Raw genomic sequence first — 66,533 nt, forward strand, 5'->3', positions numbered from 1 at the left:
AACCACTCGGACCGGGTTTGCAAACAGGAGTTAATAATGTGCAAAATTTGATACTTAAAAATTTTAAAAAATGAAAAAATAAATCATGATTTGTCGCTGAAAGCACGGTGGCACCCTCATCTCCCAGCGCGCGCGTGCATCCATGCGCGCAGAGACGCACCCATCTTGTGGAAAGGGACAAAAAAGGAAAAAAAAAAAAAAAAAAAAAAAAAAAATATATATATATATATATATATATATATATATAGGCTATATGGCGAAAATAGTCAAACGAAGCTATAATTGTAGAGCTTGGTGGTGGAGAATTGGGTGTCCTTTTTTTATTTTTAACGCCTAAACAAATGGATAACTAAAACAGACTTCCTTCTGCTGCGGGCTGCGTCAGTCACACAGGCATTGACGTCAGGTAGAGAATCTCCCACTTTGAAGGTGGAAGCAAAGCCTGCTTTTTCCTTTAATGTGAATAAACACCATCAAGGGCCCAATTAGCCAGTAAAAATGTAAACGAGTAGAGGATGAACCAAAAGACTAGCCTACACCTCGTTCAATAGACCGAACTGGCCGCGGTTCGGTGACTCTAAAACGTCTGTTTTATTTCACATAGAGCATTAGGAGCAAAATGGTGAGTAATGTGAGAATGGACTCGTATTGCAAATGTGCTTAAAATGGACTTCAGGTTGGGTTTACTCCTTCGAAACAACCACAAGTGGCCCTCCGACTGATAATGCGGAGCAGCATAAAAAGGTGGAGGGTTGCCGCGGTCTCAGTCCTGCAGACTCCCCCCCTGCATAGGGCAGAATGCTGAAACGCGTAGTAACGGAGCGGCGCTTGGCCGACCGATGATGCTATTTTTAACTCCCATACTCAACACGCCTGGCGCTGCGGGTTTCTCTGCTCAAGGTGTTACTGTACTGGAAGCGGGATATTAACCCACGGCTGCTTTCATCGGACAAATTACAGCCTTTCCAGAATAAAAATAGAAATGAAATAAAAATCCTCCAATATTTCCTGTATTCTATTTTTTTTTAAACCGTGTCTCTTTAAGAATGGAGACACTGTCTCATTCATTAAAGCTGCAACCTGCAGGATTTTCATGGCATTGCATTTGCAGGAGAGTGAACTTTTGCTTCTTTTTCTGGCTTATTAACATGTTTTCTGATTACACTGCAGCTACGATGTTCATTCTTGTCTGTCTGTGTTTTAAACATTCAAATGTTTAAAAAAAGGCCAATTATTCAGAATGCTGACCCACTCATAATATTTGCAATAAAGTTGACATCTGATGTGATGAGTAGCTTTTCACAAGGAAACTGAGACTATAAATATTGTTTATACAATAATCTATAAATCTGAGAAATTTTATATTATCAATTCAGATTCCACCTTTTTACCTGACTTGATTAATCGAAGTCCTGAAACTGAAACAGTGAGATTTTAACCTGTCAGATGGTGATGGAGCAATGAGGAAAACTAAAATAAGTAGGGAGAGGTCTGTAGTTAAAAGTATGATACAAGGACATTTTTGTTAGCAATTCCTAAGCTTTGTATAATATCGGAGGCTGTTTCTGGACATTTGTGCTTTCTACAGTAACAAGGACTTTGGTAGATATGCAGTTTTTGATCTGATATATAACTTGGAGATGTATAGACTTACTTAAAGTGAGTATTGTATTTATGTTTGAACAGTGCAGAAAATGTATAACGTCTCATGCATATTGACTTGGCCTACAAATGGCACAGCGGGCTTTGCAGATAAAAACTAACATTAACACAATGAAGCTTTTGAACAGGAAGACTTACTTTAACCTAAATATTGTATGTGTGTGCCAACATCTGGTGCATTTTTGGTTAAAACATGATTGATCTGATTCAATGATTTACAGTTTTTCCACTGTCTTTAGTCAGAAAGTGCATAGTAGCCATTTTCTATTCCTTCCAATCACACATTTATTGACAGGATTATTTGCTTTTTAGGAAAAAAAGCATTCTGAGCTATTTTGATCAAATGACACACTTTTGTAAGTTGTCAGCTAGTTGCAGTTTGAACTAATTGTTTTTGATAAATGCGCTAGCTGTTGCCCAAATGCTAAGTGATGTGAGAAATGCACCAAAGCGACTGAGAAAAAATAAATTAGTGGGGGGTAAAATAGTCTTAAATTGTAATCAAGTAACATAAGTATTACTTGAAAATATTACCTGATTAAAAGTAAAAAAGAAAATGCGATGCTGTATAACTGTGCCGATAAATATACACTGCTCAAAAAAATAAAGGGAACACTTAAACAGGTGTTTAACACTTAAAGTGTTCCCTTTATTTTTTTGAGCAGTATATTTTTCTAAAGTAACTGAAGTAAGTGCAACAGAGTAAATGTTGCTACCTATGGCTGATTGTTTTATATGTAAACGCATAATAAAAACAATTAGATCTATACTGCCCTGCGACAGACTGGTGACCTGTCCAGGGTGTACCCCGCCTCTCGCCCGGAACGCTAGCTGGAGATAAGCACCAGCACCTCCTGACCCCACCAGGGACAAGAGTGTAAAAAAATGGATGGATGGATGGATGGATCTATAGTAGGCATTAATATCATGTACATTGTATTCCCTTTGAACTTTAGCCCTTCTGTGGGTAATCAATGCTGCTATTACATGAAGGCCCAAGAAGTTTGATAGAAAACTTCAATAAACACCACTATTATGACCCATTAACCCAGCAAACCAGTCATGGATCATTTTTGGAGACACTTAAAGCAAAGTTAAGTGATTAAACATTACACAAAAGGTTTAAACATTTTACAAACCACTACTCAATCTGAAATGAAACAATGGAAATAGTGTAGTACAACTACAATCCTACCAAAACATGGCTGTCTACCTAAAATGACAGGCCTGGCAAGGATAACATCTGGCAGAGTGGCAGCCATGATAACTCATGAACAGTTGCAGAGCTCCAGAACTCAGGGAGAACCGTCATGTCTAACAGGATAACTGTTAGACATAAACTTAGAAACCCAGCTATCATGGAAGAGTGGTAAAAAGAAAGCCAATTTTAAAAGAATGCTGTGTCATGCTTGCTGTGACATGCGCAGCAAGCATGACACAGCATGTGAAGAAAGAAGTTCTGGTCTCTGGATGAGACCAACATGCAGACAATACTTTACCACACACTGTCAGCCTGAAACGTGGTGATGACAGAATCATGCTGTGGGGATGCTTGTCTTCTGCCGTTATGGAAGCTGGTCAGAGTTGATTTGAAGACAGTTGAAGTCACATCCAGAGCAAACCTAGAAGGAAACATGTCTTTAACTTGAGACTAGTGGAAAGATTAAGATTTCAGCACATCGTTCAGAGGTGCTGGAATCTGAATGATGTGCTGGAATCGTTTAGATTCCAGCACATCCATAAACCATATTCTTGTGTTAGCATATTCCAGTCAAAGTCCAGACCTAAATCTAACTGAAAGTATGTGCTAAGGCCTTAACATTGATGTTTACAGATGCTTTCCATACAGTCTGATTCCCTCATTTTTATACGGGTCTTGCATTGTTAAAATAAAAATCTGCCCTAAATAACTTTGGAGTTTTTTTGCCTCTAGAGATACCCGGGTTGGAAAACAAGTCCAAATCATCACCCCTCACCAAAATGGTTGACAACTGGTAGTCTGTGATACTGTTAGATTTGGGTTTCTTCAGATATGGTACTCTCTTTCTTGGGCAAACATTTCTACTTTTGACTTTCCCTGGCATAAGGAAAAAACCTGCAAAAAACCTTCTGGAGTCTCCTATGTTGTTCTTGGGTTCTTTGCAGTCTGTTTGAACATTGCATAATCTGAACCAATGGGTAACTTGTCATAAGGTCTGTTCCCGAGAAAATAGTGATGGTTTTAACTGTTTTCCATTTGTAAATTACCTTCTCACTGCAGAATGAAAGGTTTTTAACTGTTTGGTAAAGGTTCTTATAACTCCTCAGATCGATTAGCAGTGATAACAGCTTCTCTAAGGTATCTTTCTCCTTCGACATTATGCTAACACACATCTGTATAATTTAGATAGCAAACTATGTAATTAAAAGCATTTGATTAACAATTCACAGGTGATATTTTCCCATTGGATTCAGTGGCACCATAGATGTGCCACACAGCTTTGATCTGTGTTTTCATAAATATTAGGTAAGATTTAAATAATGTTTTTCCCTCAACTTATCCATATAAACAAATTTGAGAAGAGAGAAGGATTCTGAATGAAGTGTAAGGGACTCCCTGGTGAGCTGTCCATGGTGCTGAAGACCTGTTCAGATTGGAGTTTAGGATGATCTGCACAAGGCTGCAAGATGTTTGTGGAGATCAATTAAATAAAAATAAAATTAATCAACAATCTTTTTGAGATATGTTTTTTTTCCCTTTTTTTAAGTAAAAGCATTCAATTTCCTGTTCCTAGTCTTTATGATATGATGTTTGTATATTCTTTGTAAATACACTGACTGAAACATGACATTAGTTCATTAGACAATAGATGATGAACTAATGATAAATATGTGTTGCATTCCTGCAATACTTAGCTTTAGTAAAAGTGAGAAGAAAGTCCCTGCTGTAAGAAATTCAGCACTAAATGCCAATGAATATTTCGTTGCACCATAATTGCACCATAAACTATGGTTAAAAACAAAGCAAAACCCACAGAACCCATTGTGAATACATGCATTCATGTATTTATTTAAGTACTTCTTGCAGAGTTCCCAGGGACCCGGTGTCTATTGTCAGCAGTCAATAGGCCAGAGGTGAGGTACACTTTGGAGGTGCCTTAGATACAACCAGACAACATAACAGACATTTCATAACTAAGCACCGTAGCAACAATTTCAAATGGGATCTTTGACCAATTAGTTTCTCGTCGTGAGTCACAAAGGAAAATGCTTTGTAGGTATGATTTTGCAACTTTACATTCTCCATCAACCCCTCTAGAATATTCCTTTATATTTCCATAATCTATAAGAGAGCTACTTCTGTGATTCCATGTTATAATTTACTGTCCAAAAACAGACCCTTTTCCTTTTTCTTTGTGGTGTATGAATAAAACTTGAGACATGGTTCCTGCTGTTTTGTTATGAAGTACATGTAATTTGTTGTTCAAGAGCTTGCTTTATTTGCAAGTAAGAAAAGTAAAATAAATAAAGAAGCCCAAATAAAATAAAGAAGCCGATTCCAGTAATCCACAGTGGAGAGATGGGATACACCTTGAACAGTTCATTAGATTATCGATAGGTGAAGAGAGACAAATCATAAAATCTGAGTAGTACTGCAATAAAATATCTACTTATGGCCAAGATAGGTAGATTTTTGCTCAACTAATAAACTGTAAAATATGATTGAATTGTAGACAAATAATTGAATTGATGAGAATTGTCTCAATTTTCTAGTGAACACATAAAATGGAATCTGAAACAAAGATTCAGCCTGTGTTTGAAATCTTAATGCACTTTATCTCAGTGCCTTTAAAAATAGTCTTTCATGTCCATGTAGGGAACTCACAATTATTACATAATGTCTTGCATCACTTTCATTCAGTGTTTCTAAAATAAACCATGCTGAGCTAAATTTACACTTGCATACGCTGAGCAAATTCCAACATGCCTATGAGCATCAAAAGTTTACTATAACGACATATGACTGAAAAGTCAAAAGCTATTCCTTTTGAGAATCTACAAAGCTGATTTATTAGGAAGTGAAGGCAGCATTCATCTGTCTGCAAAGTGTAATGAATATTTATATATACTAAATCCCAAATAGTATTTTTTCAGTGAAGCTATTTAACTGGTTACTAACATACAAATGCAAAAATAAAAAATAAAATAATTTTAGTGAACTCAAAAGTTAATAAGTAGCTCATCCTTTGAAAAATAAGAGCAGTTTCTTGTATTTATTTAAAAGTACAAGCTGTACAATTTGTTAATTCAAATGCTGGTATATGGAGAGTGGTGGTTGCTGTGGAGAGGATAATATTTGAATCAAAATTTAACATATCTGGTATATAATGTTTCAAGATAAGTAAGCTTGTGTTGATATAAGATTAACGCATCTTGTCTGCCATTGCGGTAAAAAAATTAGCTGCCTCAGCTTCAAAAGACTTAACAAAGGACTCCCAGTGAGAATACAATCGCTCTGAAAACACTCAATGGGAACAGAGCTTTCACACACACCCATTCAATGCAGTGTTTCTGTGGTGTGCCAACTCACATGCCTATTACATAACAGGGCTCCTACTCCCAGGCCTAACACCCCTGACAAATCCATGCACGCTTTGCAGCACATGAGCTATTTATACACTGCACCCAAGACAGGGATGGTCAAAAATACTGCTCCAGTCAATTATTCATTGAGAAACATTCCAAAACAAGAGTGAAAGAAGAGGTTTGGCTACACAGACATGGAGAGCGGGGATGACAGTAAATATGATCCATTTGCAATGCAGCAGGTTTTGTCCACAGTGGATCTAAAGGAGAGGGGAGGGCTTTGTAGCTCCAAATTTCCCCTTGCATGTGCTTTTCTTTCTTTGTTTTTTTATAGGATTCCGTGCATACACTTCAGCTCCTCTGCAACCATCTTGTTACTTCACAGGATTCTAAAAATAGCAGCTTGTTTTGTGCTGGAGCCATTTTTAGAACGAGTATTTTCAGGGGGAAAAAAAGCCAGCAGGAAAAAAAGTGCCTTTTCACATGAATACTATGTGGCTGTTCCTTCTTATGTGAATGAACACAGTGTTCCATCCTTAGTTCATGACGCTCCATGCTGCAGAGGCAGCAGCACATTCCAAGGCATAGCTCTAAACAGCCAGGGGGTAATTAATATCTCAGCTTTGTATTGTTTTAAAATATATACAAGTGAAATATTGTCTTATTACAAGATAACCTTTTTCATACTTCACTATAATAATATTATATATGTAAACTGATAAAAAAAAAAAAAAGATCCTTAGCATATTTAAAGAATGCTGGAAATGCAGTACAGAAATTTAAATAGTTTATGTTGGAAGTAACACCAGCTCCAAAATGTGAGTCTGGTTAGCAGCAAACAAGGACAAGTTGAGTGACAATAGAACTTAACAGAAAAGCTTGTTTAAATATGCAAAGAACTCATTCTGGAAACAATTTTTTGCAAGATAGATCATCACTGCAGCCATGTAAGATTTAAATAACAAAAGAAAAATAAATAAAAATGCATGTTCCGCAGTCTTATGGCAACTAATAAACAACAACACAAAAGAAGATGGGGAAAAAGGTAGCCAGTGAACATCACTCTAAAGATGGAGTTTGCCAGTCAGCATCTATGTTAACATTTGGTGCATTTTTTGGAATGTAAATTACCAAAAGCATTGGTCACTTATCTTTACATACACATTTTTTTTTAATGACATCTCATTTATGACACAAACTATAACTAGGCAGTAGATCTCTGCAAATCTTACTCTGAGATCTTAAAAACTTGTATTTATGTTATAAAATTATATGACTAAGTTACATGTTGGGGGACAGTATTTACTTTGTTAACAGGACAAGAAGTTGTACTGAATTCATTTAGGAGCATCAGAATAAAAAGGTGGTTCAATTTCTTTTCAAATTGAAAATCATTTATCTCTTTTTCTTGAATCAACAATCATGTACTTTGGACATATTTTCTCATTAGCAACTGCAGACTTCAATGTTTTGTAGACATGTTTTAGACAAAGGTCCAAATTCTTTAGAGTAACACATTCTATCTACAAAATTAATTTAGACTGTATAGCTTCAGAGCTACGTTCCACATTTTCCAACAATAGAACTTCATAACAAATAGTTCAGAACCTGAAATGAATTATTTATTCCATCCAGTAAAATCTGGACTCATAACCGACTATTTTAAAATACTTCTACAACTTAAGGAAATTAAAGGCATATAAAATCACTTACCTCATCAAATAATAAAAAAATCTATGTGCTTCAGGAAAGGAAATCTGTCAAAAAATTACTAATAATCTTAGAAAATATTTCTTACCAGTAGAAGGTTTTATTCAACCAGGATATGATGAATTTCCTGGTTGATAAAGTTTTAATGGTCTCACTTTCTGAATTTATATATTTATTGCAAGAACAAAAATCTAAATCTGTATGCTCTAAAAAACTGCTTCACTCAAGTGTTTATATAACATATATTATATAATGCACAGTAATTTTGTCCTTGTCCTTTGAAGACATATTTTAACAGTATCTAAAAGATTAAGCGTTAAAATGAAAGTGGTGTCGTCAGACTGAGAGGGAGATAATGTAGGAGCTGACAAATGATATCTGGCTAGAAAAAGTCCAGCAGTGCCACCATTAGGCCAGTGACTTGTTTTGTATGAAAGTTTTAACCAGGAATTTTTACATAGGAGCAGCACAAATGTTTATAGCTTATGCTAAACTAGGAAGAATACAACCAGGGTTTTCACTTCCTAGGGGAATGCATACATCGCACCAAGAAATAAAAGAAAATCCACAAGCTGCCTTTAAAACTGTACATTTAATACAGATTTCTTTTTAATAGACTGTCAATGATAAATTCTTTTTTGCCATGTAATTTCCACGTTGAGAAGCAAATGAAATGGCATCTCATTTTCACTCTTATATTTAAATTAGCTTGTAGCAAAATCAGTTTGTAGGTCCCATATAAATAGGAATGACAAAAAGAAAAAGTGCATAAACCGAGAATTCCCATTCATTGAAAAAAGCACAGAGAGGGCATTATCGCTCAATTAAAACTCGTTTAACTTCTGAGTTGAGAAGCACATTCCCCTATCACCTCAGCAAAAGATTTCTTGCAAAAATACTGTAATACAGCCTTTTCATTTAGAATTTAAAACTGGCACCAACAATGTCATTATTCTTGAAAACAGAGGAGCAAAACGTTATTTTTATTTTTAAAATGTCTTCAAGAAGAATAATAATAAAGTGTTCTGGTTGGCCCAGGTTGATTTAAAAGTTACATCAGAAGTAGTCAGACTTTAAATGTATAACTTACTTTGAACCCCACATATTTTTAAAGTTAAGCAAACAGAAAAAAACATGATATGAGCAACACAAGGTTTTGATTGTTAAATAGCAAAGGTCTTGCAGTTATGGGGCTAAATTATCTACAGTTCAACCTAATTAACAGAACCTTGTTCGACCACCAATGAAGAAAAGGGGCCTGGAATACACAAAATTAGGACTGTTGACTTTCAACTTCCTGTGGTAGAGAATGTCTGAATGTGTGCATGTGTCTGATGTGTTTATGGTCAGATTGAGTGGTTTAGGGTTGGCGACGCTCCCTCTTGGTGAGCAGATAACACTGAATGGTTCTCAGTCGATCTTTGGCAGGGGCGAATTCTGGCTGCAGCTTCAAAGTGGATTCATACCAGTGCATTGCTTTCTCAAACTCCTCCTGTTGCAGAGAAGAAACAAAAAGATTTAAGATACTGCTACAATACAAGACCTGAAAACATACATCAGAACCAACAATTATTTGATTTAGTGTTGTTACCATTGCAATATAGACATTGGCAAGGGTAAAGTGGTTCACGACAAAGTGCGGTGCAATCTCGACAGCCATGCGAGCGACTGTGAGGGCATCCTCCCATAACCTAGCGTTTTGAAAGATGTTGGCCAAGCTGATAAGTGGTACATCCTGTTCCATAATTTGAGCAGAAAAAACACAATACATATATTTTATTTATGGATTTATTACTGGCTATAAGTAGATTAAATAATTGTGTCTGTCTTGCCTTCATGTGATGAGGGGCATTGTTAAGGGCTTGCCGCAGGCAGTCGATGGCTCTCTTGCCTTGACCTTTCACTCTCCAGTACAGTGCAGCCATGCTGGATAACACCCAAGATGTCTGATTCTGATTGGAGAAAAAGAAATCTAAATTAATTGAGTTTGAAAAGTTAATACCATTTTAGTTACCTGTTCACTTGTTGCAGACCTGTTCATGTTTCTCCTTCCCAACACAACTCAATCAGAAAAGAAAACTTGCATGTTTTATGTTTGAAATTGTAACATAAAACAAAGACATTTAGCAGAACTGACTGAAAGACATAAAACCACCAAGTCTTCAATCTCTCAAGGTTCTTCCTTTAGTCAATAGAGAAAACTTGGCTTTGATGTTAGAATATCTGAAGACAGTTTTACTCCCTCCATAAAACAAAAATAACAATCAGTAAATATTCAGTAAATGCAAAGCTCTCAAGTGGTTGCCAATTAGCAATGTTCAATTTAAAACTCAATATATATTATTTTTGTCTGTACTGCATGGCATTTAAGATATTCTGTATTTACAATTCCATCCAAATGGTGTAGAAAAAAAAATTGTCCGAAAAAAAAAAAATTACCGGTCATAAGTAAATATTACTCCTAAATTCTCCTGGATCACCTCAGTGGACTTACCTTCTCCAAGACTTTAGCAATGCGAGTTCCCACCTGCTCAAATGACTGGGGAGGAAACTTATCTTTCCCAAGGTTCTGCAGAACCTTCAGAAGTGACAAAAAAAAAGATCCCAGTGAAACTCAAAATATAATCTGATACTTGGATATTTGATTAATTACATAATCTGTAATTTATCAAACTGGATGTGTGAAACAAAAGGTTTTTAAATAAGAATAGTAACATTTTTAACCACTTTAGTCAGAGTGATTCGGTTTATTTGGTTTTGCTTTAATATTAACTGAAACACTGCCTTCATTTCAATCTCACACATACAGCTTGAATTGTTTTGGTCATTAGTTTGTGTAATCACTGGCCTCAGCCTCTGTACCTCTCGCAGCTGGGCTTCCCCTGTGTAGTGGATGGAGGCGCGGTTGGCTACACCTGCCAGGTGGTCAAGGGTGTGCATACTGGCAGGTAGGTTGGCATTGCATAAAGGTTCAGCTGCAGGTTCTTGGAGTGGGGTGGCAAAGTCTATGTGCTCTGTGATGCTACATTAAAGTGGTGATGAGACACAAAATGAGAGATTAAACACCTGTTTTACATGCTTCTAATTTAACACGATAAACAGACATCATGCTATTTTGCTGCTTATGCCTAAATAGGAAAATATATTCCAACTACTGTGATTTTGACTGAATTCATTATGTTGACAGACTTACTCAATATTCTTGGCAGAAACAGCCAACCAAGTACTAGCTACAGTAGTGAGGTCAACCCTCCGTGTGCGCTGGCACTCCTCTGGTCCAGGCCAGCCAAGACTTGTATAGTCTCTCCAGCGACCTGATCAAAAAGCATAAAAAGATCCTCATCAAGTACCATTTTTCCCCATGTTTCTGCCTTATTAGGCATATAAAAAGCAGGTGTTTTTGCTACCTGAAGGACCGGGAGATGGAATAGTTGGACCACTGATTTCCAGTACAGAGCTCCCTCCAGGTATCGACTCCTCGTTTTGACTGTCATCAGTCATTGAGACACTTTCTGACCCATCTGCCTTTGATTTACGAACCCGTTTTACCTGGAAGGTGATCTAAAAATTCGCAACAAAAACACACATTCAAGCTTACCTACTTAATAACTTCAGTCACATTCTCCAAATAATTTTTATTAATTCAGAACAAAAGCTCAGTTTTCACTCTTACCCACTCTGCTCCATCATCATCCTCACAGTTTCCAAAACACGGTCCACTTCCTGCTCGGGCCCCCATGATGCGGTCATTCTTCAGCACTCTGATGCCTTGCAGGTCTCCGCGTTTTCCTCCCACATCCAGCGCTCCCTCAAACGCTCCCATTAGGTCCTCCTTCAGCTGCCATTCCTCCTCTTTTTCCACTCCTCCGTCTCCAAAAGATGATGACATTTTGGCAGTTCCTGTGGAGGAGGGAGAAGCCTGTTGCTGTGTTGTCGCCTCACCTGAGCCATTACTGTCTAGGATTACATCTGAATGATTGGAAAAAAGAAGAAAAGCGTTGAAAACAAACAAAAAGAAAACTAATCAGGATTAAATTGTCATCTGCAGGTTTTTTTGTTCATGAAGCAAATTCCAAAAGCATCATTATGAGCTAAACTAAACAAAACAGTTTCAGTTCTGGGAATTAGGAAAGCATAACCTATTTATTTATTGTGTATAACATAATGTCACATGTTTGTTTCTTCTTCTTAAATACTTTTCTAGACTGAAGTAAAATTGGGTTGTACTGTAATATCAAGCTGAATTGAATTGAGAGGAATGGGATTATACTAAAGGTTGTAATGTATCAATGTGGAGGAAAAAGGTTTAAATACTCTTGCAAAGCACTGAATGTTAAAAATAACTTTAATATTAATTGTGGGCTAACCAGTTTTCCTAACTGTTTATTAGTTTTCATAACAGATCAAATAAAGTTCTGATCTTACTCTCAAAGAGCAACATGTCTTCAATGGCAGAACTGGCAGTTGCGTCCTGCTTCTCTTCACTGTCCTCCCATTCCTCCAGCTGTATGCCAAAGTCTTCCTCAGTCATGCAGGTTCCATCTTCTGGATCAGCGAAAAAACTTCAATTAGTATTCGAAGCATTACTACTTTCATTATATTCACATTGGTGGTTTTTAAAACATATCAATAGAAACCAACACCATATTGTAATTTACATATAAAGTTCTGATTATATGATAATCTGCAGAATCATCATTTTGCTTCAGCAACTGTGTAAGACAAAGTCATTTGCACAAAAGCTCAGGAAGATACAGATTTTACATATGCAAAGAAACCTGCAAATTTCACACCAGAATATATTTTGTATTTTAAGAAACACAAACTATGGTTCCTTTTGTAGTTTTTTATCTTCTGTACTCTGTTGACTTTCAGTTTTTATTTGAGCTACAGTTCTTTTTTTACAGCACAGAAATTGAGACTTTTATTCCACTTCCTTCATGGCTCCATATTGCATTTGAAAACAAACTCCATTTGTATACATTTTAGAAGTTGAGCTGTTGAATAAGAGATTCCTCAATTTTAAAGAGTTTGAGCAAACATAAACAGACACATTTCCGTTCAAGCACCAAGGAGCTACCTCTGTAATCTTTACTAATAAAACAGGAGTGTTGTGTTAGAGCTTGTTTGAACTCAAGTACTCAAGAACGTTTTACCGCAACAATATTTAGCTTTAGAGAATAAAATATAGTCTTATCTAAAGCTACCATTAGCTATTTTCAGCTGCTTAAATTATTGAGAAGCAGAATTTCTCCACTTCAAAGCACTTTTCTCCTCAGCTGCACCGAAAAAAGAAAACGCGTGGTTTCTGTTCAAATAAAGAACACATCATACATCGCAGCATTTTTTACAGCAACTCTAAAGGTCCTCAGAGGGGACAACATGAAAGCACATATCACACAGACTCCTTTTACTTCCTCTGTCCAGCAGAAAGCTGATTTAGATTTTTTTAAATCTGGGAAATTTCCCAATTAATCTTTTTTCTCTGGGTTCAAAAGTTTATTGTCACCAATGTATTCTGCAATGCAAATGTATTATTTACCTGTTCATCTAATATATATATATATTTATATATATATATATATATACACTATATATATATATATATATACACTGAAATATATATATATATTTCAGTGTAGTACCAGTTGGAGATGCAATGAAAAAAAACAGTGGCAGTTAGCAGTCCACTTGGTGGCTAATGATGCCACCTTGTGGTACAAGTAAAAAGTTAGTGTTTATCAAAAACGGGAGCAACTTATTCTGTTCTGATTGGTAACTCTTAGTAATGGTTTGAAATTTAAGAGCTCATCCCTAAGGCTAATAGATTTCAATTCAAACTGAAAAAATATGTGGAAAAAAATAGGACTGGGCTTAATTCTTTGATTTTGATTATTTAATTAGAGAAAAAAATGTAACTCCTTTCATTGCAGTGTGGATTGTCAAAACAAATAACATCTGAAAATGTGTTTAAATGAGAATATATGTCCAAGTGCAAATGAATGCAGCATAAAGTGATCTGTGACCTATGAGAATAGAGGACCTCCACTCTGGTGTGTTTGACTGATGGCATGGAGCAGCACCATTTGATGGCGGTTTTGCATGATAAAACAGCAATAGGTAACACAAATGTTAGTTGAACAGCATTTTTGAGAACAAACTTCATAGATAAATATTATTACAGAGACATCGCAACACTTTTATTTATGCAGTTTGGGTAATTATGCTGTATTCAGACTAGGTAGAGAGGCATGTTAAGAAAAGGATTCCGATTTTTTAAGTCGCATTTCAAATAAAATGCAGTGGCTGTAAGTGTAAAATTAAAAACTTCGACTGAAAGCCCTGTATTTAACAAAATACATTTTATTCTCACAGTTGTGTGATTTAAAAGAGAAAAATGTAAAGCTGCTTGTTTGCTTGAGTCGAGACATTTTGAATATAACTGCATCTAGATTGTTTAAGTTGGATAAACTACAGTATGAAAGAAATTAGAGTACATCATCATTACTCCATTCCTACATGATTCATGAAGTATGAATCATGTACTTCTCCTAGTCATCAACCAATATCTATTTAAATGTAAGCCTTTGCGTACGGACTCAAATACTTTGTTTTATTAAAATATGATTCATTATTTTATTGCACCCCACCAGTGAAAGGTTTTTTTTGTTTGTTTTTTTTTTACATATTTTGAGGAAAAAATTTCCTTACTCTGTTTAGGTTACTTACGTGAACAAGGTTGTCGGTGGGAAAGATTGTAAAGTGAAGGGTAGAACTGAAGACAGCGTAGTAAAGGCAGGTTGGTGCGACATTGCTCGCAGGCAGCAATGGATGAGAAGGAAGACGACGAGGACAGGGTTGTCTCCAGAATGTGGCGAAACAAGGCCAGAGCACCTGTCACATTGCTCTGGGCTAAATGCACATTCACCAAGCTGAGCAGGGCGTGAGGCTGAGCGAGGAAAACAAAACGAGACAGAGAGGAAGTTACCTCAGGTGTAACATGCGAATCTTGACACTGAGATTTAACAGACATCTATGTATCTGACACTGATAGATAAAACAAGGTATACAGTCTAAACATTCTTGTTCACAAATTGCAGTGTTTAAAGTGACATCTATTAACTTTCAAGGTGCACTGCTCTTTGAGTGCATCAAGTTTACCTGAATGCAGCATATGCAGGGGATGGAAAAACAACCCCACACAAAATTTTAATTTTTGGCATTTGAACTAACTTATATTAAACAAGTATAAAAACTGCAATATGTGAGTTAGAACAAAATGTAATTATTAAACACTTATTCTAGATTGTTTGAGACCTACAAAAACAAATAAAAAAGCAAAACCTATTGTTTAAACTATTGCTAAAATTTGCCATGTCTCACTCACACCCTGGATGTCTAACCATTTTTTATTCATATTCACAATCACAATTTCTGAAGATACAAACCAATCTAAAACCAATTTTTCTTTTTAAGAAATTTCTTGAATATGCGGTTTTAAAATGCATATTACTTTATAAACCAACTTTCATTTACCTCAGATGTATTGAATGTCAACACATGGTCCAGCAGCATTTGTGCATGGGGGGTCAAACCGTAGTGCAGCAGCAGGTTAGCAGCATTGGTGAAGGCCATGTGATGGTGCGAAGGCGGAGCAGAGTTCAACACCTGACGCAGGCACTGCAAGGCACGACTGCCGTTGCCTTTGGCCTGCCAAAATAGAGCTGCCTCATTGTTGACCAGCCAGTGGGGTATAGTGGCCTGAACAAACAAATTAGCTCTTAATAGGAAGACTTAGTAAAGTGCAGAATAAATTTAAATAGGAGTATGTGGATGTAATATGTAAGCGCATTTTGAGAGGTGACAGATGCCTTTTATCAACCAAACAAAAACTTAAGTGTCTGAACAATGGTTGAACATTGTGTAAATACAATTTTTGATGTTAAAGTTGAATAAAGTGTTTTATATTGTTTATTTTTTACGTATATTGTGCTGAGACTGCCTATATTCTTGAATGCAATATGCTGCTGTGAAAAAATAAAAATGAGAGTTTACTTCTTGTATAGCTTGTGCTATTCTGTCGCCAACTTGCTCCAGTGTAAATCCTCCACTGCGTAAATGTAGCATCTGTAAACAAAGATGTGTATATATATCATTTAACTTTATTTTGAAAAGAGAGAAGAAATAAAACAACACAACATTTAATCCAACACAGTCGTATATTATTTAATCAATGAACAAACTGATACCTCAGATGCAAAGGAATCTGGCAGCTTCTTTTCTTCCAGGGGCCAGTCTAATGAGGCGGGGAGGAAAGCTGGATATGGTTGAGGGACAGGACTACAGTCTGGTGGACTGTCTACTGAAATGGGGCCAGCGCTGCTATACAGGAGAGTTGCCACTGGGCTGAAAAGAAATAATTCAATTGTGTGTTATGAAAAGTTTTTAATGTGCAACCAATGTAGCACTAAAATTATTATTTTTTGTTGTCGTTTGGTCTGTAGTTTCTCAATAAACCAGAGAACATGCCAATGTGAGATCAATCTATGAGCAATTAGGAAATGTTAACAGACCTAAATGACATTGCCCAACATGCTTTAGATCACAGAGCAATGTAACCACAGATGACTAAAAAAATGAAAATGGGAATATATTGCAAATGATATTTACTAAAAATATTTAGTAATATTGTGCATCCCTATTTATACACAAATAGGGCTTGTTGTCAGTTATATTTCTCTGCCTCAGTGCAAAGTATCTTTGGTGTATCTCAAACAAGAACAGCTGATAACAGAAGCTCCTGGAGGCAGTTTTGCATAGTGACAACTTAATTAATTCTGACTGGTATAGCAAGGTCTTAATTTTTAAACAATCACAACAAAGATATTTTCCAGAATCACGATGCTTCTAATTTGCAGAAGCATCAATCAAACTAAACAGCTGATGAGATTGCGCAACTAACCAAATCTGGCTAAGATAATAGGTCACATTAAAGTTCTACAGAAAACAAACAAAAACAAAGTAGCAAAAGCATCCACACACAATGCATGAAGAAAACTCAGCATGCTGTAATTACTTTGGTCTTAGTAAAAAGGTTTACTCGGTGATGTATATACATATAAGTCACCAAATAAGGTTTTATTGGATCCAAATTATGAAAGAAAACCATAAAAAGTATTAAAATTCACCTAAACATAATTACCTTTAGAATCATTTGAAAGAGACAAAAATATCTTTAGGTGACAGATTAACTTTCCAACTGTCAATTTAAGTTCTTGGTTAAAGAATATTTATCAAAAGTCAATCAAATAATGTGAACTAACCCCAGGCCCTGTGCTTCAGGCAAGAGGAAGTAGGTTGGTAGCAGATGGGCAGGTGGTATACTTGGGTACTGATGGGCACAGTCTGACCTCTGAGGCCACAATGTCCTCTGTGTGTCCTAAAACAAAACCACATTTTCAATCATTCCTCATCAGAAGCAAAGGCTTTAGTAAAAATAAGACCAGAAAAAACTTCTAACATAATTTACTGTTCTGGCTACAAAATTAAACAAATCTACAGTTTAGATCAGCAAACCATAATCTGTCAAATATTAGAATGATGAATCAAACAATGTATTATATTTAGCTGGTTCACAAAAAAATGAATTGAAATTTATTCAATAACACGAGCAGTTTAAATCTGTGACCATTCTAGTTTATTTGTATCCACATCTCTAAAACATAAAATTATTGCAAGATTGCATATAATATTGGATATGATATAATATTGGAACAACAGTGCAGATGTTTCTTTCATCCTGCTTATGGGGATCCTCAAGGCTCCATTCTCATGCCACTTTTATTCAATATTTTTATACTATTCTTAACTCAACTTCTGTGGTACTAGAACATAAATTTTAATTTCTGAGACACTGAGAGTGTAGGTAACTACAAGTACCCAGTTTAGTTTTTAGCTTAGTACTTAGTTTAAAGACCACACACATGCAAAAAACTTAGGCATCGTCACAGACCCAAAACTACATTTTAACAACCAGATAATACAGTCTGTTACAAAATTAGTCCTTGTTTTCAAACCAATACTATAAGGAAGATATTTCTGTCAACAGAAAATCACAAAAAAGTGCATAATTTTATGTTTATCAGGTCTGCTTAATTTAGTAGTCTCTGTAGAACAAGTACAAGTAAAGCGTCAGTGTTCCTCTTGCCTGTGTGTACTCTTGATGGCCACCCCAGAGGGCTGCAGCAGGGTCCTGATCACCAGACACAGTGGGACGGAGCTGGGGGCTGGAAGCTGTCTGGTTGGAGCTGCGTTCTGATACAAGCGCCACACTGGATGCTACAGACAAAGCCTCTCCAAACTGTAAACCAACACAAAGAACTTTAGATTCAGCTAGCTGATGCATCAGTTTTTTTATTAACTGTGTTAATGATAATTTGTCCTCAAATATCTCTTTAGGGTCTCATAGTGAAGTACTACATTACTCTCATTTCAGTTAAATATAATAAGTAATAATAGGTTAAATGTGTCAAAATAGAACTCAATATTTTCTAGATACATCCATTATCCAAAAGAAGGTATCTTGGATTAATGTAGTTTTTGATCAAATATATTAAACACTGCTGTAGTTTAAATAATCAGACTGAATAGCTTTTGACAATTTAATCTTTGATTTTAAACTTTCCTTCAAGGTCTGTATTTTCCCTAAAAAGCAAGGTGAATGTATGTAACTGGGAGGTTTTATAAGAATGATAATAACATATCTTTGCAGTAGAGATAATTAGGGGTGGAAACTTTCTCACCTCCACACCCAAATCATGTTCAAAGTTCCTGAAATATTCTTGGCTTTTTGGCTTGTCTTTATCGAGGTGGGGAGGGAGTGCTTTTTCACTTCAATCACTTTTATGGTTATTGCCATAATGAAAACTCTACTACTGGGTACAATAATTTGCTTACATGATATTCACAAGTGCCATAAATAAAACAAATATACACTTATAACAATAAAGAATAAGCTTGTGCTTGTGTGTACACTTTTGACTTACACTTCATGTTCTACTTTTTTTCTATCCCAAAACTCACTTGGACATGGTGGACATGTTCAAAAAGATCACCCCGGTGATAACGCACAGGAAGATCGAAGGGGCAGTACAGACGGCGTTGCTGCTGACCTAGTGGGCACATCTGATGATTTCCTGAAAAAAAAAAAAAAACCCTATGGTGCTCAACACTTTGGCATTATTTGTGTCTTACAGCTCATTAGGCAAGTAAATAATGACGTTATGATTATATAAATAGTTCTGTTTCAAAACACAAAATGTGTATTGTTGTTGGAGGGAGGGTGTGGTTCATAGTTAAACTACTAAGGTGTGACTGACAATAAAATGCCTTGCTGGAATTGCTGACAAGTGCTGTAAAAAAAGCTGCAATTCAAATTTTTCACAAGAGTGACATCTTTACACACATTTCACATCAAACGTTTCTTTAGATTTATGCTGTCCCAGTTTATCTCTGCTGTCCTAATATACAATGTCCGACAGTATTGGAAGTTGTATATTAATTTCCAATATAGTAGAACTGTGTTGGAACTACTGTATGTGGAACTTTAAAAAGTGAAAGCACAAATTTTAGTTTTTGTTAAATATTATTTTTCTTTCATGGCCTAGTTTAGCTAAAAGAAATTGTATCTCACCAAGCTGAGCTTCCTTGGCCATTTGGGTTTCATGGATAATATTGCGCAGAATCTGCTCCTCTTGCAGCAGCTTGTGTTTTTCTAGTGCCTCCTGTTGGCGGAGGTAGTGGTCATGTTGCTTCTGGTACTCCTTCAGTTCATTCAGAGTCCTCTGCAGGGATCTGCAACCACACAACCAAAGATGACAAATACAGAATAGTTGTCAGAAAATATAAACAAACAATTGACAGTTTGCCAAATCTAGGCATTTCTCAATTCCAAGTATTTCTACTTGTTATCAACATGAAACTTATTTTGCAATGAAAGTAAATATACATTCAGCACACTGTCACTTTTGACAGCAATTTTTCTTACAGATATTCGTCTGGAAAGGAATAACAAATTACAAAAATGCTTTGCAGACATACCAAACAATCTGATGGTACAGACGCTTATGGCTTAATCTTGCAATGTACCCAGTTTGAACTCTCATTTTCTGTAGGGAATGTAGGTTGCATGAAAAAAAGGAACAAAAAACCTGCAAGAGCCTCCGCACAAGCATTGGCCTACCTGTGTTGAGCTTCTAGGCGCTGCTCCAGCTTTTGCTGACAGAGCACAGCGTGTTTCCTCCTCAAGGCCTGCTCAAAGCCTGGCTGGGCCTGCAGTGCCTGCTCGTAGCACAACACTGAGTGGTTGTATTCCCCAAGCATCTGGTGAAACAGCAACAGCAGAGTATAAATCAAGACAATGAATGCAGCGCAGGTCAAACATACTGTATATATACTGTATATATATATACAAACAGCAGAGTATAAATATCAAAGCATTGGGAATTCAGTTTATGTTGTGGTGAAGCAGTTTTTAATTTAATGTACAAATCTGTTTTCTATAAACAGTAGTTCCTGAAAAATAAATGTCCTCAATTCCAACTATGTTTATAGGCAACAGAAACATTACATACACTTAGTTTAGGCATATATTGTCTTTTTTAAGGTATCTCCAACAGACAGAGGCAAAAAAGCAGAGCTAGAAAGTGTTTACACTTAAGATCCTTTGCATATGACCTCTCTTTGAAGTAGACATAAGAGCTTTCAGTAAAGCTGACAGGTTTCACTTTTACTTACAGCGTAAATGTTGCCCAATGTGTAATGACTTGTAAAGAGATCTGAGGTAAGGTCTAGGGCAGCGTGGGCAAGAATAGCAGCATCAGCTGAGAAATGGGCCCGGTGCAGGATGTTGGCCATGTTTATCAGCGCTATATCCTTGTGCTGTCTGTAAGAACAAAACACACATTGACACACCTGTGAGCATACTCACAGTACACAATATAGTAGTGCAAAGGCCTTTTGGCCCACTAGTTATTACCTTGGAGAAAAATGTAAAGCACGCACTACACAGTCCACTGCCCTCTGAGGTTCATTTTTCATACGCCAGTAAAAGGATGCCATGTTATACAACACCCAGGAAGAGGAATTCTGAAAAACAAAAAGCGTAAAGTAAAAACATTTTAAAGCTCTATAAAATGCTACCTCATAGCATTGATGCACATTAAGCTGCACTGAACAATGAATCTCAGATGCCCATTAAGGCTCACATGCAGATGAAGATGCCGAATGCAAATAGAGGATGTACTGCGTTTATATTTCTTTCAAAGGTACAGACATTGTCACATGCAGACTTCAGTTGAACACAAAATAAACTCAAATAACAATCTCAAAAACATCTCAGATAAGGTTTTTCAAAACAGACCCAATTCTATAAAAGCAGCAAATTATTGTTGTTATTTTGTTTTTTTAATACACTTTAAGGAGCAAAGTTGTTCAGGAAACGTTTACCTTCAGCAAGCTCTGATGAATGCGGTGGCCCACTTCATCAATAGTGCGGCCAAACTTTTTAGTTAAAGAACTAAAAATAGGATCATCCTTAGAAAGAAGAGGGGAGGTCAAGTTTGCTCTCTCCTGTACACCCTATGATAAAGCAAATGAAAATACAGATTACACAGAATTGTCCCATGTTGTACAGTCAGCACTTTTCCAAAAAAAAAAGAAAAAAGAAACTTTATTTCAAGTTGTTATACAACAAATAATTACCCTAGGGTCCTTGTTCATAATCTGTTGTTGGAACTAAACTGAAATTTAAAATATTAACTTTAATTTATGATTCTCTGCAGGTATCTCTAATATAACCTCTTGCTTCTGTTTTAAAAGAAAATAATGAGGGCAATGTCTGTCTGCAGAGCATAGCATATCTCTCAAATACTTTTGCTCAGATTATAAACGCATGCTACAAATTACTGAGTGCAATCAAAAAATTAAACAACTACTCACCCTGAGATGCTGGAAGGCATGAATACTATAAGGTAGTTCAAAAACTTTAGCACAGTCTGGCTTTTCTAGATCTGGGGGCAGAGCAGATCGTGAATCGACATAATCTTCAGGGCTGCAATGAGAGGAGAAGAATTTGATTATGTCTTAATCAAATTCCACTGTCATATTTCTTGTCAAATCACAACTACTTGTTTTGACATTTTATTAAAGCTTACCTCATGTCTTTACTCTCCAAGGAGATATAAGTACCATCATACAGATCCAGGTCTCCCAGTGGCACCTTAGCCATTATGCAATCTGAATCCTCTTTGTAGTGCCGCTGCTCCAAACCTGTATCTCGGTCTTCATTCTCCTCAATGTGAATCTTTTGTGCTACTAACTGCTTCTGCTCACATAACGTAAACAAAAACTTGTCTTAAAATTAGTAAAGCCAAAATGAAATGCAAAGGAATGAAAATATCCAACTGTCAACTCTTTGACTACAGTAAAATCAAAAGAGAAACTCACACACCTCCAAAGTCTTGAGGTAGTTTACACGAGTTTCTTGTCTCATGAAGATTACCACATCATGAGGATGTTTTAGATTCAAAGGAGAGTCCACCTGAATTGGAATGAGGCAGTGGATTAATCTCTGGATGTAGGGAATGTAAATTAAACATTCATCTGCTGCTGCCATATTCACAAAAACTGTGTGATTTGCCATTGTGGTTTGCAGTTTTGAAAATTTCATAAACATATCCAGAATATAATTTACTGTCTATGAGTTCATACTTTGAAACAACATAGGTGGTGTTTATTGCTAAACTTCTCATCCACCAAAACTGTTTTTCATTCATCTAAAGATAAGTAGAATTTAATTTGAAGCTAAAGAGCCATAAGAAATGTATATGCTAATTTCAGAATTGACATATGATATAAGGAGCAAAATTACTTTTTTTGTCTAAGGCAGAATATTGAGTGCCTAATACTAATAGTGAAAACGAAATGCTACTGACTATTTAGCTAAATAAACGGATTGTTACAAGTCAATTACCTGATATGTATTATAACCTCTTACACGCAGAGTTAAGAAAAATTGTTAAAGAACAATTGGCAATGTCTACAAAAATGATTTAGATATTTTCTATTACAAGAACCCACATTTCCAACAAGTTTAAAATGTTAAATGAGAGGATAAATGATCCTAGAATTTAAAACTTAAACCTTGTAGATGCCCTTTTTCAGTCCGAATGAGTGATATTGGTATCATCCACAAGCATTTAGAAAATCTGCAAACCTACTCGATGAGGTTAACAGCACAGTTATTGTACTTGTACACATCTTGAACTCACTCCAGTATTGCTAACTTATCCTGTCAGACCCATTAATTAGAGCGTCACTTAAAACAGGAACTATGTGTCTCGCGTAGATTAATTGCTTCTTAGACCTTTCTATCAGATGAACGTATGTTGCTTTGCGATGATGTGGTCATCATCTTGAACTGGACTTTCACAACCGATTGACAGAGTGACGTTATCTTACTTAAACACATCAAGCTACGATACTTAAACATTTTGTTTTTAGACCAACATTTGCACCCTTTCTATAAAACAAGACCAGGGCTTGTAAGTCTTAGTAGGTTCCAATAAATACAATTACAGAGCAATGCAGAAAGTCGTTATTACTAATTTATAGGGGGGGAAAATACTTAGCTGTTTAGGCTAACCACATAACGTAAGCGTTAGCAGGTAGTAAGCTAACTGGCATACTTGTTGTTGAATTTTCCCATCCTCTGTGACGACCCAATGTGTCGTGGCTCCTCCGGAATCCACTATAAGTACACAAAGAAAGACGAAAAGCTTCCCCTGGAAGGACGTTTTCTGTGTGTGGTTGACACGGCAGGGCAAAGACTCGGGACAGATTTTCCTGAGGTCCGCCATTTTTCTGTCTCCTGCTGCTCTGCGGCAACGTCAGTCTCCTACCGCGTGATGGTGCTCGCGTGCCCAGCAAGCGAAAAAAATCTAGCAGCCGGAGTCATCTTTGATGACGTAGGAAAAGAAAAACAGGAAATCCGAAACTAAATGTTCGGGGCTTTTCAAGGCAAAGGTGGCTAAATTTCGGAGATAAAACCCGGGCTTCCACCAATTCAAAGTTATTTCTACTGCACCAGGAGGCGCGTGGGTGTGTGCTCTCAACAGTTTAGGTCAGTATACGTGTAATTTCTCTTTCTTTTAGTGTCTTCTTAGTGCCGCTAGGTTCGAGGTTGCAGTTCCGCATCTGGAGGCATGACTGTCAGGTGAAACAATTGCTAACTTTTGTGAGCATAAGGTTATGGCTTGAGAAATGGGTTTGACGTTGAATAACTTTGCTAGCAGGCTAAGTCACAACAGCTAATAAACATTTCGTTCGAACTTAGTTGTAAGTTAGATGCAAATTATAACTTTAGCCATACGAAGTAGTTTCTAAAGCCTCCTTATTAAAAAAATCAATTAGAATTCATAGGTGAGTAGATTAAGGCACGATTCCTGTGTATATTAGTGGTAACCGATTGACAGCAAATAAATGTACATTGATTGGTCAACTATAGTGACGATAACATAGTTGTAAAATACAGTTTATTTACACTTGTTTATAACGCTCTATTTGTTTTAGCTTGATTTATTTCGAACATGACTGGAAAATAAAGTGTAAAAGAACACGAATACAACGCTGATATAGTGATATATTTGAGCCTCCATTATCTTAAAGCCTAACGAAGAGTATGTCTAATATGCATGTTGTGCATCAAATACAAATACCCAATACCTATAAAAATGTCAAACCCTCCTTGTTTAAACACTGTTTCAGTTAAATAGCTTCGAATCTTTTAAGTTAGTACATTTTTGGACATCTCTGCATTTCTCCACTGAGACTAATCCACCTTTCACTCTACCTACTTATAGAATCAAAATATTTTCATTGTTGTTATATGGCTAAAAATGTCAAGATTATATTTTCATCTCTGGTCATAGCTGCCACTGAAAACTTTTTCTATGCATTTACAAGCAGCAGGTTGTATCTTACTTTGTACATTATTTGTGTAGTTTTGTATTTGAGCAGATCAACAAATCTTTGCACATTTGATTTTTAAAATTGTATATTTTTCCCAAAAGCCAACATTGTTAACCATGCTCACTTCTCTCTTTTTTGTAATTTTTTTTGCAGTTTTATAGTTAACGGTTTAAGTGCTGTTTTATGGCGAGTGAGTGACTTCTACTCAACACTCCAGATCTGAGGAAAGTGTTTGGAGTGATTGGTGATTTCACAACAAGTGTATTCTCAAGACTCCACTGGACAAATGCATCCCATTCATAAACAATCCTTCCTAGAGTAATTTGCATTAAAATTCTACTTATCATGGCAATTGGTAAGAGGTTATCAAAATAACCTTGGACAATGGCTATAAGTCATTGACTTTGTAGCAATATCTCCTTCTTGGCCAACATGTGCTGACATCGGACAATTGTTAGCATAAATCATCTATTAACTTTGCAGCAATCCTTCATTCTGAGCAAGAATGAAATAAGCAGTTTAATTGGAAGCTAGTTCTGCATAATATAAATTCATAAGTACAATAAAATAAACAAAGATTTGTTTTCACATCAGTTAAAAGTAAACTAATTAAAGTATTTAAAGTTTTAGGTCGCCAAGCACAGAACCACGCATTTCTGTATTCTTTTTTTTTTTTTTTAATATTCTGCTTTGTTGAACCTTTTGGAGAGATTTTCATTGGCAAAAGGGATGAAATATACTGCTAAAAAAATAAAGGGAACACTTAAACAACACAATATAACTCCAAGTAAATCAAACTTCTGTGAAATCAAACTGTCCACTTAGGAAGCAACACTGATTGACAATCAATTTCACCTGCTGTTGTGCAAATGGAACTTTGTGCAGAACAAAGTATTCAATGAGTATATTTCTTTCATTCAGATCTAGGATGTGTTATTTGAGTGTTCCCTTTATTTTTTTGAGCAGTATATGTTTTTATTTTTTTCTAAAATCACCACAGTGTTTAATATAAAGTCATATGCCTTTGCACATAATAATAACACAGCTGTGTAGAAAACAGGCAAACTGCTTGTTAAGAAAGATCACTTAAATCAAAAGTAGGGATATATAAATGTTGGCTTTCCTTAATTTGGCTTAGTGAATTAATGGAGGAAATTAAAGTGTTGCTATGTTGATATGAGGAAGTTAAAATGGGTGTTTAAAAAGGACATGAGGTAAATAGATGTTTTTAACCTGTTAATATATAGATTGATATACTGTATTAATTATTTTTTTCTTTGTCTTGTCATCTGAGTTTGAATAATAGTGTGCCATCCATTTTACAGAAAGTAATAATTCTTTCAAAAGCTGTATCATTGAATCAAATGATCAACATCTTTGTATAATTGGGTTGAATTGGCTTTTGTGTTGTATTTGTTGTGAGCTGGCACCACATAACTTCACTGTTGAACTGAAAATCATTTCAACTGTCATAAAATAAAAAACTTTTGAAACATTTTTCTGTCAGTGTAAAGAGCAATTATTAGTTCAATTTAATAAAAAAAGGTATTGATTTTTGTCTTCTAGCTTCGATTTGGCACTCAAACACTGTACAGATGGCTTGCTGTGAAAGCAATAAGGGGAGTTTGGAGGAGGACAGCTATGACGGACCAGTTGGATCGCTATCTGAATGTGCCTTGTTAATGCAGGAAAAAGAAAGGGAATCCCTTTTAAGCCCATCGGAGAGTCCTGGCACTTTAATGAACAGCTCATCTAGTAGTCTTCAGAACACTGCCCCACTTCAGGGTTATGATGTGGAATTTGACCCACCCCTTGAGAGTAAGTATGAGTGCCCAATCTGCCTGATGGCCTTAAGAAATGCCATTCAAACACGGTGTGGTCACCGATTCTGCAAGAGCTGCATTGAGAAGTCTATTCGGTAAGTTATTCTCTTGTATTTTAGACTACATCAAATAACTGAAATAGGATTTAACCAAATTGTTAATGCAAAACAAAAGGTTTATTCTTGAAGGATTTTTGTTTATTTTTTATTAGCAGCACAGTCGTCTGTAAATTCCCTAGTCCTAAATAATACGCTTCACTTTTGTGAATATAATGAAACATTTCAATTGTTTTTCTGCCCAAATATAAAGCCCCATTTGGATGCAGATTATGTTAATGCCCTGCCTAATTAATTGCTACTTTTCCTCTTGCAAAACAGTGATGCAGGACAGCGGTGCCCTGTGGACAATGAAATGCTGTCAGAAGACCAACTGTTTCCTGATAATTTTGCCAAAAGAGAGATTCTATCGCTAACTGTTCGTTGTCCAAACTCTGGCTGCACTGACAAAATGGAGCTCCGACATTTAGAGGTTAGAAGTTTAATGGAAGAAAAACACATTTCTGATGCAGTTCATCCAACAGAATAAATATGACAATTCCATCGAGCTTTTTTTGTGAAAGGACATTGATTTGCAAGTTTAAAGAGATTTGGATGCTTGCATTCAGTTCCAAGATGAAAAACAATTTTTAGGTTGCAAAGACCTAATTTTACTAATCATTGCAGCAACCACATACTCTCTGTGATTGTTCTGTTCCCGCTAACAGTATTCAGTCTTTTTGCATTCTGCAGTCATTATTTTTTGCTAGTATTCCCTCTGCTTAAATTACATTAAAATATTTCTGATCCATGTGCTACATTGAATTTTATATCCTGTCTACTTTAAGTAACAGATTTATTTCTGTCCCATCTTATTTTTACCTTAAGTGACTTGGAGTAAATTGAATTGAGTAAAGCCAGTCATGTAATTAAGTTAACTCATTTACTTTGTTCTTTCCTTCCAGAATCATTTGGCTGTGTGTCAGTTTGCCACTGTGCCTTGTCCGCAGTGCCAGCAGCCTATAAGAAAGGGCTACCTAGAGGAGCACAAAACTGTTGAGTGCCAAAGAAGGCCCATGTCTTGCCCAGACTGTGTGGCATCCTTTGTTTTTGAGGATAAAGAGGTACTGCTGTCTCACTACCAGGCATGAGATTGTGTGAAATATAGATGATCCTTCCAGGATCATGTAGGGGTTTAGTTCTGATAAAATACAATTATTTTGATCACAAATTTACTATGAGGCAAAATGGATAGAACATTATGACAAAAAAAAAGTTAAAAAGAAAAAAATATATTTAAAAAAGGCAAATCATAAAAGGTTTTATAAGCAAACCTTGTCCTCAATTACATTTTTTAAAATTTTATTTATGAATCTACGCAAAGACATAGGATAAACACCACTTCAATCTAGTAGCAATTTTCAATTGCATGTTGTACACATCATTATAGCTTTTGCAATTCTTCCCTTTATAGAAGTAAATCAAGTTATTTAGGCTAACTTTCTGGGTAGCCACTGTAGCTACCCAGCTCAGCTGCTCTGCAGTCATTTTGCTCTTATTTTGTCAACTGGTGATTAAAAATAAAAATCAATCCAATAATTTTTTCCTATATCTGCTTATTTCTTGGAGAGTTGTTGAGTAGTTTGAAAATGTCTGGAGTAATAGGTAGGTTTCCACAACAAATCAGTCTGTTGTGGACAGTGAAATTTGCCCCTTTTTTAATGCAAAGGAAATGTGTAGGGAACTTCTCTAAGTCTGCTGCACAGCATTGTGAAGTAATATGTGGGACCTGGGTATCACTGTGCTATTCTATGTTCCATATAGCTCTGGCATGAAGGACTTTAAACTAGTACCTACCAATAAAATCAGTACTACATTTAATGGATCTGGCCTAACAGGAGGTACTTGGTACCACCATTGTTTAGGTATTTTTACAAGATGATGAGATTGCAACCAGTGGTGTAAACTTAGTTTGCATTATTTTGTGCTTGTGTAAGCAGATTTTCACTAGTGCAAACAAGCTTTGTACATTAATATATAATTTTAAAAAATCAAAATCTATAATCCTTAAAGGTTCACAATGGTTAAGGCAGTTGTGTTTTTATTTATTTATTTTTTTAATTAATGCAGTTTGTTCATAATTTGGTATTTCACTAAGTGCTGAGAGAGATGCTGTTCTAAAAACTGAATTGTTCATTTGAAAATGTATTATGATCATGCTTTAAATTGCTCAGAACATAAAAAATTGCTTAGAACATAAAAAAACTACAAAAATGTTCTGTGCTTACCAAGTGCTCTTAGTGAGCTCATTATGATTTCTGTAAAATAAATTTTTAACATTTGTCACTTTAGTATATCAGTAACTGCCTCATACCTATTTATTACTGTTTAACTGTACTGATGATGACAAGGGTTGGTCTTTTAATCTCATTCTGGTTTGTCGCTTAGCTACATGAGCAGCAGTGCCCATTTGCCAGCGTGAGGTGCCAGTACTGTGAGATGGATCTGATCAGAGACCAGGTGAGAGTCACAGTTGTGTCTGGTGCAGGAAATGAGCTGTAAGCTGTAAGGCTTACTGACAACTAACAGCTTCCCCTTTGCTCAAACTTTAGGGAACTGTTCCTCATGTAGTCAATACACACATGCAATTGAATTACAATATGTTGGCTCCGTTGTAAAATCTGAAATTCATGATGCATTGTTATACTTTTTATTTACACATTTAATGCTGTTTTTGTTAAATAAACATGATTCATGTTATGTTTTTCAGATGGAATCCCATTGTGATATAGATTGCCCAAAAGCCCCCATTGCCTGTAACTTTAGCATGTTTGGCTGTAAGGAGAGGGTATGTGATTTGTTTTGTTACACAATTAAACGAATATATTTCTAAGAGTGTCTGACCACAAACTGTTTTTACTTTACAGATGCAGCGACATGACCTGGCTCAGCACATGCAAGAGTTCACACAGATGCACATGCGTTACATGGCAGAGTCCTTGCGTGGCCTCAGCCTCAATGGCACGTCACCCAAACCTCTCAGAACTCTAGGGCCGTCCATTTTGGCCGAGGATATTGGCGCTGCAGCACCAGCGGCAGCCTGCGGCGGGCTCAGAGGAGCTGCGAGCTGCAGCATCAGCTCCGCCGCACCCCAGCCCACCGATGAGATGCAGAGGATCAGAGAGATGGATGGGCGATTGGTGAAGCAGGATCACCAGCTGCGTGAGCTCATCATACTGAAAGAGACACAAGTAAGAGCTTAGCAACTGCTCTTAGTGATCTCATTAGGATTTCTGTAAAATATCTCCACTGATTAAAATCACAGTATCAGTCCAATCATCAAACCACTGAAATGTTTTTTTTATGAGTTAGATGAACTTTATATCAATAATTCTGAATAAATGTGAGTGTGTCTTTTCAGTCAGATTAGCTACAATTAATGGCATGGTAATTTCAGTCCCTTATTGTAGAAATGCTGGTATATTTCTCTCTGTCTAGCCGTTGCATTACTTCTGCCTGCTTGTTATGTAGGCTTACGTTTGACTTTACTTTGTAAACTTTGCATGTAGGTCAGCAGAACATTATTGATTCCTTTTGGGAGCCAAAAATATGTTAATTATATCACTTTAACAGATATCATATTAGATCGCTGCTAATAAGTACGTTTCTTTCAGAAAGAAACTGCTTTACATGATCTCACTCGCAACATATTCATTTTATTTCACCTCTCACTCATTTCTGAGTTATATTTTTGTAATAAGAAAAATATTGGTGCCAAATCTTAGGCTCTGAATGCACAGATATAAGCATGGTATATTCTTATAAATGATATAGAAAAAATGTGTGGCCACACAACATATTGCAGCGCCACAAAAAATGATGTAGTAGGTGTGCTAGGACAATAGGCGGGGTTGGAATAGTGACAGATAACAAAAACATAGACTGTCACCACATTTATTTATGAGCGTGAGGTGCATGCAGGATAGAAAGAGAGAGATGGAGCTACAACATTATCATTTTTCTTTTCTGTTGTGTTTGTTATTTTGCTTTCCCAATTCTAGGTATATTATTCCATAAATGTGAAGAATTTTCAATGTTCAGTTATATAAAAACTTACAACATAAAAGTGAGGTTTTGAAATGTATCCACTCTGGGACCTGGTTTCAAAAATGATTGTTTCTGGTCTCCCAAGAGTCCGAATCTGTGTGGACTCAACCTAAAAGTCAAAAACCTTTTGCAAGTGCACCTCTCTGTTTGGGCGGGGCCTTAGATGTCATGTATGAAAAATTAGGATTTGGAATAGGATTGGTCAGTGATTTAAATGAAAGGCAACATTTTTGTAAATAAATGCTCAAGACGGAGTTGTCACCTGCTGCTATCTCCATTCAAAGAAAGACTTTCTTCTCATTTTAGCCAAGTTTTCACTTTTTTAAAAAGAAGAGATTACTTTATAACTTCTTAAAGTTAAGACTGATGGATTATGATACGCTCCTTAATTTACTTATTATGTTATTACTAACCTTATGCTCCATGTCATTGGCAGGCAGGGCAGCTTGCAGAGCTGCGTCGTAGGGTCTCAATGCTGGAGGAAACCGTGAAGGAGCTGGAGGCCCATCAATGCCTCGGCATCTTCATCTGGCGCCTCAGAGGTTTCTCTACCCTCCTGCGCAACCAAGAAGCAGGCATGACAGTGGTCGAGCACAGCCCTGGCTTCTACACAGGCCGTCCAGGCTACAAGTTGTGTCTGCGCTTACACCTGCAGACGCCCAACGCCCCACGCTGCTCCAACTTCATCTCCCTTTTCGTCCACACTATGCAAGGAACTTTTGACGGGCAGCTGACTTGGCCTCTTCAAGGAACGATCCGGCTTGCCATCTTAGACCAGGGACCCGAGTGTCAGCATCACATGGAGATCATGGAGACAAAGCCAGACCTGCAAGCCTTCCAGAAACCCGTGATTGCACGCAATCCCAAAGGATTTGGCTACGTCACTTTTTTGCATCTGCAACAGCTGAGTCAGAAAGCTTTTTTGAAAGATGACACTCTGCTGATCCGCTGCGAGGTGACGCCACGCTTTGATAGCACGTTTCATCGGGAGGGCCCAGCCGTGCAGCCAAGAGGACCTGAAGCATCGATTTCAAAAGAATAAGGTCAAGCTTCTTTATATGGGATTGGTGTCATTTCGACTGTATAGAGCACAAGTACCAGTGTTTCAGTATTGCCTGTTTATCATAAAACATACACAGCAGAAAAGAGAAAATCAAACCACACTTTCATTCATCAAAGTGAGTTTTCTGATATTTATTTGTTCTCCAATGTATGAATCTTTGTTGTTTTCATGAATGTCTTTTAAGGGAGTCTATGTCTTCCTCTGAAAATCTGATCTGATTTAATCTTGCCGTTTGTTAGATGCATGGGAGTGGGTTTGGTACGATTTGAAGCGATGTGCTTCTAAGTAACAGCATAAAATTAGTGGATTACCACTTTGATGCAGATTTGAAGTTTGTGGAAGATAATTCTAGTTATCTTTTATCAGCTTTAATATTTAATTTACATTTCAACTACTATTACTCTTAGTATGTATTAACCTTTGATTCTAATCAATACTTTACAAAACCTATTGTTATTTCCCCAGTTATCTCTAACAGATTTCTTTAGAAGTGAGAAGGCATGTTGGAACTGAGCTTTTTTTCCCCCAAGTTACAAGTAAAAGCATAAAAAATGCTTTCAGCTCTAAATCTGAGCATAGTCGACTTTTACTCAAAATGAGGAGTCTGCCTTCTAAATTCAACACATTTATATTTATGCTGTGGACTTGATAAATCTTAATATTATGTGCCTGTGTAAAGTTCATCTTAGTCTGTAATTTCAAAATGTACATGTTTTTCTTAGGTAAAGAACTGAATTAAAGAAATTAGTTGGATCAATAATTAGTTGTCATCTAAGTAAGTATGGAAGGTCTCAAAATACAAGTCTCTTCATATTTTCTTGTGAAGTCATCCATTGGTCCATATTGAATGCAGATATATCAAGTGCAGAATGCAGGAAAAATGAAAGATTGCAAAAGACTTCAAAGAAAAACAAAACGGTGAGCCTGTAGAAATGTGGAAATGATTTTATTGAGTCCACATTTTGTATTCCGACATTTGATATGAAATTATCGACAATAAATGCTGCAAAACATCAGGAAAAACAGCTGTATAATCTAAATTGCCACTTAGCAAATAAAAAGGCATGAAGAGATAGAAGGAAGTGAAGCAAATAAGGTGCTCCTATATAACGCATAAAAGATTCTACCACAAAAAAATTTTATTATTTAATTAAGCCAAATGGAGAGACCGACATCCCCTGGTTTACAGTTCACTGGATGTTTAGTGGAAAGTTTTTAAATCAGTGCATGTGGGATGATGTTTCAGCATTTCTGAGAAGAACAAAGTGATTATAACTCTAAGCTGTGCTTTAATAAAAACTTCACATCATACATTTTCCTTAAATCACTGCCAAAAGTATTTAAACCTGGTGTACTCTTTAAAATGTCCAATCATAATCAGAAATGAGAAAAAAAAAGATTTACAATCATTGAACATCATAGAAGATATTCCATGGCTTCCATTGTTTTTTTCTGCTGTTTTAGCTGCAGAAATTTAATTTTCAAATAATATTTGATAGTTTATACCTATTCCTGGATAATGTGATTAGTAAATATAAATTTAACATAAGTTTTTACTGCAAAGCAGTTTGCTGCTTGTTGAGAAGCAAAATGCTTATTTTACTTTTTGTTTTCTTCTTTGCAAACGATGTCATTTGATTTGACTATGTAAACAATGCTACTGTCTTAAAGTTTTAGAATATTATGGGATGGCTTCTTAAAATTGTTATTTGTTGCTTGTTAAAATGTTGCTTTCTGTAATCATTAGGAACCCACATTTTAGGATCCACAAGTAGCACCTGCGTTTTAGCAACCTGCTGAAATAAAACTGATATTCCATTTTGTTAATTTGGACTTTGTAATGTACTCATTCCTTTCATTAGTCATGCAGCTCCAAAACTAAGGATAATCCACACAAAAAACAGAAGTGCAAGGAGGATAAGAAGAAGGATTGGACTGGGCATTTGTTACAAGTTAGTGCTGTGACTATTATTCATCAATGTATGGAAATTTCTTGTTGGCTCCATATCCCGGGTGACCAGGTTTGGGTTCTTCCTCTTCTTGTCTGGCTTCTTGCTCAGAGTGACTTTGAGGTGTGTCCGCAGTGCGGTCTGTCTTGCTGCCTGTTAGAGATGCTGACATGGCATGTAGTATTAGTACAAAACGGGACATAAACGCTCACCATTGTCCTGCGTCGTTTTTGTTACGCGTCACAGGTCTCTGATTTTTGACTCACTTGGAGCTTTTGGAGCATCTTTGTCACATTTGAGTGTGCTCTGTGCAAAGCACTCCGCCATCCAGGACAGCACTTCTCCACAATATCGAACCTACACAAAGATGGAGAAATAACTGGGGATTAACCAGTCTCTGCACTTCCATAAGTTAAAATACAGTTACAGCAGAAGCAGCCATGCAATGCATCAAGGTGATGCTGCCGATCTACCTGAGCTTCCACTGATACCAGTCTCCTCTCTTGGTCCTTAAAACCACCAACGATCTTTAGCAAACTCTGAACCCTGAATAAAAACATAAAGCTTAAATTAGTTGTAATAATATTACTTCGTGAATAAAATTAAAGCTTTGGACATAGTGTACATGGAGCTTGGAAATGGAAAAAAAAACAGGCTATCTTTTAATGATCTAACAGATTGGGAGTTCATGGATTTATGCTCCTTAAAACTGCAAAATAATTACTTCGAGGATGTAGTCTTGAGTTTCTCCTCACTGCTCTCCCAGTGCTGGCGCTCCACTTTTGCCAGGTAATTCTCTTTCTGCACCGTCTCCCATGTTATGAGCCTCTGGTCTAGTCCTGCTGGCAGCTCCCTCTCTGCCAACACACAGGGAAACAAGCACACAGACACATGCAGGCAAAGGGAATGAAACAAACAGAATTCCCTTGAAGGTAAAAGGTAAGATGCAAAGAAAACAACACTGTGTGCTTTGAAGTATTTCATTTTTTTTTATATAAATTAGCTCCCAAAAAAAAACAAGCAGTTGGGAATGGTTTAAAAGTCCCAAATGAAAAATGGACTGTAGAACCTACATACCAAGATGTTCTTGCTTGGACTCGGGCCGTTTAACCATGCAGAGGATGAGCTGAGAGATGTGGCTGATGATGATGAAGGGTGGGGCCAGCGCAGGCCGGCTGTGGTATTCCACGATCAGGTTATATCTCTGGAACTTCCAGAAGATGTCTGTATTACCCTGCACCACTTGGAAGGTGTAACTGCAAATTGTATTACAAAGTATTATCTTGGTGGGGTTTTTTAGATACAGTGCCTTGCAGAAGTATTCATATGCTTTGAAAATGTTCACATTTTGTCAATTTACAACCAAAAAAGTCAATGTAGTTTTCTGGTATTGTAATGGGGTATACCAACATAAAGTAGAAACTGATTAAGTGGAAATAAAAACATACATGTTTCAGAAAAGTGTGACATGCATTTGTATTTCAGTCTTAATGATAAAATAGAAACACCATTTGACTTAATTACAGCTGCAAATCTTATCTTTACAAACTTTGCCTCTTCCTTTCACTCCTCTTTCAATGGATATTCTAGAACCTTTTTTAATAACATTGAACTTAGGAATATTTCACTTTATGTGTAATAACTGCATATAACATGTTCTATGCTTTCTGAAATGAATGACAATAAACAATTTTTTTTCCACAGTATACAAATTTTTGGAGCTGTATTTGTAGAAACTGACACATTTGCTGATTTTATTTTATTTATTTTTTTTGCCAGACATCTCAGACTGAGTCAGATTGGACAGAGGGCAACTGTAAGCACAATTTTTAATTCTTTCTTCAATTCTCAGTTGCATTTAGACAAATTTAGAAATTTGACTGGGTCTAACCCATAAATATGTTTTAGTTTGTATGTTTAAAGCTCTTTTCACTTCCCAGCTATGAACTACTTGCATAGATTTGTCACATGAAACACAAATAAAAAAACAGGGAAGTTTGTAATTCTTATATTTCAGAAGGTCAAAATGTTCCAGAGGTGCAAATATTTTTGCATGGCTCTCTAATTCACAATGAAAAAAAATTGGATTAATTAAATGTGAGTTGTTGACATCAGCAGCGTTCTGCATGTATTTTATGCACTTGACTGACCTGAACATTGCAATAAGGAGGTTGAGCAGAAGCACATTGGTGACAAGAAGGAAGATAACTAGCAGCAGAATGACCAGCCAGTTGGCGTACTTATTGGGGCACGGCGGTAGCAGACCCTTGAGAATCTCATCTGAGTCAACGGTGCAGTTAATATCTGGCATTCGGACAGCTGGGTCACATTTCAGGAGAAAAGAAATAAATAAATTAGAAAATCTTCAGGAATGGTCAGAATGTCGTCCTTGTTTGCAATATTATAGTTATGATTTAAGTTGTAATATTTTTTGTATTAGAAAAATATATGTTCAAACTCAATAAATGGCATCTTCCAACATGGTGTATTTGTTCTTTACCATCTATGTCATCCAGTGGAATTTGGCCAAATATGTGCAGATAAGGGCGGTATAAGGCTCTACGAAACACCCAGTCAATCCTTGGGTCATTAGGGTGGAGAAGAGCCTGTGTAGCTACGCCATAAGCAATTAACCACACACTCAGAAAAAAGAGGAAGAAGAAAACATCCTTCATCTGTAAGACATGAATATTTTACGTTAATGGCTAATTTAGTGGGAGAATGTCTAAATTAATCATTTTATTTCCTAGTAGAACCATTTGACTTGATCACCATTCTTTCCACAATGATGATCTTGGGGCCGAGTTGCTTATGTATGGCAAAGATGTGGATGAGACGTAGAGTAAAAACCATAAAATCTATGGCCAGGACTGTCCGTCCAGCTTCAAAGGTGTCTTTCGACATCCTGCAGAATCAAAGACAAACATTGGTTCAATACAGTATTTCACTCCCTAATCAACTCATTTAATTTGATGATGACCCTCCCATTTTTATAACTATTATAACAGAACATCCATACATTCTTTCATTTGCTCTTTTCATTTCCATTATTGTTGTACCTGCAGGAAACCCCAACAACAAAGAGTGAGATGGCCACCATGTCACACTTGTTCCAGTTGTCCTCTACGTAGAGCTTAAACTTCTTTAGGATGTTCATTTCTTCGTCAGTGAAGAAACTCTGTCATAGAACACAGTTATTACCTTAACGTCATGTTTTTGGAGGATTTTTTATCAATTTAATTTATTGCATCATGACATACAAAAATGTATGCATTGGTTATTCAACAAATATGCCCATTATATCTGCTAATTCTAGCATATGGGATACTGCTTAAGAGACTCGTTTATAAAATGTCAGAGTATCTCTAGATGTATGTATGCATGTTTGTATGTATTTTGGCATAGTTAGATAATGCAACAGTGGTGAAGTCGTGTCTTGTGTCGGTCTACTGCGCCCGGGGGAGCAATGCTCCAAGGGATCACTGCAAGAAGCGATCATGCTTATCTGACCTGTCTCCCAGGGAGAGAGAGAGTAATGCAGAGAGGTGAGAGGCTCATGAGTCCTCAAATTCCCTACAGAGAATGAGCTCACTCTAACAAAATCACATCATCGCCTACTCAGATGTGTCTGACTTGTCGGGACTGAATGCTTTAGCACATCTCATAAAAGTGCTGCTCCTTCACAAAAGGTGTGATGTTCTTGTTTAAGATAGCTGAATATTCCTGACAAATTGTCCCAAAAACAGGATGGGCTAGGTTGACACGGCTTTGAAAATATTAAGCGGAATACTTTGGGATCATGTGTGATTCTGTATATCTGTCACCTGTCGAATTTCTTCCAGCACCAAGGTGAACACCCAGAAGTAGAGCATTATCTCTGGAACTTTAGGACCATTGGGCGGTTCTTTGAAGTCCAGAAGAAGAACATAAGTGAAGAGGCAGAGGAAGGCGAAGTACATGATGACGTTGCCAAGGAACACAGTGACAGGAGCGCTCCAGAAGCGACGCCAGCGGCGGAGCAGGAAGCGCCACCAAACACTGGCACAGCTCTGAGATGTCTGACCTCCAGGTGCAGCATTCCTGAAAAAACAGCCGTGCCACAAATACATTGAAACAAACACACTGCATGCGTATAACACAAAGATATTTATTCAAGGTCAGATAACAACATATTAAAGCTTATTTTAATCAAGTGTCTGACTATGTTAGATTTTCTGGCAGTTAATTAAATGATTTACAGTGAAAACACTTTGAAGGCAAACTCACAAAGGATCATCGTCATCTGTTAGCAGTAAAGCCTTTTCTGTATCAAGGCTGTCCAGCTCCACAAATTCCTTTTTACCATCACGATTATCCAGTTCTTCATCACTGAAACACAAACCGGTCTGTCAGTGAACATAAGCAAATAAATACATGCCAACTGCATGGTTAAAGTTGTGTAATACAATTTTTGTTCACCTAAACATAATGAGGTTGGTCCAAATAAGGGGTGGAAAGAAGAAAGAGACCACAAGTTTGGAGATGGCGGTGTCTGTCGTCATCGCCCCCCACCAAAGCTTTGTGAGGAGAGCCTGTGGTGAGAGTTGTCATTAGGATTATTTCTAGCAGTGAAGGATTAACTTGAATGAAAAAATGTTTACCACAAGGGGGCACTATAAGTCTTTCTATTTAGACACCATACTGCTCTGGGACTACATTCTTAAGAGAACACATATTAAGAGTTATATAACCAAAAAAACAAACAAAAACACACCATATATGATTTACGTTTGGATTCACAGCTGCAGTTTGAATTCAGTCTCCTATGTGTCGAGGAACCTGCTAGTTAGTCATGACTATGTCCACCCTAACAAAATAGTGTTGTCTTGCATATTTTTTTAAATAATACACATGTACTGAATCATAATTAACTGCTTCCAAGTAAAAAAGACTACAATATTCCAACTGCGTCCTTTAAATAAAAGATGTTATTCGCTGTGCGCTAACTTTCCCTGCTGATACTGAATACCAATTAACTCTCACTGATGACTTTCTAATGACAAGGACATATCTTGGAGGGAAATTTGGGAAGAAAAAATGCACTGTATGAAGTATTTAATGGAATGCACTGCTCTGATTAATAACCATAATGAGAATGTCACTAAGTAACCTAGATATATATGTCAGGTTTCACAACATTGTTCTGCAGCAGAATGACAAGCTGAGTAAGAAAACTTGGGCTCCAATCTCAGGAGGCCAAATGTAATCTTCTTGTTACCTGAACTCCATCGTGGGCAAAGAAAGATTTGGCATCAGCCTCAGTTGCCAAGTTGAGAACAGTGGATTTACTCCAACAGTGTGTTCTTCTCACTAACAAAGCATAGGCCCTGTCTTCACTGTTGGAATAACACTCTCCAAAGACATCTGAAAAAACCCCGACAAGAACAGTCAGTAAGTGTCAACCAATTAAATCCTTTATGTTGGACAATTTCCGTCTTTCAGGTTTAGATTTTTGTTCTCTTCTAATGCCATTTGTTTGTGCTTCTCTCAAGACAATGCTGGTTTGAGGTAGGGGGTATGCTTACTTGACCTTTGGGTTCTATAACCACACTGTCAACTCTTATCATCGGACAGTTTAAGAACTCACCAAGGGCAAACTGCTCGTACTTGGCCTCCTTCATACTGCGTGCAGACTCAGCCTCAGATTCCAGGCGTGCCATCTCTTTCAGAATCTTACATCCTGCCAGGGCTGCTGCAACTGCCTCGGGGCCCTGAAGGATTAAAAGAAAGCTGGATCCAAGAAATGGGGCTGGAAGAAACATCTAGTGAATTTGGGAGTGATTTATTTTTGCATCTCAATCACTGTGCATGCTGCATCAGCTATGTTTCAGAGGCAAATAGTAGAATTGACCCTTTAGTCTTTATTTGCTGTTTTAAAAGCATAGTTCTGGATTTTTTAAAGTGAGCTTCGGATAAAATATTCCGAGAAATCTAACATCAGTAGATAACTCTCATAGTTTGTATACATCCAGATTAGATTATCCTGAAAGCAAAAGCCATTGGTCAAGGCCACAATAGAGTTTCAAAGAATAACCCTAATCTTATTAAGGCCATAGAAGATTATGCAAATACTTATCTATGAACCTTTAAACTGTCATCATGTTTGCATTGGAAGGTGGTGTACCACTTGTGATCTTCCTGTGTAGAACATGTTCTGATAATAGTACAAATAACAGATCTGCAGTTAGAGTAACTATTTAGCTGAAAAGTAAGGCAGATTAGAAATGTTTCACATCTTCCGTTTTAAGAGCTTATTTTACTGAAATGGATCACCAGAATTTCACTTCACAAAAAATGCTGTAATATTCCTTTATTTTTTATTTTTTGGCATTATTTTCTACCTATGTCCTGTTATCTAAGGGATGAGAAAATCACCCCCTCTGTTCGCCTAAGAGCTTTAACACAGTCTGTGTGTCTATTCACTATTAAGTCTGCATTTCATTCGGTTTTCCTTTCATTCCTCCCAGGATTCATTTTCACTTCATTCAGTGAACTGAAAGAACCAGAAGTAATTTATTACAGAGAACTTAATTTACCACAGGTTACATTTTCTGATTGAAAATACAGATGTGTTTTATCATTGTCTGGTGATTTTAATCACTTAGTGGAATAAATTGAAGCCGGTGACTTGCTGGACTTGAATATGTTAGAGGTTTGGTTGTTTTATTCGAAATCGTAAAATGTCAGTGAAAGAGAGACACAGACGTTAAACAATCCTTTATAACCATACTTTTCAAGTATTATGTTCATGTGTTTTCATACTGAGAGAGAGGAAATTGGCCCCAGGCACACTGAGATAATGATAAAAATGGCTGAAAATGTTTGCATACCTAGCACCAATACCAAATGACTTGTCTTTGTCACACTGTTTAATAATCGAGGGCCCATGTAGTGCAATTTCTTTCTTCTGGTGACCGGAGGAGATGTGCATAAGAGTCCCTAACCTGCATAGGGTGATCATTTCTCCCTTTATGTGGGTTCTGGCCTCAGGGGAAACATCTAAAGATTATTAGACATAGTCATCTTGTATGTAAAGAGCTACCAGCATTCATTTTGCTCAATAAAGCCTAATGTGTTTCAAGAAGCTTGGGTGATTTCACTTCCTTTACATACCTGAAGAATGTTGTGGTAAAACTAATTACTATCAGTATTAACCTCCATCTTTCAGGGAGATGACAACAAGGCATATTTCCCAAGATACCAAGCTATTTTCTTGTAAGTAAGGATTTACACTTTGATAGCTTTTTCTTAAACAGAAAGACTCTGGCTCATGGGAGCATACCAGTTAAACGACGCTCTTCATATACAACAAAAATCTCATAATACATCTACTTTTCTTACCTTTTTTTATAACACTGCCTGTCCATTCTTCATAAGATAGCATCCAGTTAATAACTTACAAGTACATCAGCACAAGAGCGGCAGTGCAGCCGTTAAATTAAGAGTATGCATAGACTCTCCATCCCTATTTCATTTCAATGTATTATGATTTCTATCCCTCATCCTCTGTTATACATACATACAGACAGACATGCATGCATACATACATATAAGCCATAAGATGAGTATATACGCTGCCATGCATTTAGATTAAGCTTTCAGTGAGAGAGAGAGACGTTTCAAACAATCAAGTTATGAATGGTGCTATCCAGGCGACAGCACGAGAGGGAAAATGTCTTGCAGTGGGGGTGTGCACACACTGCATGCAATTAACAGGCTTTCAGATAATATTTGAAATAAGAAGCCAGGAAGAAGCACATTAAGGTGACCACTTGTGAGATTACAATAATTGGTTGCCTCGCTACAGAGATGACTGGAGAAGAAATTAAAAACGGGAGCCTTGAAAAATTGTTTAAAACAAAAAGAGATCATCATTGATTTGTGTCATTTGAACTGTTCAAAGAGAATCAATCCCATGTCTGGATATATTTCTCATTAACTTTCGTTAGGACTAGATATGCTTTCCCTATCTCACCAAGGGCCGACTGCCTCAGCAAGCGGCATGACCTTCATTTCAATAATGTTCTTTAAGATAAGATTGCTTTTTAGCTCACCTAGTTACAGCACTCTTTTATCTAGAGTGACATTTGCATATGGCAGGACTGACCTACACCTGCTCTGTGTTTGGCATCATGCCTCTTGTCACCCTTCATTTGAAGTTACACTCTCTGTGTATAACTCACACAAGCCTGCAGTTCTGATAGAGTAGATTTTTCCAGTGCCAGGCATATTTAGGGTGCTGCTGATTGATATATGACAAGCTGGAACTGAAATAAACAAAGAAGCTGATAAGACTGACCATGGCCCAAAAGTAGTTAGCCATCTGCTGTCGGTTCTGAAGAACGGCCCAGAGAAAAAGATCTCGCCAAGGATGTTCACAGTGCTCCTCCAGCTCAGGCAGGTTCTTCTGGCTATGGAACAGTCGGCCCTTTGGTGGTTTCTCCTGGGGTGCATAGACAGTACACTGCATGTATTAAACATGTTTAGTAAATGGGGCAGCTGCAGACACTCAGCACAACATTCAGTGCCTAAATGAATTATAGAACTGATGGTGTTCATTACTGAAAAAAACAATTCATTCTTCTGTTTCATAAAAATCTAAGAAAACCTAAAAGACAATTGGAGTGCAAAGAAGAGTACAGAACATGGAAAATAGTAAGTACTAAAATCAAGTCATATTTGAGCAAACAAATATGACTTGATTTACATTGGTAAAATGCTGTTTTACCTTAACCACAGCATGTGGTTAAGGTAAAACAGCTCCTGTTGTCAATTAAAGATTCAATATCCTCTCTGAATTCAGTGTACTGAGAAATTTAGTATTTTATCTGATTCATTGTAAATTCTGATGTTTCAAATGATACAATCTGAGAAAGTCAGAAGACAAAATTAGCCACAAGTCATTTGCAAACTATGAAATGTGTCAAAAATTACCATTTAAATGACAAATAAATGGGTTGAGAATAACCACTTAGGTTTAGAATTTGTCTTGACTTCCAAGTAAGAAATTTGTCATCTGAAATCAGTAATTATTCACTCAAGTTCACAAATGAGTCACAGTCTATGTATGTCACTCACTGCTGGCATCTTTTGATAAAAGCCTTTGCAGGAGTCATGCAGAAAGTCCTTCAGGACTTTGGCGACTTCAAACAGGGTGAAGCGGGGTTTCCCTTGCTCAGAGGGATGGTGTCCTGGCGGACCAGGTGTCCTTGCAGCCCCAAGCAAGAGCTGCTTCTCTTCATATTTTTTCAGAAGCAGATTGTGAAGGAGGCTCTTCTCCGACACAGACCAGTAAAGCTCCTGTAGGCGACCGTAGGTGAGGAACTCCCCCAAGTTCACCCCGTTGTCCACAAAGAGGCGCACAAAGTCTGGTTTGTCGTTGATGAGGGCATCCATCATCACTTCCTCAAGGTCACAAGCCTGCAATAATTATAGGGTTTTGTATGGTTTTGTAGCAATCAGTCACAAAGCAATTTAATGAAATGTTTTATAATGATTAGCTCATTGACTTTTTTTTTTACAACAGTACACATTTGTGTTCTTAGCTGAATGCAATCTCATGAGAAACAGCGAGTTAGTAAGTCAATAAAAAGAAATGTTAGCATGTTGGATAGATTTATAGCCATCCTAGCAGGACAGCTCTATGGCTGGAATTATTTATTATCATAAAATGTGTGCTGTGTGAGCAAGGATGATCATAAGTCTACAGCTTCATTGTTGACAAAGTGATTCAATTATGATTTCAGCAAATGTTAAAAGTATAATTTGACAAACTAACAAAATAATGTGTAATATTAAATATCAGACATTTTTGCAAAGTCACAGGAGTCAGTTGTCAGCTCAGGGTAAATCAAGCATTTGTCTGGTTGAAAGTACAAGTTTGCGATGTGATCAGTTGTACTGTGCCTTAATGTTTGCACAACATTGCATAAAAATTAAAGTTGCAACGGACTAATAAACAGAATGGACTAAAAAACAGAAACATTTAATTGTGAATCAGAAGGTACAAATCAGATACCGATCTGTGTTGTTAGCCACGCATAGTGTAATATTTTTTACAGCCCGCACAGCAACACATATGGGGAGTGACTACACATAATCAACTGAAACCACCAGCTGTGGTGCAACAGATAACTTCTCTTTGCAAGTTCTTGTGTTTCTCCCACATCCCTGCTATCCTGGGAGGTGAGCCATGTTGCTCATGTATAAATATGGGCATTTAATGTTGCAGCAGTGACCAAGTGATAACATTACAATTTTATGCAAAAGCTCTGCTTGTACTGATCAACATTCTCTTACCTTCACATTATTAATGTTTGAGCAGCTTCATCTGACGGCAGCTCAGACTACTGTCTGAATATTTTGGCTAATAATTATTTTAACAATTTCAACATTAAGCCTTTTTCCTTAAATGGTAAATTGATTTCCACATTTACAAAAACAACAACAGAACAAGATCATAACACAGCAATACTAACATCCCCTTACACTGTGTGAACTGTATTCCCTTCATTGCAATGCATTTGCACTGTAGGAATGTTAAAAAGTGACACACATATTTACAAGACATGACAGAAAGTGATCCTAAACTTAGTACTATCACCTTTAAACCAATGTAAGTTGTTATCTGATCCACCAACATACATGGCAAGATGAAATACAGATTGACAGAGACATTCAGTATTTACCCACCTTCCACTCCACATCTCCATTAAAGATGTCACTCTTGGCAATGTCCACTCTGTTCCAGGCCACTGCCAGCTTTAGCTCATCCAGAAAGTCTTGTGCTTCTTGACTTTGACTCTTACAAGCTGATAAACACACGGACACAGAAAATGCCAACAGGTCCACAGGCAATGAAGAGTTCAACATTTCACAGACAGAAATGCAGAAATTGTGCAACTGAAAGGATTCCATCTGTAAGAAGAACTTTACCCTTGACAAGAGCTTTCAGAATGACAGTATCCAGCTCGGAGCTTTCCTGTTCAGGGTCGTGGACAGTCAGAAGATGACCGTGATCAAGTACTTTTTGGATCTGTCAGGCAAGTTGACAGCCAGTTAACAGTGTAAACATATTTTTAAACTCTATAAACTTTGAAAAAGAAACATTAAATTCATTAAATATTGAATATTTTGCTTGTCTATCATGCTACATTTAGGTAATTTTACACAAATTTCTTAAGATAAATATGAAATTCACACAGTAGCTTGTCTCACTCTGTTTCCCAGTGTGCCCCACTTTTATCCCAGTGTTCAATACTTGACAAGTGCATATCTTTGTAAGTGTCTGCCTCCCTGCTGTGTGCATGGCTCTCACCAGCTTGACCCAGTTACTGATGTCTGTGCTGTGGTGGGCATTGGGAAAGGTGTCCAACAGCAGCTCATGAACGCTGTCTGCGTCCCAGCAGCCTCTGTTCATCAGCGTGACTAGGATGTCAGCCACGCCTCCAGAGCCTGCCAGAATCAGCCACGGTGTGGAATTTCCAATGCCCTTACACATCCTCTGCAAGAAGAGGAACAATTTTATCAGCAGACAGCCATGTTGTTTAGATAGTGCTGTGGTCTTCCATCTCCTCAGTTATCGCCCTGTTTATGAAAAATAATTGTTGGACAAGCTTTTTCTTTTAGATGAAGAGATTAGTTGTGAGGTAACATGAAGTGTTTGTCATTTGTCCACCTACTGCTACTTTAGCTGATCAGAGCCTGATTCTACTAACATATGCTAAGAGTTATCTAAAGAATCAAAAAATGGAAATCAAAACAGCAAAATCCATTTGAAAGACCATTTGGGGTTATTTCTGTTTTACTGTGGAATAATTAAGACAGCATGAGGAAATAAAACAGTTTACCTTTAGAATTCTGGGCTCCCCATGGACCAGGAGACACAGAACAGGGATCTCAAAACTTCCTGTTCCTGCAATAAACATGTTTGTCTTTTACAACTCTGATGTTAGTTTACTGCATAATGGGTAAACATACATTGATTAATTAAACCAAAGAGGAATTAATATATAGTATTTCCAAAAATTGTTGTGTGGTGTAAAATATTCTTAAAGATTATCATTATTTTAAGGGCAAGGTCTGTTTATCATTGTGGAACAATTTCTTTTTAAGTTTAAACACACTAGTTATAAATGCATTAAATAAATTAGGAAGGTCAAAAATGCTTGTTGCCACATTTGCACAAATGGAAAACATAAAGCACTTTGCAACAGTATTCAGACCTTGAGACTAACATATTGTTTGATTTTAAAAGCATTTTGCAATGTTGCCACGGCAAGCTTCGGTGTATTTAATTGGGATGTTAGAGCAAAATAAAACAATTATTGTAAAGCGCAAGGAAAAATATTTAAGCTTTTTATTATATTTTCAAATTGCAATTCTGATGTGCATTTGCATTTAGTTCATTTTCCTCTGATACCACTAAATAAACTATTCTTTCTCTAATTGCCTTTAAAAGTTAACATCTTTCTTAGCAAAACCAACATGTGTAGTTTGATCACAGTACAAATGCAAGCTCTCTTTGGAGGCCTTGAAGGTTTCTCAGAAAGGCGTATTGAGCATACTACATCATGAACACCATTGAAGACTCCAGACAGAACAGAAGGTAAAGTTGTGAAGATGTTAAAAGTAGGGGTAGCTTATAAAATAATATTCCAAACTTTGAAGAAAATAGACCCTGCTACAACTGTCTACACCAGGTGGTAGCAGCATCATGTTGTGGTATGTTCTTTTTTTTCTTTACCATCAGAGCACTTTGGATGAAAACCTTATAGACACCACAAAAGACAAAAATATTGACTTAAGGGGACTTAAGTAATCCCCGTAAACATTGATATAATCAAAACCGATTTAATGGTGATCTTGAACAGCATGGATAGAGTGTGTATACAGTGCATATAGTTCCTGAAGAGTTAAGTAAGTACATGATGTGCTGCCATGCCTAATGTTTGAGGACAGCTGCAAAAATGTCTTGCACACAAGCTGAGCGATAATATCTGTATAATTTAAAACAGTGATAATGCATGCAGTGTTGGAAAAATCTAATTTATAAATGTTTGTCACAGTGAATTGCGTTCTATTATCAAAATATGTCATTTTAAAATGTTTTTCATTATATCTTCCTATATGTCTGAGAATTAAGAAAAATGGCTTAAATAATATTGCTACATGATAAAATATAAAGTTAAGTTATTAATTTTTAATTTTAAAAAAAAGTAAATACACAATGTTAAATGTATAGTCCCTATAAGCCAACTGGATTCCATCCTTAACCTAAATACTGTAAAAAAAAAATATTGTAGACATCATTAAATCCTAACTAGTACATAATTAAATAGATGTAAAAAAGTTTTTAGTCTGACTGATCACTGAATAATGGAAAGGAGAGAAGCAGTGTCCTCCAATGGCCCAGTCCTTCCACTGCTTGTATTTGTGGTTGTTTTTCCTTTAACTTTGCACAGTGATGGCTTTGAATAAGGAATAGCAAAGTTTAGCTACTTAAAAAAAATACTTCACATGACTGCTGCACTTCTCTACAATGCTGAAACACTTTGAGTTAAGCATGCTACAGCAAATAATCATAAAATGTGAATCATGGTTTCTTTTAAAACATTCCTCTATGACACAGCAACATGTTTTATATACAGAATTACAATGCAATAAAACTGAATGCATGTATAATAAAAAACAGTGAAGGTTGCAGTTACATGAACAAATTTTCACTTATATTTATGATCTTTCAAATATTTTACACAAGCAAAAATATTGCAATGCTAAATTTTAACGTATTAATCAAATAACAGTAGAATATATCATTTTAGCCATTGTCTGTACCAAAACCATATGCGAGCATGAAGGGTATTACCTCCATAACCAGTGCGCTGAAGGGAGATGTGTTTGAGAAGCTTCACTCTCATTTCACTGGTGGCTCCTGGTCTGTTGGGATCCTCTTCCACCAACACAAAGTGGGAATGGTGGCTGTCCAGGGAATACACTGCACCATGGGGCAAGTCCTGTGGTGTGTATGCTGCAGGCTCATCCACCTTGTGAAAATTATCATAACAATGCACAGAGACTCAGGAGAGCACAAATGCACAGTATTGAGGTTGTTCACAGACGACAGTGTGGCCTTTAGTGGCAATGTATTGTGTATCTGAGTGGAAACCTTGGCAGTGAGGAGAGCCTCTCGGTTGTGGATCATGTTCCAGGGTGCGATGCCAATGGCCACAACACGAACTTTAGAGGAGGTGCTGGCCAGGGAGTGATCTCTTACTGCCTGGCCCAAGTGCTTAGTGATGCCAAAGCGAAGGCCATTAGTTAAAATCCATGCCCCTGAAGAACAGAGAAGGAGTTGAACAACTGCTGCTGCTCAGATGTTCATATTTACTAATCAAAGGCATGAATGTCATGTATAGCTTTTCATAATGCGCTATTATTTTTCTATAGTGGGATGATGATACAGCTGATGAACAAGAACTTATGTGCAATTTATAGTGTTTAAGCAAGATCAAATTAAAACATAGAGACTCAAAAATGTACATACACCCACACCTGATGTAGTTTATCAGGCTGCAGATAAACTACATGGCTTTTTGGACTGTCTTTCTGACACCTACCAAGCTTTTACACATAGTCCCCATATTTTTGACATGAACCATTCCATCTGCTTTCTTTTTTTCATTTTCTATGTTAAGAAGTCCACTTGTGGGTTCATGACAAGGCTTTCAAATCTGAAAACACTTTTCAACATGGGGATGACAAAATCATACTGTGGGGCTTCCAGTGGTACTGTTGTGACTGAATCACATCCAGAGTCTTCAACTTCACACTCAGTGAAGCTAGAAATTTAACAGCTAGAAATTTAAAACATGGACACAATTGGGTGTCCTAACTTGGCAATTCTCCAAAATCCTTTCAGAATTGTTTTTGAATTGAGGAAGTAGCTAAATAATGTCTGGGAACTCCATGGTCTCCATCTTATTAAAAAATCAGGGGACTATTGTCAAAGGCAAAGTTTATGTCAGGAAAAAGCAAAGTTTTTGAGCAAAATCTAATTATTTTCATCAAAATAAAATGGGATCTTTTTGAAAAAGCCCTTTTGATGATTTGAAAAAGTGTTTGGTTTATCTTTAAGTTGCCAAGGAACATTTAATCAATTATTAGTGATGGTGTATGTAAGGATTGCACATGATTAAACTGATTAAATGCACATGATTAATTAAATTGTTTGAATCCAATTCTTGATGTCTTAAAAATTACCGTACATAAATAAGGACTCAAGTACATGAATAAAAGTCTAAAATTCATAAAACATCATGCTGATGATGTGTATATGAAAATTCTGACTTCTAGTAAATTGGACAATGCTGAGTTAAACAGAAACACTTTATGGAAATTTATAAAAGATATTAGACTGGACGGTTCTTTCTCAGATTGCACGAGAGCAATCACTGCATATTAGATTTTTGCCCATCTAGTCATGAATAATGTACTGGTTCTGCTAAAAGTGAATTATGCAACTTTACATTGTGCATAAAAACATAAATAAATGCAAATAAGAAAACCGATTAAGAATTGAAACATCGTAGACAAAAATATACTGCAATGGTATTGCTGATAACAATTCTGCCACATTGCAGCAGAAGGCTAGACACAAGTTATTCCCTTGCCGTGAAAAGTCAAGGCCAGCTTTGGCCCATTGATTATAACCTGTGCTCTGTGCAGCTTTCACAAGTCCTTTTCTAAGAGTGTCCCTGAGCCAGGGCTTCATCTGAGCCAGCTCATCTCCTCCCACCAACGCCACTACCAAGTGTGGAGGAGAGAGGCCCCAGTCCTCTGTCAGCATCTTGTAAATCAAAACTGGGTCTGTGTTGCTGCACACCCTCACAAACTGCATAAAAGGAAGAAAAATATGATGTTAGTATCACATGTTCAAATCAATTTCTGCAGCGTTTTATTATTTTATTGTAATTTAATCTCACCTTTCCTTTAGTCTTTGTAGGTCCAATAAAGTCAATGTCACCCACTCTCCCAGCTGCCCAGTGGGTTTTCTCCTTCATTTTGTTAGCCAGGCCTTTGGCTACTTTCTCAATAGTCTCATCCACTGTAGAACAACATGAGCAGCCAAGGAGGACACTGCAAAGACACAGATAATTGTTCTGTGTCATAAAGTCATCTTTAGCATACAACAGGAAACATTTAATTTTGAGTGACCCTGATGCACTTCTTGAAAACAATATACCAAGTTATAAACTCTCCTGTAATCTGTTGCACAGTATTTTCTAAAAATGTTATTGTGTTGCTTACTTTGGAGCAAAAGATTATCTAAGATGCTCATAGTATTTCATTGGCACTTCCAGGTAAATAAAGTCACACTACCTCCACAAGTTCACATAAATTCATTTCTTTACAGACATTTTTAAAATGTATTAGAATGTTAACCTGTAAACTGTGTTGTATGCATTTTGGTGGCAACATTTCCTCTCTTGCTAATTGCGTTTCTTAGAGACTGAAATATATCATATCATTGAACAAATGTGAATATGTGACAAAGACTCATTGAGTAAATATGAATGTATTATTGAATCAATTGTATTATTCAATCAATTGCAGAAGAGATTAAATGGGAAGTCAGTCACAAAGTCATTTCTAAGATTTTGGGAGAGTCATTATCAACAAACACATAAATTATGAAACAATGGTGAATCTTCCTGGGAGTGACTGGTCTCCCAAAATTATTCCAAGAGCGAGTTAGTGACTCATTCAGGAGGTCACAGCAGAACCTAACACACAACATCTAAATCATTGCACACCTTACATGTCAAAGTTAATAATATCTATATAATTCAACAACAACAGAGTGTCATGCTTTCCGTAGAAAAGACCTGAGCACTCAGGCAACCCGGATAGTATTTTAATGAAAACCTATAAGAGTAAATGCAGAGAAAAATAGGTAAAGGAATGCAACATGAAGGCAGACAGAAAAGATCCAACAAGGAATGTACGTAGTTAATTACAGTCACACTGCAGCTGGGATAGAAGGCAAATGCATATACTGAGGGAAGATGAATAATGAACACAGAAAGAGCCGAACAAGAACTCAAAGGATCTAGAACCAAAGGGAAAACCTTGACAAATAATCTAAGAGACATAAATGCAAAAACACCAGAAACAGAACACAAGAATAAACTCAGAAACTACATGCAAAGCAACAAACACATACAGCAATGTCAAACTAAATATGCAAAATCTGTTAAGCAACAATAAGGAGCACAAACAAATATACAAAGACAAATTAAACCCAAAACTGAAAAACTCCAAGAGAGTGACACAGATTGGATAAGAAAATGCATTCCTAGGAGAGTTCCCTGTCCCAATAATTGCTGAACAAAAAATAAACAAGATTTGCCTCAAGTTTGCCAATGAACACATTGTGATGATACCATAGATTTGAAAACATGATGTCAACTGAGGAGATAAAAGCAAACTAAAAGGTTTGTTTGGATTGCTTTTTTACCTTGACAAATTAAACAGCTGAGAATTGAATTTAGTATTTTCTCATGATATCTTTGTCTGATATAAAATTTTCTTTGCAGATCTGAAACATTTAACAGTAGTGGGGGAATACTTTTTTTCATAGCACTGTAGAATTTCACATTAAATAGTGGAACTTTATCAATATCAAACAAAAGAGGGACATAGATTGAACTTTTAAACAAATTATACCTTTAGGCCCCTCCCTTCTCAATCTCTTGTACTTTAACACTGCCCTACCTGCAGATGAGGTAGTCATGCTAGCAACAGGCAAATAGCCATAGCAACTATGAAAGGTACAGCAATACATTCGGTTAGAGACTCACCTTTGGTTCCAGCGAAGTAATTTTTTCTTAGCATTGAGAATAATAGGACATGCCAAAATAATGTGATGACTTGTTTTACATTAGAGGCTTATCAAGAGTTTAAATTTTTTTTTAATGTTTAAAATCCTGCACAAGATGAAAACATCCTTCAAAGTATAAATATTTTTACCCTGATGTTTTGAAGTTTGTAGATTTTTGATAAAAATAAGTAACTGAGATCAGTAGAGGAATTCTGAATGCTTTGTGGTTTAGCCGTGTCGTCAATAATCCTCCTTCCTAACAATGTAGCTCAGAGCTACATTGTTATACACAGCATTCTATTCTGCAGCTTAGAAATGATGTTTTCTCATTAAAATAAAAAATCTACTTGGATCTAGTTAAGACTTTTTAGTAATGCACAAATGTTTGCCTCCTGTCGCAAAGCCTCCAAATTAGTGCACTGATCTGAAAGAATTCAATTATGGTTTCTTTGGAATAAAACTATTCGCTTCAGAGTACGATAAAGTTAGTTTAACAGATTTTTGTGCTGTTTCATATAGAGATATTTCGGTTGTGTTACACACATGCAAACCAATGCTTTGACACACCTGTGCTCCTCTGACCACTCCAGCATGTGTCCACACTGAAGGCATCGTGTTTGTGGCTGCAGTGGCCCCTGCAAACAAATAAATACACAGACATTAATCCCAGTTTCCACTAAATCCATTAAAACTCACTCACCAGCCTTATATGACTGGAAAGAGGGTAATAGGTATTTGTGGCTAATGCAAAGCTGGAACAATTTTCATTCACGCTTCATATGCAAAGTGCTTTATCCAGTCCTGTAGCTTGAACTAACAACATAGCAACCATACTTCCTCAATAGATGAAACTGGAATGTATATGACGAACTTATGAATCAGGACTGATTTGATTCAGAACAATTTGACAAGAAAGTCAACACATTTGTCTCACATTTACATGGATTCTAAAAATATTACAAACCTCTGATAAAAGGAGGTAATATATTTAATCTTCTTTAACATGATATATGTCCCAAAGAAACCCACTCATATGAGAGAAATATGAAAAAGAAATCCTGCAACAATCCATTTGCATAAGTGAGCACGCTAGTAAACAAATATATTAGTCTGATCCAGTCCTAGTCCCAGTCTGTCAATCACCCTGATTTAGGTACTATTCATATCCTTCCCCATGCTCTCTGCTATGCTGCAGATTCTTCCTGATAGAGCATGCCACAAATGCTCGGGCTAATTAGCATAGCTACAGATAACGTTGCATAACGTTGTTTTCCAGTAACTGCTCAATGTATTGACAACATATTGACAGTTTTAACAAACATGTAAAAAACGTATTTTAAATAAAAGTTAGATACTGCAACTTTAACTCATAGAAAACATTTAGACAGTTTTCTAAAAACTGTCTGAATGTAGAAAACTGTCTGAATGGGCGCGTTGCATGACTCAGTTGATGTAGCACATGTGCCATGTACCGAGGCTATCGGTTAATATGGATTCAGTTCCAGGTCTCAAGCCATTTGTTGCCTGTCTTGCCCCTCTCTCTCCACTGTTTACCACCTATATACTGTTCAATGAAGGCCACTAGGGCCAAAAAAATAACTAAAGAAAAGCAATCTTAAATCATGAAGTTTATGTCTACATGTTTTGCTGAGGGTGTGATGTTCTCCTTGTGAATTAGTTATGTTTTCAGCACAAAGCACACATTTTTTGTGACCCAAAAATGTGTGTAAGATTTCTTTAGACCAAAGCACATTCTCCCACTAGATTTTAGAAAATTCTAACCAGACCAAAATGCTTTCTTTGAAGAGAAGGCCTCTGTCATGAACCAGTCCAGACATACAAGGAATGCATGAACTTGTCGTACTAGTAGAACATAACCTGTTCTTGCGAGAAATTGCGGCATCTTTTTTCATTGCTACTGTCAGGCTCTTGGCAGCATTCCAGACCAGATTCTATTTCTTCTTTTCATCAGTTTTGGAAAATCATCCAGGTTTATTAATGTCTCTGTTGTCCCGTATTCCTCCAACTGTTGTGACTGTTTTCACTCCACCATAGTATGCATAGAAGTAAATATTTAAGTGTGCAGACTTATACAAGCGAGCTATTGCTTCTCTTTTATGTATTATATAATATTATGTGAGATTTTATTATGTTCTTCCTCAAAGATATGTTTAGGGTTTTTTTTTTTTTTTAATTTGTTTAATTTAATTTGAGAACAGTTTTAAAAGGCTTTATTGTGGACACATGTTTTACATCATGTTTGAAAAAGAATGTATTTTAAAGACTGTAATAACTGAAAAGTATTCCCAGGAAATACTTGTCTTACAGTGATGGGGAATTGTGTGGAACTGCTCATTTATATTTAGTCCTATAGTTTGTTTCAGAAGAATATCTTCATACTTATAGAGAATTTTGTAACAAAGTATGTAATTAAAAATATGTCTTTGTAATTATTCTGGTTTTTGATACACTAAAGACATCACCAGGAATTACATCTGCGAATGAAGATGTTCCTAGAAATAAATGGCATCCTATCATTATGCTAACTCATTTTTTAATGATAAGATTTTCCCTGTGCCTCAGTAAACACAGTTTTATCAGTCACTTCCATTTGCATTTCCACTTGAGCTTCTTATGAAAGTTTATTAATAAAATAAGAGACAAGCATGTCCGAATCAAAAGAAAGGAGAAAAAGTCTCTGTTTATTTTGGATCCAGAAAAGAGACATTGTGTATAATGTAGAGGGAAAAAAAGCTAATATCTGCTTTGCAATCTGTTTCATATTATGAAGGCAGCTTGCTACGGAATGCTTTATTTGACTACAGGTATGGGTGGAGGAGGAAAACTACTACTGGGTATGCAAACAGGATAATTTGCATGCAAAGCAGGAGAAAAGGATGTGGAGCTGTGTGCGTGTGGGTCTGTGTTCTGAATATGGGTTTGGAGGAGAACATGTCTTGGGAAAAAAAAAAATAATTCAGACACACACCTTAAACTTTGTTCAATGTTGACATTATGAGCTTGATTACAGTTTGAATGAAGTACAGTTTGAAGTGGGAGCTTTGGTAGCTCCTTGTCTTATGCAAGTGATACTTTGCTGATAAAATAACAGCAAAATATAGGTTAAAAATTGTCCATGTTGTTTTATTCTGAGCTTTAAAGATTATAATTTTGTATTTCTCGTTGATTTATGACAAAATGTTGTTTGCAAATTAGTAATACAGAACTTTATCAGAGCACAGCAAATATTTATATAAACAAATCCTGATTGCACATTTCAAGTTACCCAGAAATTGCACCAGGCCATCCTCACTGCGCTTCATTTTGTGAAAAGGCCTTTAACCTTTATGCTTTTTCCTATTTCTATTTGCACACTTGCTGTACATATATTTACATATACATACTGTATCTGCATTTTTTGAATCTTTGCAAGGACTGCTCTAAGCTGCTTTTTATATTGACAGCATGTTATATTTTATTTTTATTTTGTCTACAATTGCTACTCAGTGGTGGTTGTTGTGTGTCTTGTCTCTATGCTGCTGTAACTGAAATAATTTCCCTGCTGGGATGAATAAAGTAATTCTATTCTATTCTATTCTATTCTATTCTATTCTATTCTATTCTCTGTTCAATTTACAAGTGCAACTCTTTAGGTAGACTTTTGGTAGTATTTATTTTTTTATTATGACTGCAAGGACACCACTATGATATAAAGTCCCCTGAGATAATGTAGTTTCTCAATACATAAATAAAACAGAATTTTAACTACATGCTCCCCAGATGAGGCCCCAAAATTTTACTTACTCAAATCCTAAACTGATTTTACCATATTTCTTTTATGATTGTTGATATGCAGCAGATTTACTAAAACACTGCAAGAGGCACACAGCTTTTAAAGAAAATACTTTATCAATTGCCTAATATGAGACATTTTGATGATGTTGAAAAAGAAGGGAAAAAGAACATTGCAGTAGGCACTCACCAGAGGGGTGTCTTGTTTCTCCGGCATGGCCAACACAAACTTTTCTCCTTGTTCAGCTTAACCACAGCAGGAGAGCAGGGGAGACTGCGAGTTTTCTCTTCAGGTGAAGGTAATGCTGTTCCCTTAGCCAATGCCTGAAGCTCCTGTGCACCATTACTTTGCATGTTGGCTAACCATATCTGCTCCCATCACCACCACACCTTTATTGTTTAAGCCAGCTGCTTTCTTTACATTTGTGGCACATTTACTTTCTTTTTAAGAGTTTTCTATATTTTTTGCTATAGCAACATCTGCACTGACAAAAAATGCGGACAGAGCCCTCCACATTTGGTAAAGTGTGATACAGATCAGCCAAAAACCATCAAATAAATTCATTGTTGATTGCAACAGCAATACTTGACTATAGGTATTTATTCAATACTTATTTAGCAAATCTGAAAAAAAAATCTTGATGTAAATATTAAGTCACTAACACTACACTACACTAACAGGCCACTTTTTTACATACACCTTGCTTGTACCTGTCTGGACTTGCCTTTTGCTTTCAGAACAACCCTAAGTTTTCAAGTTATTGATTCAATTAAGAATCAGGCACATTCCTCAGAGATTGAGGGCTATATTGATGCCATCATGCAGTTGCTGCAGATTTGTCAGCTTGACATCCACAATATGAAACCTCTGATCCACCACATCCCAAAGGGATGGTCATTAGAGTGGAGTTAACTTACTGACATGTTTAAGATACTAGCTTGAGGTTATTTGAGCTTTGTGAAGGGTTCTGAATGATCCTGCTCTAAATAGACAACACAAGACACGAACATTATAGTCACGAAGGAGTGGGAATGTTGAGAAACATCAGTCAGATCAGGCAAATCTGATCTCTTATATAAAATTTTGGTGAACCTGTGGGCATTGTAGCTTCAGATTCCTGTTCTTCCTGTTTGGATAAAATACCATGTTGTCTGATGTTGGTGTAACCCATCTGGGTGAATGTTCCATAAGATGTGTACTTAGAGATGATATTATTTTTTACTTTGGTTAGAAAGAGTGGATATTTGAGCTGTTGTTGCCTTTCTGTCATCTCAAACCCCTGTGGCCATTCCCTTCTGACCTCTGGTGTGAACAATGTATTTTCATCCACACAGCTGCTGCCAAATGTAGATCAGCAGTTTCTGAAATACTCAGAGCAACCGACTGGCTTCCACAACCATCCCAAAAGACACTTAAATTCACTTTTTTCTCTGCTCTGACACCCAGTTTGAACTTCCTCAAGTTGTACTCACCATCCTTAAACGGGTCGAGCTGCTATCATGTGATTGGCTAATGGACTATTTTTTTCAAACAAAACATTGAACAGATGAATTAAACATAGTAAATACATGAATGGGCAAGAAATAAATGCACCAAGAAGTGCAAATAAGGGAGTTACACGCCTTAGAACATCAGACATTTTAGGAGACAATGTGTTCTTATAAGAGCTTAGAGTGATTCAGAGGTTAGAGCTGTCATCTGCCAGAGAAGAGATCAGTAGTTAAATCCTGGGTTCTTCAGACCTCATGTCAGTGTCCTGCCACTAAACCTTTTGTTCCCTCTGATGTGAATATGGAAAGGTTCTTTGTGAATGGTAAGTGATGCTTGTTGTGGTATATAATCATTTACACCTTTTAGAATTTTCTTGTCAGCCCTCTGTTGAAATTCATCTCCTTCTTTGTTTTCTTCTATAGTTCTAGATATTTCCCTTTATGTCTGCCGTGCTTTGCTTTAAACTGTGTTGTGCCGAGGGTTTTAAGTGTGCTCCATGTAATATGCAATGAGACACTCGAACAGAGAAGAGGGTGGTTTTCCTGGTTTGATTTACTTTGCTTGTTACTCCTTTCTGGATTCAGAAACATCTTAATAGTGTCAGGTGATTTTTTTCCCTTTTCAATTAATGCAGTTACATACAAGATCAGTTATTTACTAAAGTTGATCTATAGCTAAGGAATTGTGCTGTGCCTTTTTGAGGATCTGTTTCCTTCTTTGTTGTTTTTTTTTAGAAGACGGGTTCTCTTCTGTTAGATGAAGATGAATAAAATTTTAAACAGCAACACTATTCCCTCTCAGTGTTCTTCTCTTTCTTCATTCGCAACCTCCTATTTTATGGTAACATGTATTTACCCTTGTATTGTTATAATAGTAGAATCTTTCAAACCCTACATGAGATAGATGGAGCTTAAGCATTTTTTTTATTTAATTACTATTTCTGGTGATTTATACCAGGTTAAATCAACCAATTATCCATCCAACAGTTACAGTACTAACATTTTTACATTTAAGTTTTATTGAGGAACCAGTCTGACAACATTCAAAGTTTGCATCTTAAACGGGTCTTTAACAATACATCTGTTAATTAGCATTTTTCATTGTTTATTTAGTAACACGGAAGATCTAGATAGTATCAGAAGTGACTCTCAATGACCTGATTCAAGTGTACCCAGCCTATGCAGCAGTGCATTCAGAAGGAAAAACATCACTATTGTTATGATAATTCTAAATTGACCTCTGCTTGTCAAGGCAGACTTTGATAGAACTGGAGGAGTTTGGGGTCTCAATAGTTTTCATCAGACAATGATCCAATTTCACCCCCTCAGTTGCTTCTCCCTGGTATAGACAGCTGCAGCCAATCAGAAGTCTCTATTCATTGTGTACAAACAAAACATTGTGAGCCCTGCAGCCTTTAAATTGTCCTGCATGGCCCTATGGACATGTGTAGACCAGAGGGACTCATCAGCAGCATCTCCTGACAGACACGTTTTTCCATCCAAACTTCTTCAAAATTACTTGCACAATGAATATCGGATGCAGAGAGTCTGTTTGCAGGAACCTCTTCGGTCCAGTGGACCACGACCAGCTGCGTCAGGACTTCCAGCTGAAACTGAAGGAGATGATGTCGCAGGACAGCCAGCGTTGGAACTTCAACTTCCAATCTGAGATGCCACAGCTTGGCAGATTTCAGTGGGAGAAAATACTAGCAGGTCGTGCTGCCTCTTTCTATCAGGAGTCCCCACAGCCAGTGGTTGAAGTTAATTCTCCAAGAACTGAGGACGATGGTAGTGAGAGCAATAATGATGAACTCCTTGGCACAAACCAAGACAACTATTTAAGTGTGTCCAACACACTGAAGCGTCCTGCTGAAAGAATGCCTAGAAGAAGGAAGAGATCACTCTCCAAACCTGTAGCAAAGTCCAATGATGCAAGAATTACAGGTACAAGGAAATATTCATAGTGGTGAATATTTCCTATTATAGCTTCATAATAGGAGCTAAAATCAATAAATTGTTCTTTCTTCTGTTTGGCAGATTACTTTGCAAAGAGAAGACGGTCAGTAGAAGCTAAGAGCATCGTCACACCAATTTCAACAAGGAAACTCTGTGCCGGACAATAACATGGACTTGCTTTGGAAAACGTTTGCATGACTATTTTTGATTGCCAGAACTAAGAATTAAGAGGGAAATCATTATTTTATTTTCAGTCGTGTTTATCTGTATTTATTTTATTTATGAGTATGTTAATTTAAATAAAGTTGCATTTGTTTTGTTTTTGTCAGTATTGTTGTTGAATTTCTTGGATCAGCTCAGCTACTATTGTGAAATTGATAAATTAAAGGCTTGTAAATTTGTACAGTCATTGCAGATCTAATAAACAGTGTAATTGAAGGAAGCGCAGATGCTTCAGATTTTGTGATTGCATTTCCATCTAGTTTGGCGTACTGAAACATTCCCTGTAGTCTTCAGAGAAAACAATGTTCTACTTCACTAATTTGCAAATAAATTCTCCATCAACTCATAAATAACTATATGAGTCGATGCAGAGTGTATCTTAAAAGTCGTATTACTAATTAACAAGTTTTAATCATGACTTTTTGTGCAAATATTTTTACAAAAAAATATAAATCACAAAGATTATGCTGTTCACTTCTATTTTTGAAATCCAAATAGTATTGAGTTTTTACACAAAATTAGATTACAAAGTGCAATATGTGACAATGAATTTAACAAATGCTAAACTTGCTTTAGAGCAATCAATATGAATCAATTAAAATAAACTAAAGCATTACTAAACTAAGATTTGTATTGCATCTTGAACTGATAAACAGTTGATTTTTTTTCAATTCCCCTTTAAAGCCATAAACCTTTGTGATCTGTTTTTTATATTAACTTGATAATTAATAGTCTAGCAACCTGTATCTATAGGATAATGTTTAGCTTGCTGAAATGCAAGCATCATAGTTTTCCCCTTTGTTCAGTTTTTCAGTTTAATAATTTTTCAGACTGTCTGCAGGCTTATAAGGCAGTATTTCTGTGTTAGCCACAGATGAATGGGTTCATAAGTGTCTCTCTGAAGTGATAGAAAATGGAAAGGAAGCTGAATGTTTAGAAACCAAAGGAAGAAATTTACTATACAGTAATTGCATTTTATGGGTCTTATTATGCAAAATTTCATAATCACAGTTGTAAGGAATGTGCTGCCAGGCTTAAAATTATATCCATTAACATTAACTGTGAGTTCCAAATTAGTCCATTAGAGAGGCTAAATCCCATATAAGTGTATTTGTGTATTTGCTCCTTTTATGTTTGGGTTTTAGTTGTGAAAGAAGTCTGAAGAGGCCATCTGGCCAGAGAGCAGCACAATGGCCACAAAGGAGAGTGTGCCATCTAATTCACCTGCAAATTAGTTCTCACGTCCTTCCACCCCTCTCGGGACCTTCTTTTTCTCTTTTCTTTTTAGTTTTTGTCTCTTTTCAAGCTCAAAGAAATGACATGTGCCCAAAGCAGACCCAGCTCACCCTGATATTCTCTACTTTTGTGAGACGACGGTGGTCATATTAACATAGAAGCTCAGAGTACGAATCACATTTTATTCCACACAATGAAAGATCCAATGTGTTTTTATGACTAAGGACAGAAGAAACTTTCTTTTTGTCATTTCAAAAATCTGTCAAAATTCCCTTGGGTAATGAAATTCCCCACAAAGTATCATAATTAATTGCTTAAAGATGCATACAATAAGCCTCGTGCATCATCAGTGAAAGAAATTAGATGTAAGAACAATGGCAATTGTTTTAATTAACAGAAATGAAATGCATCATCTTCATATATCCCTAAACATGAAAACCTGGTCATTTCGCCCCATTAACATTTTATGGTTTAGTGGCTTTGCATACTTTAAACAGAGTTTTGTAAAAGTAATGCATCAATTGGCACCTATCTTGATGTTTCCCCTTTGACAACCAGCAGTTAAATGCAATGTCATGTACATATCACGTACAGATACTCTGCTGCAAGGACATATAGTTGTGCAGCTCAGGTAAATACTGTCTACCAGAAGGAGGTCACTCATAGTTATTTTGGTGTCATATTCACTTATATGTCATAGGAGTCAACTGAACCAAAGAGAGGGTAAGAACTACATTCAGTGGAAAAAGAGAAACTATATAATCTTCAGAAAATGACCTACAACTAAATCATAAGTGTCCATTTTTTTTTTATTATGTTTTCCTAAAATTTCTCAGGAAAAATAAAGGTGTACCCAGGGGTACAAAATAGGTTTATGTATACAAAGTGGGAGTAAGTTAAAATGAAAATTTTAACACGATAATAATTTTTTTATAATTTAGATTATAATTTTAACAGGTATGAAATGGGGGGAGCACCCAGCAAAGGGGCAAACTAATTTGTAACCTTATCAGATATATTAATATTATTAATAAAATATTATTATTTATTTATTTATTAGAAACATGTAAATATTTGGTCTTGGTCATTTGTTTGTCTATGCCTGTCTAATTAAGCCCTCAGTCACAGCAGAAATGAGTTGTTCACAATGAGTCAGGCTCCAGTAGAGGTTTGTTCTTGTTAAAAAGGAGCCTTTTTCACATCATCATCACATGTATGCTTACTATGAAGAACTGTGACAAAGTTAACAACCCGATGAAATCAACCAGTCACTGTTGCCACATGCTTGTTCAGGAAAAGGAACTGTTGCAAAGCCAATGACTCGACATAATTGAGTGTATTTCCTGAAACTAAATATTTTCTTTTACCAATTGTCATGTCAGATTCAACTTCAATACACCATATTAAAAATATGATTGAACAAAAGTGTACTTATTTAAATCAGATGTTTTTCCTTAAACCTGAACTTATGGTTGGACTGAATTGAACATATTTCTATATTGCCTGTTAAAAGTGTCTTGAGAAGAAATCTGTTATGAATTGGTGATATGTAAATAAACCAGATTTTGTCTTGGTGTTCTGTTTAACGTCAGACTCACCACAATACATACAAGCAAATAAAAAAATGTCTGTATATATTGCATCTTAGACTGAATTTAAATTCAATACAAACAAAACAACTAGACACTGTCAAATAACCTCAATTTAAAAATAAATAAATAAATAAACAGGGCCGAAAGGGAAGCAACTGCCGTTGTCATTGACTTTAACTTTGAATTGTTTTATGTCGTAGATGAAAACAAAGTAGAATTTCTGTCCATTGTAAAACAAGGTAGGTTTTAGTGTACCGTAAATATTCTTCGTATGGTATTTGTCTGGTAATCTCCATCCAAATTGGTCCTGCACATTTGTTTGTCTATTTATTACCTAAACAGCACCAATTAAAGGGGTAAAACACAACGTTTAACCACGCTGGAACCAATGTAATAAAATTCTCCTCTCCTCTTGGCATAGTCAGTACAAAGGCCAAAATCCCATAGCACACTTCAGGAGGGTGCTGCCTATTGTTGTGGTCACCAGAGGCAGATGGTCACTTAGGCTCTTTCACCACATGGTCAGCTGTGTGCAGGAATGCCTCGGCACCCCATGGATGGCCAGCAGGAGAAAGGTCACCATCTGCTGCCTAAAGGTTACTTATGTAAAAAAAACAGACTATTAACCGTTTGTATAAGAATCCACCCCCTTGTTGTAGCTTCGAAAGAAATATTGCTTCAAATGCAAGCTTGAATGGTTACTGAATAGAAGCTTGATTTATTCTTCAAATTGTATTTCTTTTGAATAAGATAAAATGGAAAGTACCAAAAAAGATAAAAAGCCAAAAAAAAGCATTATGTGATTATTTTCAATCCACCATAATACACTTTTTAAAATCTTCAATCATTTATTGTTGTGGAGTATTCCTGACAGTTACAATATAAGGGAAATTATATTGAATCAATATCAAGTGTCTAATTACCATTAGACATATAAATCACTTCTCTAGTACAAAAGCTAAATAAATGTTTTAAATAGAATCAGAAAAAATGGATTATGCATATATATATATATATATATATATATGGCTGGCTATATATATGGCCACGTATATACAAGGTTGCCTAAAAAAGCAAAAGGTAGGAAATCTCTAGATTTTTTTTCCAATTTTTGTTCCCCACAGAGTTTGATAGAGAACACAGATAGCGGACTATGCACCCGTGTTAGCTATGAATCCGTGCCAGGATTCATAGCTTTTGGATTACAGAGCAAATATCGCGGCAGGCATGAGAGAACACCTCTCTGACACTTAACGTGAGAAGGACCTTCATGTAGACCTACTGAAAATTTCCAGTGGAGATGAAGCGGCACCAACCATTTGAGGAGGTGAAGAAAAACTTCTATGAGCCCAGGATGTGCACTGGATTTCTTTATGCTGCGAGTCTATACTGACACTAACAAGATGTTCAACACCCCAGGAGATAATCAGTTTCTGCCCAACTACCGCACCAACGAAGAGGGGTGATTGTTTGCACCGGTACATTTGGTATGCATCAGCTAACATTGCCTGACCTTGTGACCTAATGCAAACAGCACATCTGCCTAAAATAAAACCTTTGGACTACAGCTCCATGTCTAACAATAAAGGTCACACTTCCTGTGCCCTGTATGCGGACTGCACATTTACATTGACCACACAGAATGTGAGATTGCGTGATCAACTGTTTGTGTTGCTAACCAAGCAATGGGGAAGACTCTGTCCAGACTTTCCCATTGGATTGTGGTATCCATTTCTCTAGCTTACAGGGGTCTACTGATGCCCCAGGGTTTGAGGGCTCACTTCATCAGGGGCATAACAACTTCCTGGGCTTTACTTGGGGGGTGCTGATGTTTGATATTTGTACTGTGGCAAGCTGGTCTTCGCTGTACACATTTGTACAGTTTTAATGTTTGAATGTTAACTCACTCTGTATTTTCTTCTGCGTCTGAAGTGCTGCACTAGCTTGCTATGCCCAGCCCAGGTTTGATGGCAGCTCTGCAGGGCATTTATAAATGTCCGATACTTGAGTTGTACTGAGTGATTCAACTAAAACGGAAAGTAATGCTATGCACACAGCTACTGTTCCATAAAGGAGACGAACAAGATACAACACATGGCTGCCCTGCTCCTCAGTGTGATTTGGTAAAGAGTGGCTATCAAGTCAAGTAATGGTGGTGATGACAGACAGGTATATAGTGCAGGTGGGGCCTGTCACTAATCGTCATCACACCATTTGCCAAGGAGGTGTGATTAGAGATGGTTTCAGTCATGACACGAAGGGGCATGACATCCCATCCTCACATGTTGTACCTTGTTCCTCTCCTACAGTAAACAGAAATGATGTGCATAACATTACGTTTTCACACGCCTTAGATCTCTGGCTGATGATGTACTGTTCCTTCAAGAGATTCATACTATAAGAGCATCTGAACAGAAGTCTCACAGAACAGAAAAAATACATCAATCCACATTTTACAGCAAGACTTAACGTGTTGCAATTATTTGGAAAAGCATACCTTTTAAACACATTTCATTTCAACAATATGTGAACCAAACGGTCAATCCATCTTTGCATCTGTGGGCTGTCTTTATTTCACTCATGCAACAAAGTTGAATATCTACAGGCCCAAAACTGATGATCCAGCATTTTTCAGAAAAACCTTTGAAAGTCATCTGACCTTTCAAACATAAATTTAATAGTGGCTGGGGACCATAAAATACTTTGCCTCAATCCTGACAGCTCAGCAAGCAAAATATGGAGCCACTCTAATGGTTCTAAATAATCTTATCACCTTTACTAATTTAGTTGACATTCGGCAACTCCAGAGCCCAATATATGGGAAATACTCTTTTTAAGCACAAATCATTTTCTTGAATTGATTTGTTTTCACTGGATGCCAAGCTTACCAAAAAACAAATACCATGACATTTTGATCTTAGATCACGTCCCAATCTCCATGACACTCAGACAGTACTCCTCATAGGATTTCTGCACACCTGTTAGCAGAACGAATCCTTTCTAAACATGTCTGCTAAAAAAATTACAGCATATCTTGAAATTAGTGGCACTTGTGGAAAGCGCTCAAAGTTGTTATAAGAGGCCAAATTATTGCACACGGGTCAGCTTTGGAAAAATCCAATAGGATTAGTTTAGGTCACTCTCAAACATTGCAAAAATATTCTCAAACTTAAATATAACTATAACATGATTTTATCACAACAGGTTTGCGACCAAGTCTGGCACTTTAGGAGGCAGAATTTTGAACAAACCTCATACACTTTTAGCTTGACAGCTTACAGGGTAACAAGCAAGCAGAGCTATGGACAAAAGAGCTTTACAGATCTAATGACATAGGTGATGTGGATTACTGGCTAAAAAATGTAAACACACTGAGGCTGGATGAAGCCTCTCGTAAAGCCCTTTACGCGGAAATATCTCTGGCAGAAATACTGAACTCTTTCAGGTCAATGCAAAGTAGAAAAACCCAGAACAAGAACGAATTGGCATTGAATTTTAATACAAATTTGCAAATCAAATAACTAATTCTGAAGCCAGAGAGGGATGAAACAGAGCCTTCATCATACCGTCCAACTTCCATGTTCAACATAGATTTTAAGATAATAACTAAAATACTAGCAAAACAGCTAAATATGTATATAGAATCCATTATTCACACTGAGCTGATCATAGCATTTCTTTATATGCAGACAATATTGCCCTGTTTGGATCAGACCCTGAACAGTCAAAACCACATTTGCTTGTTAATTCCTTTGGGAAGATCTCTGGTTATACCACTAACTGGCAGAAGCCAATATCAATATCTAAAAAACTGATCCCACTATTTCTGCCACCAATGTCAGAAATATGATGTACTAGCAATTTAGCTTTAAGAAGGCGGAGTGGTTCATCCCCGCTACTAACAAAAAGCCTATCCCACAAGACTTCTCTTTCTGTTCTTCTCTCACCAAAATCTCAATTATTTTAGATATTTATAACTGAGACTCTACGTCCAACAGACTACAAAATCACATGAATTACCATCTGAGAATAATGTATGGTTAAAATCTCTCCTGGGTCCCCCTGAAGCAAAACATTTGATCTCAGTGCTGGTTCATTTCTTAAGTACTTAAGATTAAAAAATAAAAGAAAACTGCGAAGGTAAGCTTGATATTGAGATTAAGGATGAAACATGGGATGAAATATTAATGAACATCAAGTCTTATTCAATTAATGCTGTCTTCAGTTGACTCAGTACATTAATTAAATTCTAATTAGATTAAGTAAGAAATGTTCTAATCCTGTTCACTACATAATAGATGTAAGGCAGGTGAAGGTCCTCATGCGCATCTTTTTTGGTTTTGTCCAAAATTACATAGCTTTTGTTGGTTCATCTTCCAGG

General features: G+C 36.6%; 4 protein-coding genes across 5 annotated transcripts; 2 read left to right on the forward strand and 2 right to left on the reverse strand.

Moving 5' to 3' along the window:
- Positions 1-8,511: 8,511 nt before the first annotated feature.
- Positions 8,512-23,883, reverse strand: ttc17 (tetratricopeptide repeat domain 17). 2 transcript variants are annotated; one of them, XM_023332919.1, is made up of 25 exons: positions 23,685-23,883; positions 22,448-22,537; positions 22,152-22,321; positions 21,937-22,048; positions 21,445-21,576; positions 20,975-21,084; positions 20,734-20,881; positions 20,180-20,319; positions 19,631-19,791; positions 19,021-19,133; positions 18,146-18,298; positions 17,262-17,377; positions 16,188-16,344; positions 15,994-16,065; positions 15,475-15,699; positions 14,668-14,887; positions 12,364-12,480; positions 11,612-11,907; positions 11,346-11,499; positions 11,132-11,252; positions 10,801-10,960; positions 10,433-10,516; positions 9,771-9,890; positions 9,530-9,673; positions 8,512-9,430 (listed from the first exon to the last, which is right to left on the reverse strand). In XM_023332919.1, exons 1-25 carry the CDS (start codon positions 23,853-23,855, stop codon positions 9,299-9,301), a joined length of 3,618 nt encoding a protein of 1,205 aa, XP_023188687.1. In that variant the 5' UTR covers positions 23,856-23,883; the 3' UTR covers positions 8,512-9,298. The 2 variants fall into 2 exon arrangements, with proteins under 2 accessions (XP_023188687.1, XP_023188686.1); XM_023332918.1 differs by having other exon boundaries at positions 12,364-12,483.
- Positions 23,884-23,977: 94 nt separating this feature from the next.
- traf6 (TNF receptor associated factor 6) lies at positions 23,978-33,821 on the forward strand. The gene is made up of 8 exons (XM_005811069.2): positions 23,978-24,118; positions 26,533-26,884; positions 27,167-27,317; positions 27,790-27,948; positions 29,273-29,344; positions 29,595-29,672; positions 29,752-30,075; positions 31,368-33,821. Exons 2-8 carry the CDS (start codon positions 26,562-26,564, stop codon positions 31,971-31,973), a joined length of 1,713 nt encoding a protein of 570 aa, XP_005811126.1. The 5' UTR covers positions 23,978-24,118; positions 26,533-26,561; the 3' UTR covers positions 31,974-33,821.
- trpm5 (transient receptor potential cation channel subfamily M member 5) lies at positions 32,924-55,948 on the reverse strand. The gene is made up of 26 exons (XM_014473321.2): positions 55,846-55,948; positions 52,431-52,498; positions 49,966-50,119; positions 49,694-49,874; positions 48,150-48,316; positions 47,850-48,027; positions 45,832-45,896; positions 45,300-45,485; positions 44,918-45,017; positions 44,675-44,793; positions 43,061-43,402; positions 42,282-42,425; positions 39,570-39,693; positions 39,201-39,346; positions 38,402-38,514; positions 38,210-38,311; positions 37,768-38,023; positions 37,003-37,121; positions 36,716-36,848; positions 36,444-36,618; positions 36,094-36,262; positions 35,021-35,199; positions 34,668-34,800; positions 34,417-34,489; positions 34,210-34,300; positions 32,924-34,108 (listed from the first exon to the last, which is right to left on the reverse strand). Exons 1-26 carry the CDS (start codon positions 55,870-55,872, stop codon positions 33,963-33,965), a joined length of 3,690 nt encoding a protein of 1,229 aa, XP_014328807.1. The 5' UTR covers positions 55,873-55,948; the 3' UTR covers positions 32,924-33,962.
- A 2,724-nt stretch (positions 55,949-58,672) lies between these two features.
- On the forward strand, positions 58,673-59,269 carry LOC102221871 (cyclin-dependent kinase inhibitor 1B-like). The gene is made up of 2 exons (XM_005811073.1): positions 58,673-59,090; positions 59,184-59,269. The coding sequence occupies exons 1-2, from the start codon at positions 58,673-58,675 to the stop codon at positions 59,267-59,269; spliced, it is 504 nt and encodes a 167-aa protein (XP_005811130.1).
- The last annotated feature ends 7,264 nt before the right edge of the window (positions 59,270-66,533 follow it).

The sequence above is a fragment of the Xiphophorus maculatus genome, chromosome 4 (assembly GCF_002775205.1).
Source record: "Xiphophorus maculatus strain JP 163 A chromosome 4, X_maculatus-5.0-male, whole genome shotgun sequence".
NCBI lineage: Eukaryota > Metazoa > Chordata > Actinopteri > Cyprinodontiformes > Poeciliidae > Xiphophorus > Xiphophorus maculatus.

Excerpts from the sequence above, each read along its gene's own strand:
- LOC102221871 (XM_005811073.1), top strand. The coding sequence starts at position 58,673 with ATGAATATCGGATGCAGAGAGTCTGTTTGCAGGAACCTCTTCGGTCCA. Across the intron at positions 59,091-59,183 it reads CAATGATGCAAGAATTACAG|ATTACTTTGCAAAGAGAAGA; the intron begins GTACAAGGAAAT and ends TCTGTTTGGCAG.
- trpm5 (XM_014473321.2), bottom strand. The coding sequence starts at position 55,872 with ATGCCGGAGAAACAAGACACCCCTCTG. Across the intron at positions 38,024-38,209 it reads ACAGATGACGATGATCCTTT|GAATGCTGCACCTGGAGGTC; the intron begins GTGAGTTTGCCT and ends CTGTTTTTTCAG. Across the intron at positions 34,109-34,209 it reads AGATGCTCCAAAAGCTCCAA|CATCTCTAACAGGCAGCAAG; the intron begins GTGAGTCAAAAA and ends ATGCCATGTCAG.
- ttc17 (XM_023332918.1), bottom strand. The coding sequence starts at position 23,855 with ATGGCGGACCTCAGGAAAATCTGTCCCGAGTCTTTGCCCTGCCGTGTC. Across the intron at positions 22,322-22,447 it reads ACTACCTCAAGACTTTGGAG|AAGCAGTTAGTAGCACAAAA; the intron begins GTGTGTGAGTTT and ends TTATGTGAGCAG. Across the intron at positions 12,484-14,667 it reads CCACCGACAACCTTGTTCAC|AAGATGGAACCTGCATGACT; the intron begins GTAAGTAACCTA and ends TCGCTGATCCAG.
- traf6 (XM_005811069.2), top strand. The coding sequence starts at position 26,562 with ATGGCTTGCTGTGAAAGCAATAAGGGGAGTTTGGAGGAGGACAGCTAT. Across the intron at positions 27,949-29,272 it reads TTGTTTTTGAGGATAAAGAG|CTACATGAGCAGCAGTGCCC; the intron begins GTACTGCTGTCT and ends TTTGTCGCTTAG. Across the intron at positions 30,076-31,367 it reads TCATACTGAAAGAGACACAA|GCAGGGCAGCTTGCAGAGCT; the intron begins GTAAGAGCTTAG and ends TGTCATTGGCAG.